We start from the raw sequence: 72,089 nt of genomic DNA on the forward strand, positions 1-72,089 counted from the left end.
AAATTCAACCATACTAAATTAAATATATAACAGCTTCTTAATTAACCTAGTTGAACTTAACAATTCAATTCAATTTTAAAAATAAAGAATAAAAAATTAAAACAGTAAAATATTTCAATTAATATTATATTTACTTAAAATAAATTACAACATGAATACTACATAAATATTATAAATAAATAAAGCACATTTTTTTTACTGAAAATAGTAGATATTCATTAATAGAAATGAAAAGAGATGTCCAAGTCATAGGACTACAAGATGAAATAACTAATTTGTTTTAACTTTACAAAGATTTTATAAAATGATTCAACATTACCTAAATATAGGATAGCTACAACTCAGCATATCTTTCAACCAAACAAATTATAGTAATTTCAAAATAAAAATTTTAAGTTTTAAATAAAGTTCTAACACTATTGTCACGATCTTTTAGAATTACTTATTATACTGTTTAATTTTATATTATTCATTAGTATCACGTCAAAGTCTTCAACAACCTTAACTTATAAATATTGGTTTAATTTAAAGTCTTATTTTAATGTTATTTTGCATATTTGGTGTTTAATTTTAAAAAAAATACTATTTATATACAAAATATTTTTAAATTTTGTATGCAAATATATTTATTATTAATTAATTATATATTTAAATTATTTTTTCATTAACAAATTAAAAAAAAAGTGTATTAATCCACTAGCAAAATAGTGTTATTTATACGACTTAATTTATTTACGGTTTAAATCTAATCGCCTCCGTATAAATATAGAATTGCCATAACTTAATATAATTACACCGAAATTATCTATCCATAAATTATATAGTGACTTCAAATATATCATAGTTTGATACAAGTGACTGTAAATATATATCATTTTTATCCTTGTCAATGAGTTATAATTCAAATGGTATAGTGTCTTCATACTCATTCAGAATTAGTGGGATGTTTTTTTTTGGTGTCTATAAGTAACAACCTTCCCTACAATGGTGATATTCCCAAATTCTAGTGTCTATATCTCATATATATGGTATGTTCTAGAACAGGTGTGATGGTTATGAAAAATAAATAAACATGTGTGACTTAAAAAATAAAGAGTGCAGTACTCCCCGTACTGTAAGGAGCGTTTAAAGATGTACTAGAATGATTAGATAAATTCAAAGTATACAACAAGAAAAAGTAAAAAAAGAAAATGGACGAAGAAAATAACTGTGCTATAAGAACGGAGAGAGTGGAAGGAGAGGAGATAGTGGAGCAGATATTCACGCCCACCACAACACAACTTGTCTCCAACACGCACTTTTCGTTACTCTCTCTCTCTCTCTCTCAACCCACTCACCTCAACGTACACATGCATGCATAACAATAACCATAACTATCATTTTGCTTCTACCTTCTTTTCATTTTTTCTGCATTCATACATGTTTCTATCGCCTTTGTCTTAAAAATTAAGCAGCAGCTACGAGGTTTTCTAGACATGTTTGACATCTTGTTCGGCTGGCCTAAAGCTTCCAAATGGTGGTGATTCTGCTTTGATTTATTCTCTCTACTACGAATCTTGGTTTTGTTTCAAACTTTCTTAATTTTTTTATTTGATATGCAGCAAGAGGACGATAACAAGTGCAAAGCGTAGAATAAGAGAACTCAAGAACAAGAGGCTTGTAATGGCAAAGCACTTACACCAAGACATGATTGAGTTGTTAAACAATATTAATGGCCATGAAGATATTGCTCTTAACAAGGTAATAATTAATTCATGTCTTCATACGTGTTATTAGTGCTTAATTACTTAGTTAATTATTATCGCTTGTAAATTTGTAAAATTCAGGCCGCGCAACTATATCAAGATAAAAGCCTCATTAGAGCATATGGATTGTTAGATCACTACTGTGACTTCATCCTTAAGAAACTCTCCTTTATAAGACGACACAAGTAAGTCTTTTAATTTCTATGTATTAATTATATAAAATAAAATAAAAATATAGACTGAAACTGAATTGTTCATTGTCACTTTCATAAATCAGGAAGTGCCCTGATGATGTTAATGAAGCAGTATCAAGTCTCATATTTGCTTCTGCAAGATGCGGCAACGATCTTCCGGAGCTTTATGTACTTAGGAAGCTTTTTGGACAGCGTTACGGTCACCAATTTGTAACTGCATCAGTTGAACTCTCTTCTGGGAATCTTGTAAACAAAGAGGTATTACTAATTTTTCCATATTTTATTTTCCCTCATTAATCTCTTCTACTTATAAGACATATTCAAGTTTATATGCAAAGTTCACTTGTCTTAACATATATATGTTTTTAAAATCACAGTTAAAAGAGATTCTCCGACCCCCAGTAATTTATGTGCCAGAACATGTCCGGTATAGGAAGGCTGATGAAATAGCAAGGGATAATTGCCAACAACAACCTGAGATCTTAGCTATAGAACAATCTCAGGTATTTAATTTCTTTGATGAAAATATTGTACATTTAATCTACAATGTCTTTAATTTAATAACATTCGGATGACTATGGGGAGTCATGATTCATGCACAAATAGTATACTGTTAAATTTTGCACCATTTGATTACTTGATGCATTCTCCATATTATAATCCTATATTGTTCTATGTTGCTTTACTGATATCAAATTATTTGTTCAGGTGGAGGAAGAGAATAAACAGTACCAAATAGTACCAAGTGACACTTTCACTGTGCCAGAATCAACTTCCTCAATTGATGCCTCTTCTGCGTTGGTGGTGTCTAGTTTTCAGCAAGAGGAAGAGTTTACTACTGAGAAAATCTCCATTGCAGTTTCTGATTACTCAGAAAACAAAGCGGAAATTATGGCTTTGGTGCCATCTACAGAGACATTAAATTTGCCACCACATCATGAAACAAAGGTAGATGATCCTCTTGATGATGAAACTGATGTGGATCAAGAACAAAAATCATCACACATAAGGAGCTCATCAAGAAAAAGCAGAATGCTATTTGAAAACCAATGCCTTATGGATATTGGACAGTATCACAGATCACCAGGCAGGAGTAGTAGTAGTTCTTCCTCTGATCATAAATATGGTTATACCCAAAAGAGAATTAAGCAATCTTCCAACTTAGATATGTGTCAATGCAGCTTAGACCAACCTTGTTACTGCTTTGTATACTATGATGAAGATAGCTTTGAAGCATTATCAAACAAGCAAATGGAGTTGGTTACAAATACAAATGATGGAGAAAGTACTAGGTATAATGGTGCATTTGGGGAACTTTTACTCACATATCCAGGTTTCCATCACCATGGAGGAAAACCAAAAACTGAATTGGTGGAAACATTGGAGACATCCCAACTGGTCAGCTCTGCTTTTCCCAGTTCAAGGACTAAAGCTCATGTCTCGCGAGCCGCGACTATGCCGCCGGAGAGGCACAACAACCGCGACGACAAGATCTTAAGAACATACTCACTCTCTCCTCGGCAGCCGAAGCATGTTCATCCAAAGTTGCCTGAGTACGAAGACATATATGCTAAGTTCACTGCTCTCAAGAGAGAACGCCTAGAAACCAAAGATAGAAAACAATAGCTTGGAATTAGAATAGAGTAGGAATAGAAGCAGGTATTTCTTTGAATGTTCTTTATTGTAGACCTCATTTTGTTATATGGTTGATGTTGTCATGATCATGAAGAATACAAATTTTCAATTAAGTACCAACTTACTGCAACTAAGATTTTCTTGAGGTAGTTAATTGATCCTATTTCTCATGCATGGGATGAAGATTCAAGATTTAGTACTACAACTTCCACTACTTTGTGATTTGTAACTGACCATCTTAATAGGAGTTTGAATCGCAGAATTGATAATTGTTCGAGTGAAATTGCACGTGTTTATACTGATTTTATTGGCCAATTCGTAATCATCAATGATAAATTGATAATGGACTACACTTTTTATCTTTTTTCTTGAAGAGTTTCTTTTTTAGCTTAATCGAAAAACCTCTCTTAATAAAAAGCCCAATTTCCTAAAGTGAAGCCCCGATATTAATTTACTTTTATCTTTTTTATTTGTGATACTAATTTTCTTAACTCATTTCCTCTTCCATGTTTGTAAACTTCATATAGTTCCTTATTATCAGAAGTTAGAATTAGAACAACATTTTTTTGCGTCCGAAAAAAAAAATAGAGCGCGAGCGAGAAAAGAAGAATAAAAAACAAAATTTCTCAAGTTCAACTAATCATGCCTCCATAATCTAACAAACTGATACTAACTAAAAATTATTAAAGTATAATTTTAATTGATGGGGTATATATGAGTAGATACCAGTTTTTCTTCTCTCACTCTCTAAACTATGATGGGGACTTGGTGTTTTAGATTTAGAAAAATCTTTTGGGAATTAAAATAATCCAGCATTAAATTGCCAAAAATTTTTTAAATTAACTTCATTTATACCACCTCTATACGTATGGAATTCCTATCACACTCGTTTATCATACAACTTATCACCTATTTATGGTCTCAAATATTAATCATAATAAATTAATAATATATTATTTAATGTTAGGATGTATATTGTATCACATATCAATCATACCAAATGGTATTTGATTTTCTTATTTACTACCACAATAAAAATCAATCATAACAATATACTTTAATTTATATTAATTTTAATTTTTTTTTTGTAAACAATGAACAAATTATATTGAGATATTTCTTTTTTATTGCATCAAGTAATTGAATACAAAGAGAATCAGTTGATCTTTTATTCAATTTCTTAATGCAACAAAAAAGAAATACCTCAATCTAATTTGTTCGTTTGGAAATTAAATTGAAGAAACTCACTCAACTTTAGGTTAAATAAAGAAAACTCTAAATTCTCTGACATAAAATTTAAATTAATAACTAAATAAACAAAATTAAAATACGTAAAATTAAATTAAAATTAATTCGTCATATCACGAACATTTGAATGAAACATAAGTACATTTGAATGAAACATATATTACTTCTAAAAATCTAAAAAGAATATTTAGTCTCTACGTGTAACCCTACTACTAAGATATTTAGTCCCTAACCATTTAGAAAAGGACCTGGCGCCCCTTGACCATTAGAAAATAACAACACGATCCTTATCCATTCTCTCGTGTGACCGAAAGGACCCTCTTGTCGGTTTTCAGGTAAAAAATAACCGAAAGTACCGGTAAGAGGGTCTTTTTGGTCACACGGAGAAAATGGTTAAGGACCGCGTTGTTAATTTCCAATGGTGAGGGGGCGCCAGGTCAATTTCGTAAATGGTTAGAGATCGAGGAGGAGTTTTACTCCTTTAATAATCAAGATTGGCATGGTTGAGGCAGGGCAGAGTTTAATTGAGATAATAGGGGTCATAATCTTTTCAAATTTTTTATAAAAAAATTAATAGTATTTTTTTAAAAAATAAAAAATAGTTCAGTTGACTCACATATTTTATTATGATTTAAAGCATTCAATTCTCATAATATTAAAAACATATTAGATTTGGACTGAATTGGGTGATTTTTGTTGACTTTTACAACACATCAAAATTAAAAGATAAAATCAAATTAAATAAAAAAGTTATCTAACCAAAAAAGATAAGAATAAAAAAAGATCATCTAATAATCAAATCAAATCAAAAAAGTTATCTAACAAAAAAAGTAGCTTCTCTATTTGCATTTCGCAACTCTCTATTCAACAAGTAATACTCCCTTTACCTTTGAGTTAAAATATAAAAAATTAGGTATTTTTATTTATTTAATTTAATATTATTTTATATTTTATTATTTATTTAATTTAATTTTTTATATGATAAAAAATATTAGAATATTCAATAAGTATTGATATTATTTTATTTGTATAAATTGATAAAAATAATTCAATAAATATTATAAATTGTTGAAAAGTTTAGTTCTAATTCAATTATTGAAAAGTTTAAGTCACTGAAAACTCGAAAAGTACCGTTATAAACTATTTTATATTTTTTATCTGTAGAATTATTTATTTATTATTTTATTAGTAACAAACTTAAAGAATAATTATATCTATAAATTTTATTTTAATATAAATATTATTATTAAATTTTTATGTTAAATTTTTGTCTTCCCAAAATTTTGTTTTAAACTCCGCCACTGGTTGAGGGTTTAGTGGCTTACACCGAAGATGACGTTGTAAAATTAGAAGAAATCATAAAATGTAACCATATAACTTAAGAATTTAATTTTGATGTATTATCGGTGTAAAATAATTTTACACATACATCCAATTACGTATATAACGTCATATCATAAAAAATAATTACTATTTTTATTGACGGTGTGAATGGTTATCTAAAAAAACGGATGTAATTGTTCGAGTGTGTGAAATTTTTTACATTGTCAATACATCAAAATTAAATTCATAACTTAAATATACTTATGTCCAGTTTGGATAAACAGATTAATTAAGCTTCTTTACAAAAAATAACTTAAATAATAAATACTTATATTAAAAGTAGTAGCTTATAAATAAGTTATTTTGTGTTTGATTTTTTAGTTCTAAAAGTGCTTATTTTAAAAGAAATATAATAAAAAAAATTTATTATGAAAAAAATTATTTTTTTAACTTTTTCATAAACACTTAAATAGATTTTTAAAAAGTTACAATTTAATTTTAAAAATTACACTAAACATTAATACTACTACTTTTCATAAGTTAAAAACTCAAAAAATTAACTTTTGAAGCTTTTTAAACGGATCCTTAATTAAACTATATAACTTAAATATAACTTAATTAAACCATATAACTTAAATATAACTTCCATATAACTTAATTGAACCATATAACTCAAATATAACTTTCATAAGTTTACACATACCATCAAAACTTATAACTAACATAACTAGTATAACATCTCAAATTAATATAACTAGTATAACATTTCTAAAAAAAAAATTCAAAATTTGTACAAACCATGTGTATAAGTTTTTCCCAATCTACATAAGCTAATATTGTGCTCTGCTGACGAGCAAGGTCATTTCAAGCAAGTCACAAATGTAATTACACGCAATGCAAGTCCGGTTGACAATACTTTACTAAACATTATGACCATACACAAGAACATAGTTTAACAGAAATAAATGCTCAATTTAAATCATGGAAAATCTATATCATCGAAACCCAATGCTAACACATTACTTGTGCTTCATTAGCATAGAAACAGACAGAATAATGCAAATCGTTAAAATAATTAGCACAATTTTTAACCCCACAAAAAGATATTACCAAAAAAGGAAGTTAAAAGACCCACTTTTTAAATATCCAGACAGTAACATCAATAAATGTTTTAATATATGAAATACAATTATTCTCCACGTACAAACATTTTACCTATACAAGTTGTACAAGTCTATATATTCTATTTTACATCAGACGTGCCTCTTTTAGTACGTCGATTTCATGCGCCTCCTAATTTAACAGATTTTTCAATCAATGTGCGCACGTTCTTTTTCAAGTTGTTACTGTACGTTCTTCTTCTTCTTCTCTTTCGTTATCGTCATTACCAACACCACCTCCTCTTCCTCATTTTTTTATTGAAATTTCTTTTTCTCCTTCCTTTTCCTCCTCCTTCTCCTTATCTCGTTGTTGAAAATAATGAATAATTCAAGTTCAGATTATCAATTGAACCAAAACAAAATTTATTATTGTTTTGATTCCAATCAAGTAGCTGAGGTATGGTTTGATTCTAGTTAATTTTTTCGTCAGTAATTTATGATTTTGTAAGTGAATAATGTTTCATCGTTGATGCATAGTTTGAATTGAATGTAATGTAAAAGTTTTGCATTGAAGAAAATATTTTTCTGTATTTGTAGTAAATTTGGATGTAACACGAAGATATTTGGGTGTATTCTTTAAAAATTTTCGGTATATGTGTGCTGATAAATTCTGCATAATTCAAAACTCTTCTTCTCCCTCCTCCTCATCTCCTCATCTTCTGTTGCTATTTCTTCTTCTTTTTCATCATCATCATCTTTCTTTTTTCGTCTTATTCATCTTTTTTTTCTTATTTTATCTTCTCAAGTTTCTTCTTGTTTTAATCTTTTAATAAGAATAAAAACCAAAAAATCAAACAAAGAAAAAGAAGAAACACATAATGGTACAAAATTATTTGGAAGATGATGAACTTACATTCATTCAACTAAAAGAAAGAAAGAAATAAGAAAAAAAAGAAGAAAAAATGCAGCATTAGAGGAAATATTTTTCTATATTTGCAGCAAATTTGGGTGTAACACGAAGATATTTGAGTGTATTGTTTACGAATTTTCGGTATATATGTGTTGAACTGTTGATAAGTTCTGTATAATTCAAAACTCTTCCTCTTCCTCCTCCTCATCTTCTGCTTCTTCTTCTTCTTCTTCTTTTTTCATCACCATCACCATCTTCTTCTATTTTTCTTATTCATCTTTTCTTTTTTATTTTACCTTCTCAAGTTTCTTCTTGTTTTACTCTCTCACCAACACCACCACCTCCTCCTCCTCCTCTTTTTCCTTCTTTTTTTCATTGGAATTTCTTCTCCTCCTTCCTTTTCCTCCTTATCCTCCATCATCAGTTATCTCGTTGTTGAAGATAATGAATAATTCAAGTTCAGATTGTCAATTGAACCAGCACAAAATTGATTATTTTGAATCCAATCAAGTGGCTGAGGTATGGTTCGATTCTAGTTAATAGTTTATGATTCTGTAGGTGAATAATGTTATTTTTGTTTGTGAAAATTGTTGTTCATCGTTTATGGTTTGAATTGAATGTAATGTAAAAATTCTGCATTAAAGAAAATATTTTTCTGTATTTGGGTGTAACGCGAAGATATTTGAGTGTATTATTTAAGAATTTTCAGTGTATGTGTGCTGATAAGTTTTGCATAATTCAAAACTCTTCTTCTTCCTCCTTCTCATCTTCTGTTGCTTTTTCTTCTTCTTTTTCATCATCATCTTCTTTTTTTTCTTATTCATCTTTTTTTTCTTGTTTTATCTTCTCAAGTTTCTTCTTATTTTACTCTTTTAACAAGAATAAAAACAAAAAAAATCGAACAAAGAAGAAGAAGAAACATATAATGGTACAAAATTACTTGGAAGAGGATAAACTTACATTCGTTCAACTAAAAGAAAGAAAGAAATAAGAACAAAAAATAAGAACAAAAAAATGCAGCATTAGAGGAAACATTTTTCTGTATTTGCAGCAAATTTGGATGTAACACGAAGATATTTGGGTGTATTGTTTAAGAATTTTCGGTATATGTGTTGATAAGTTCTGCATAATTCAAAACTCTTCCTCTTCCTCATCTTCTGCTGCTTCTTCTTCTTCACCTTCTTATTTCATATTCTCATAATTCTTCTTGGGAGGAAAAAATCAAATAAAGAAAAAAAATACATAATGTTGCAAAATCAATAGAAAGAGGAGGAAAAAAATGCAGCAATAACAACAGTAATAAAAAAATGACGATGAAGATGAAACACGCGAAGAAAAAGGAGGAGAAATCAAAGAAGAAGGAAGATGAGGAGAAGAAGGAAGAGGAGGAACGCGAAGCGAACTATGAAAACCGTTGAATAGCGCGTATTAACACGCTTGTATGAGTGAGCGTCCTTTTTTACAATAGCAGTTCACTTCCTCTCTTGCGCCTGGGCCTACGGCAGTTGAGATGAAGCTAAAGGAGCCGCCTTTGCCTCCCCCATATTTTTGTCGCCATCATCCCGGATCTGAATTTTTCAGATAAAGATTTAAATTGTTCGGATCTTTCTGAATATCTTGCATCATCTTCACAAAATCTAGTTGTTGAAGGTAAGCACGGGTTCCTGGGTCTAGCCCACATTTTCGGTCCAGAGAACACCTCTCCGAATAGATTAGCTATCAGAGGATGGGTCATCGCTGTCGAGGAGGAAGGTAGTGGCGGCGACAAATGAAAATAAGGAAGAGTTTATTGGGGAAGAAGAAGAAAACATGAGTGAATGATAACGAGGAAGAAGAAGAGATAACGAGAGTTTCAAAAAAAAAGGAATTAAAATTTTTAGAAAATTAAAATTGGGTTATTTTTAAATTATAAAAATTAAAAGTATGGGTAATTTTTGTAATTATGATAATTGATACCGCAGCATTTAACCTTAACCCCAGGTAATTTAATTTAGACGACGACAAATAGAAATAAGGAGTTTATTGGGGAAGAAGAAGAAAACATGAGTGAATTATGATGAGGAAGAGGAAGAGGAAGAGATGAGAGTTTCAAGAAGAAAAAAAATGAATTAGGATTTTTAGAAAATTAAAATTAGAATATTTTTAAGATTATAAAAATTAAAAATATGAATAATTTTTGTAATTATGATAACTGACATCTCAACATTTAACCTTAGCTCCAGATAACTCAATTGACTGATGGTTTCTTTTGTTAAAATTAACCTTTTTTAAGGATTTTTTTTATCGGTAAAATCTTTAAGGTACCATTTGTGAATTTTCGAGTATTAATTTAGTATTTACCTTTTTATTATTATTAGTTATGACTAAAAATTAATATTTTATTAATATATTTGTAAAGATATATATTTAAAATTTTAATTATAAATTTGTTTTTTTTTATTTTATATTTTATTTAATTACGAAGTTCAATTTGTGATTTATTGGTTGAATTTATGACTTAATAATCTAGTCGTCTGCCCGATACTATATTACTATTATTGATCCGCTTCTCTAACTATGATATTTAATATTTGGGATATTGCCATTATTTTTTCTCCGTATTTTCCTTGAGGACCGTTTTCTTTTGTTAACAAATTTCACAGCTGTTTAATCTATATATATAGTAGTAGCTATCATGAGATTGAGATGCCAAGCTAGGCTACAAGTGTGCAACGTAACTCTACTTGAGTTTTCATAGACAAGCTAAGTAGAAAGGATAGCAACAATGGTATTTCATTTCATTATTAGAAGTATTTCTCAAGAAACATACTTTTTATAGCTAATTATTTAGACCCAACATACATGATAGTGGCTTTGAAATTAAAGTAAAACATAGCCTCTATGATTTTGTGACATAGTCATGCATGCATGTTTTCACATATCACAACATAACTATAAGACATGTCAACGTAAGTCGCCATTTTGATTCCCCAACATTATCGGATCCATCATTCATATATGTGTTCCTAAATTTGTATACATCGTAGGGAACCCTAAACAAAGAGAAGTGGGTGAATTGTTGTCTGGTCTTTTTTGGTCAAAGAAAATGACACCCAGTATTATTATATTGTATAAACCCTTTCTTTCGGCTTTCCCCATGGATCGCACGATAATAATAAAGAATTTAAGAAATCATAATCTTTCATTTCATTTGTCTAGATACATAGATAAATTGTGATTGGATCCACAAACTATGAAATTGAAAGCGCATGTATGTCAACTAAAATGGCTAGTCCAACTTCAAAGGGAAGTTTCGTTATTGCTCCATTCAACTTTGATTTGATATTTTTTCATGAAAAAAAAAAATTGGTGTACAATAATTTTTTAATCAATATATAATTAATAATTCTATTGTTATTCTCTTTCCTTCACAAAGAGGAGAGACGGCATACTTGATTTTCTAGTCTTTTTTTTTTCTTATTTTGTGTATGTACATAATAAAAGCTATGTGACAAAGCTTGGTTCATGAATAGGACTGATTATAAGTTCAATCAGGTTAAGTGAGAATAATCGATTATTTAACGAATATAATTTAGCATAAAAAAATCAGTTGCAGCAGGTGAATAGATAAAAAATCGGTGAATTGCTAGTTTTTTCTAACAAAAAATTGATGTAAAATGTTAGTTAAAAAGATATTCTTTTATTATATTCCATTTAACTTAAATTAAATTTCAATTAAGATTTTTAAATCTTTTAATTTTTAATTTTATTAGTTTAATAACTGGTTGAATTTTTAAAATTTTCTTTACTTACAAAACGTCATCAATTGACCATTAAAATTTATAAGCAATTATTTGTGCATGTCTTATCTAATAAAAAGAAATAAGTTACATTTTTATCAAATAAAAATAATTTTAAAAAAATTACATATACAAAAAGTAGAAATTTATATACGATTGTCTTTATATAAAATTAATAATAAAAAATTGTAAGATAATAATTTATTTAAATATATTAAATTATCTTAAATTTTTATTTAATATTTTACATAAAAATAACTGCACGTAAGTTTTTATCGTTCGAAAAGAGAAAGTTTTAAGGTCAGCACTTTTATTAAAATTTAGCCAGTATTTAATTATTAAAAAATATGAAATTCTATACTATTAGATATAATTTTACACCATTAATAATATTAAGGGATAAGTACTATATATTTTGGTCCCTAAAGTTTAGGGTCAGAATCAAATTCGTCCCAATATTATTTTGGATTTAAAATCGTCCCCAGCATTTTATTTGGTATTAAAATCGTCCTTTTGACTTTTTACGGATAAAAATATCCTCCACTACTACCATCTTTATCACCACCACCACCTCCCTTACTCCTACCAAATACCAATAATCAGATTCAAGAACACCAATAATAACACATTATTCAAATTCAGAAACAATAACATCAAATTCAACAACAAAACCAACACACAACAACAATAAAATCAGAAAAATAACAAATCAAAAGCAGAAGCAGAAGCAGACGCAGACCTAGAAGCCGGAGTCGAAGCCGAAGCCGAAGCAGAAGCCGAATCGGCAAGGTACAGCAGCGAGAACGTGAAGTGTCGGCGAGGTCGATAGCAGCGACGGCAGTGGCGGAACGCGATGGCGAGCTCTCTCTCCCTGGCTCGTGTCTCCATTCTCCCTCACGAGCTCTCTCTCCCTCTGATTTTGATTTCCGACGGCGACAACGACTCTAAACTTTGCCGGTGACATCCCCTCTCCCCCTCTTCTTCTTTTCCCTCATCCTCCCCTTCTCCTTTCCTACTTTGTCCCTTCTTCTTCTTCCTTTTCCTTTTTTCTTTCTCTCCCCTCATTTTCTCTTTTTCTTTCTTTTTTTTCATTTTTATTTTATTTTATCATTTTTTATTAGAATAGACTAATTTAGTAATAAAATTAAAAATTTTATTAAAAATAATTTTAATATCAAATAAAATATTAAAAATAATTTTAAATTTAATAAAATATTAAGAATAAATTTGATTTTGATCTTAAATTTTAAGAATTAAAACAGTGTTTATTTTTAATATTAATAATAACTATAAATTACTAAATGTGCCGGGCTGCTGGCTCTCTAGTACTATTGGTTCGAAAATACAATAACTTCCAATATACTTTCGTTTATAGGATAGCAAGATTTATACTTGAATTGAATAAGTCCAAATCATCGCATTAGATCTAATCATCAAGCCGGGGTAACGAAAATAAATAAATAAATAAAATGACCAGGTGTTTGCAATGTTGCTCAATGTATGTGACTATATGTCATCAAATCAAATAGAAAAATAATATTTTTTTCCCAATGTCAAAGTGTTGGCATGGGCTTGCTTGGCGTACATTGGTGGACAAATAAAAACTGACATGTTTATGCGGTAAAACGTGAACCAAGAAAAATTATAATATATGGTAAAAGAAAATATCAGCATTATTAAAATAATTAGAATAATAATGGAAGAACAAAATGATGGAGATGTTTGTATGTGTGGACCAGCACCGGTGCCGATTCTCGCCGACCTGTTTAGAAAGACAGCGTTGTTTGGTGTTGACTTTGTGAGGACAATGCAAATCCCAGATCAGAGTGGTTTTCATATATGTTTCAAATCCCCTTTGGTATTAGCCATTACACCGAAAGTGAAAGCACCTTGCATTACGTGGATATTTTCCCTAACACAAAACTTGCACTGCTTACCTCACCCCCCTTTACACATGCGCCTCTTAAACAAAAATTATCTTTCCATTCTTAATTTCGATCCTTTAGTTTTTAGGCCGTTATAAAATCGAACCAATCATTAGATCGATAAAATACAAAATTTAATTAAATTTAATCAGTTTTAATCTAATAAAATAATATATTTATATATAAAATATAATTTTTAGTAAAAATTAAATTTTTATTTTATTATTTTAAATTAATTATTTACTAAAAAATTATATTGGTTCGATCGATTAATTAATTCTTTGATTTTTTTTTCTGGTTTTTTGACTAATTCATTGTCAACTAATTTTTTGCCTAAACAAAACGGATTTAACAACTTCCTATTCCGAGTCAATCTAATTGATTTGACCAATTTGATCTGATTCTCCTAACCATGGTTTTTAGAGTTGAATTTAAGGGTGATATTATTGAAATTTTGTAATTTTGCTTTTAATATTTAAATTATATAAAATTTACATATACTGTTTCCTAGATATATTTGAAAATATTAACAAACGTTGAGTGTAAAATAATGATGATGACAATTTAGATATTAAGAGTAATTTAAAAAAAATAAAAAGAGAATCAATTGGTAATATAACACATTTGCAATTGTAATTTAAAATCATAGTTCGTTGAAGCTAAATACTAATAGGATATATAGTTCGTAGATATTAAGACCACCAATTTTGCAATATTATATGGACTTTAAATTGTGTGATTGACCAACTCAATGTAACTCGTGCTTCAATTGAACTCTTCTATGTATCCAATTTTTAATTTAAACATAAAAGGCATGGATGGCTTATCATAATAAGAAGATAAATTTCTATATTAAAAAAGTAGGTTAGAGATTTGGATCTATATGTTGCCCATCATCTTAAAAGTCTGATACAGATTGAAGTTTAATTTTTAGTTTAATTAGTCATCATGATAAGTGATGATGATATGGATGAAGTTTGTTACATTGATCAAATACTTTGTTAATTAATCATGTAATTGCTTACAGGTTAGCAAAAATTATTAGAATGATAGATAGCTTACACAAAATACTTGCTTAATTTTTAATGTGGTGAGTCAACCAATTTTCTATTTGCATGTGCGATTTTATACTTATTATCAATTAATAATTATACAGAAATTAAATTCTCTCAAAAAAAAATTTTACACTTCAAGATATAAAGTATAATCTCTTATTATACATTTCATAACAAAAGAAAAAATATTAAAAAATTATAAATCATAATTTACATTTTCAGTTGAAAAAAAAATTTAAGAGAATCTATTTTTCAATTATACATAGACCGTCAATTATAAATCAAAAGTAGTTTATAATAAGAGCAAGGCAAGAATATATAGGAACAAAATTACAGAAAATTGAGTCTTTTTCTTGAAATAATTATTTTTAAGAAATAAAAAATATTTTTTTATGAAATTTTTAATATAATATTATTTTATTTTCTAAAAACCTAAGCCATTTTTTTTAACAAAGGAAATATTTTATTGATTTATTAAAATAAACGGTTCAAAATAGGACAAAACTAAAAGAAGATGGTTCCACCAATTATATTAATTAACATGAGCAAAAGTTAACTTTAAGAAAGAAATAAATAAATAGGAAATAACATTAGGAAAAAGTAGGAAATTAGAAACAAGGGTTCTTGCTGGAGAAGAAATTTTCTATGAGCTTCCTGGCCTCTTTAACAACTTCAACACATGGGATCGTTTTATGTTCAAAGATTTGCATGTTACGCGCCAACCAAATCTTCCATAAGGTGATTGTAGCAAGGCTCCGTCGCTGTTTTCCGTGGATTCCACCACCGCATCGAATTACTATCTCTCTCCACCATTTTCATAATACTGTGGTATTTTCAAGTAAGCTAAAATTATCAATTTTTTTCCATACTTGGTCAGCATGAGGGCAATGAATTAAACAATGAATAATTGATTCTGGTTCATTTATGCATCTAGGACACTGGAGATTCACATTCGAAAACCTGGACTACAGCTTGAGCTTAACTGGGAGTCCTCCATGAATAGCTTTCCACAAAAATACCTTCACTTTTGCTGGGGAATATAAGGACCAGATCGATTGCCACACATCTTTTTGCTTGAAGACTTCCGGGAGGAACTCTATTGGTGAGTGAAAAAATTGGAATGCAATTCGGTATCCTGAGTTCACTTTGTAAGAACCACTTCTGTCTTTTGCCCAAATCAGTTTATCTTGTTGCTCTGTTCTTTGAGTCTGGGTAATCTGCTGAGCTATATTGGGGGGAAAACTATCGTTGATGAGTTGTATATTCCAACTCCCGTCTGGAAGCAGCAATTGGTTCACCCAGTGTAGGTTGTGAATGGGATTGATTAATTGGGATCTCTGAATCTTTTCTTTGTTATCGCCCCAAGACTCTTCAAAGATAAGAATCATACTGCCACTCCCCACTCGTCATTTAACACCCTTTTCAATAATCTTTCTGCCTTCTAGCACTTCTCCAGGTCTAAGATAGGTTGTTACCTGGTAAGGCTTTTAAGAAATTGGAGAAAGAAAAATATCTACTTTTAAATATCTTGTAAACTAGAGAATTTGTCTTAGAGAGTAGCCGCCAGCCTTGTTTGCCTAGCATAGCTAGATTGAAAGCTTTGAGATCTTTAAATCCTAGTCCCTCATGACTTTTGTCTCGACATACAGTGTCCCAACTCAGCCATTACATCTTTCTTTCATCACCTCTTTGGCCCTACCAAAACAGCATCATCTTTCTTTGAATATTTTCTAGGAGAGATTCTGGCATCTTAAAGCAGCTTAATGTGTAAATAGGAATAGCAGTCCCACTGCCTTAATCAGCACTTCCCTCCCACTCACTTATAATAGCGATCTTTTTCACAAGCTCAGTTTCTTCGCAGTCTTATCTTCTATGTATTTAACTGTTTTCCGTTTTGATCGTGACATAATTGCAGGTAGACCCAGATATTTATCTTGGGCTCCAACGTGTGGAACCTGAAGGAATTGTGCAAGCTCTGCCCGGATCTGCTGAGGAGTATTTTGACTGAAAAAGACTGATAATTTATTCAGGTTAACAATCTAGCCGCTTACTCTGGTGTAGTCTTGTAGGATTTGCATTAATCTTTGGCATGTTTGAACATTTGCTTTACTAAAGGGGATGGAGTCGTCTGTGAAAAAATGATGACTGATTGTAGGGCACCTCCAGTTTAATTTAAGTCCAGAAAATTGTTGTCTCTGTTCTCCTCTGTGGAGCATATAAGATAAACCATCTGCACAGACTAGGAATAGATAGGGGAAAGAGGATCTCCTTGTCGGAGTCCTCTTGTTGGCTTAAACAAGCCGTGAGAGTGTCCTTCCACAGTAACAGAGTAAGAAACCGTCGTAACACATTCCTTCATTCAGTCTATCCATTTTTTGCAAAAGCCAAGCCTCTTCATAACCTCCCACACAAAACTCCATTCAACCCGGTCATAGGCTTTGTTCATGTCAAGTTTAAGAGCTAAGTCGTACTCGTCGTACTTCTTATTCTTCAAGTAATGCATGTATTCGTGGGCTATTAATATGTTATCACTAATTAACCGCCCTTTGATAAATGCACTTTAGTTCCCACTAATTACTTTATCCATCACTCCTTGCATCTGATGCACCAAAATTTTGGCTATTATCTTATAAAATACCGTGCTCAAACTGATTGGTCTGATCTGCCCCATAGTATTTGCCCCTAAAACCTTTGGAATCAAACAAATTTGGGTGTGATTGAGGGAGCGCAGCATCTTTTCCCCTGAGAAAAAATTTCTGACAGCCATGTTTACATCTTCTTTAATAATACTCCAGTAAAATTGATAAAACTTTGCCGTGAATCCATCCTCTCCTGGTGCTAAAAATGGGTTAATAGAAAAGACTGCACGCTTGATTTCCTTATCACAGATCGGCCTTGTGAGAATTCTGTTCTCCCTTCTATCCACTTTAATCTCTATACCTTCCAGAGTCTCCTCTGGATCAATCGGATTCGAAGTTGTTATATATTTATCCATTAAAGTTTGCAAACAAGGACATAACGTTGATAAAATAGTAGAGAATATATATTGTGTATCGAAACAAAAACAAGGCACAACAATATATTTTTCATATACGTTTGGTTTGTTTTGTTCAATTTTAAATATCTAAAAAAAATTCAAATAGTTAATTTAATTTCACTCACACTCTATTCACAGTACAAAAAACAAAACCATATAAATTTTTATTCCTTTTTCTTACCGTCACAGACTGTGAGGAGCGTTAGGAGCCAACAAATTTTGTGTTTGTAGTAATCAATTAGTTATTATTGATATTTTTAATGGTGTGAGATTTTATTTAATGGTTTAGGATTACTTATTTTTCTTTTGCTAGTTAAGTGCTTGCCAAATTTTAATAAAAGTGCTAATTTTTTTATCACGCACCTTATCCCTCCTTTTTTATCCTTCTTTTCCACGGTCGCTGCACACCGCACCCCCTCTCCCACGTCCGCCGCTTGCCGTGCCATCTTTTTTCATAATTTTAAAATAGAGGAGTGCTAGGGCCAGCAATTTTTGTGTTTTGTAACTATCAATTGGCCATCAATAGTGTTTTTAATGGTGTGAGATTAAATCCAATGGTGTGGAATCATTCAATTTTTTTTTTAATGGTTAAATGCTGGCCAACTTTTTAAAAACTTGCTGCCCCCGAGACTTTCCCTTTAAAATAAACTTAAAAGGTTTTAAATCTTAGAAATGAAAATCTAACATTAAATTTTAAACTTAAATCCTAAATCAGATACTCTTAATTAGTTTTATTTTGTTTCACTTTTAAATATTCTTTTTACTTAAGTTTTGGATATTTTTCTTGTTTTTAATTTGAGTTTTCTTTTTTATGTTCACTTCTTTTCAATTATTAACTTATTTTTAAATTTGTAATATAATAGAGTTTGTTTTTTGTATAGCTGTCAAGTTGGTTAGTTTGTTAGACATAATTATAGCACTATTAGTTAGTAATTTATTTTCCCTTTTGCTATATATATTGTAATTGGTACTCAATACTCTGCGGTGGTTCTTTTAATCAATTATTCTCTCTTTTCACTTCTTTCTAATTCTTCTTCCATTACTTTAAATTTCAATGACCTGAGAGTACATCACCAACCTTCTTATTTTCTTATAATTATTTTTGTAATTCATTTGAATTTTAAGCTTGGTATCATTTTACATGGTATCAGAGCGAGAAGATCCAACTATGGCAGATAATTTAGTTAATCCGAATGCAAGCCCTTCATCAAATTCCGCTGCAGATTTTGAGAATTTCACCGCTTTCATGCGTCAATTCTCTCAGTTCCAGGCACATCTTGGCAGATCTAGTTCCTCTTCTGCAATTTCTGATCCGATTAGCCCTTATTTTCTTCATCCAGGAGAAAGTCCTGGTTTGGCTCTAATTCCGCTTAAATTGACACCTCAAAATTATTATCAGTGGTCGCACGATATGTGGAGAGCACTCAGATCGAAGAACAAGGTAAAATTCCTCGATGGATCCATTCTAAAACCAGGTGAAGGTGATCCTAATTTTGAAGCATGGGATAGGTGTAACAATTTTCTCCTCTTCTGGATCAACCTCTCTCTCAGCCCTGAAATCGCTAAGAGCGTGATGTGGATTAGCTCAGCTCCAGACTTGTGGAATGATTTAAAACGTCGTTACTCACAGGGAGATGTCTTTCGAGTTGGTGCATTAAAAGAAGAATTTTATGCACTCAAACAAGGTGATCTTACTGTTACCTCTTACTTTGCTATGTTGAAAGCTATTTGGAAAGAATTAGAAAATTTACGTGCTATTCCTAGTTGTGTTGCTTGTGTTAATGGATGTTCATGTGGATTACGAATTGTTCGAGACTATGCTTCTGAGGAATATGTTGTCAAATTCTTAAAAGGATTGAATGAGCAATATTCAAATGTTAAATCACAAATCATGCTAATGAAGCCGTTACCTGAAATCAACACAGTACTATCTATGTTAACCCAACAAGAGCAAGAATTGAATTGTGACCCGTCAAATAGCAACATAGTGACTAACTCTTTAGAGGTGCAAACTTCAACTGGAGGCGGTTCATTTTCTGGAAGAGGCAGAGGCCGTGGAAGAAATTCAGGCAGAGGAGGAAATCAAAAATCTTATAGTCGAGGCTACACTTCAAAGTGTAGCTACTGTAATCGAATTGGTCATTTAGCAGAGACATGCTATAAGAAAAATGGCTTTCCTACTCACCAAAAGCAGCGAGTAGCCAATCAACTTAGCACTGACGAGATAGTTGAGAATTCTAGTGCTGAGATTGCTGATTCTAACCAGGATAAAAAGAGCGATGATACAGTACTTGTGTTGACTCCAGATCAGAAGGAAACCTTACTAGCACTCCTTCAACAACCACGCATGCCAACTTCAAATAGTGTAAACCACATTACTTCTTCCGCCACCCTTACTCAACCAAAAGGTAGGCATTGCTTGAGTGTATCATCAAATTTTACTAAAACTTCTTGGATACTTGACAGTGGAACTACTGATCATGCATCCTATATTCAAGAGTCTTTCAAAACTTTTCATTATATGAGACCAGTTTTGGTAAATCTACCTGATGGTTCTACCACTACAACAAACATTTGTGGCACTGTGCAACTCTCTAAATATTTGATTCTTACCAATGTTTTATTCATACCTCACTTTAAATATAATTTGATTTCAGTGTCTAAACTCACAAAGTCATTACATTGTGAATTAAAATTTACTAATTCTTTTTGTGAGATACAGGTACTCCCATCATTGAAGATGATTGGGCAAGCTAAAGTCGTTGGTGATCTTTATGTGATGGATGCTCAACCTTGGAAACTAACTACACCAGAAGTTAACACACATTCTGTAAATGTCACAGTGCAGCAAGATTTAGGAACTCTATGGCATGCTAGACTAGGTCATTTACCATCCAAAAGAATGTCAATCATGAAAAATACATTTCCATTTATTGAATGCATTTCATCATCTCATGTTTGTGATTCTTGCCACTTGGCTAGACAAAAGAAATTGTCTTTTCCCATTAGTAATACACAATCAGAATATATTTTTGATTTGTTACATATAGATATTTGGGGACCACTCTCACTTTTATCTACTGCTGGCCATAAATATTTTCTTACAATTGTGGAAGATAAAACGAGGTTTACTTGGATTTATTGCATGAAACTAAAATCCGAAACTAGAGTGTTAGTAGAAAATTTTGTTCAAATGGTGCAAACTCAATTTCATAAAGTTGTGAAACAAATTAGAACAGATAATGGGATGGAATTTAAAATGAACTCCTTCTATAACTCAAAAGGAATATTACATCAAACATCTTGTGTTGAAACTCCTCAACAAAATGGAATTGTTGAGAGGAAGCATCAACATATACTGAATATTGCAAGAGCACTTTTGTTTCATTCTAATGTGCCAAAATGTTTTTGGCACTATGCTATGCAACATTCAGTACATTTAATAAATAGACTACCAAGCACCTTCTTGAATCATCAAACGCCTTATGAGGCACTTTTCAAGAATAAACCAGATTTGACTCATCTCAAGGTGTTTGGTTGTCTTGTTTTTGCTACCACTTTGAGTACTAATAGAAGAAAATTAGATCCTAGAGCTAGAAAATGTGTTTTTCTTGGTTATCAATCAGGAACAAAAGGGTCCATTTTGTTTGATTTAAAATCAAAAGAAATTTTTATATCAAGAAACACTGAATTTTATGAACACTATTTCCCATTCAAACAAATACCAAGCACTGATTTTTCTATAGATCAGCCTTCAATTGAATCATCCAATTTTGACCCTTTTGCATTCTTTTATAATAACTCTGCACATACTTCTTCATATGAGCATACTCATGGCATAATTGCACCTCACACCATACACACTACACCTGATTTATCTGCCACTTCTACATCACCTATGGCATCTCTTCATGATATAACAGATTCTGCATCACCCGCCACCTTAGACTCAGCATTTGCATTGGCACCATTGGAACATTCATCCATTCATATTGAGTCACAATCTGCTGCACCAGTTTTGAGAAGGTCTGAACGAGAAAGAAAAACACCCTCTTATCTTAAAGATTTTCATTGTTTCCATATTTCATCACATAGAGATCCAATCAATGCGGCCCAATTACCTTCAACATGTAAGTATCCACTTTCTCACCATTTGTCATATTCATTGTTTACTCCCAAGCACCAGGCCTTCACTTTTGCTCTCATAAATAACTCGGACCCCAAACACTATTCTGAGGCTGTTATGCATGATTGTTGGAGGAAGGCTATTGAGGCAGAACTCACTGCTCTTGAGCAAAACAAAACCTGGATCATCACTTCTCTTCCTCCTGGAAAGAATGCAGTTGGTTGTAAGTGGATTTTTCGCACAAAATTCCACCCAGATGGCACTATCGAGAGGCATAAGGCACGTCTTGTTGCCCAAGGTTTCACTCAAATTCCTGGAGTCGATTACATTGACACATTTAGTCCCGTTGTGAAAATGAGCACTGTGCGTGTTCTTCTTACCGTTGCAGCAGCAAAGAATTGGCATCTTCATCAACTTGATGTGAATACAGCTTTTCTCCATGGAGACCTACATGAGGACGTTTATATGAAACTTCCAAAGGGGTTACAGTGTTCCAATCCAAACTTAGTCTGCAAGTTGACAAAATCTTTGTACGGTTTGAAACAAGCTAGTCGCCAATGGAACATCAAGTTGTCTGCTGCACTTGCTGATCTGGGGTTTACTCCATCTGAAAATGATCACTCGCTTTTTACCAAATCCACAGGTACAACTTTCACAGCTATTCTTGTTTATGTTGATGATCTTGTGTTAGCTGGAGATGATTTGAGTGAAATTCAAGCTGTCAAAATGTTTTTGGATGATAAGTTCAAAATTAAAGACCTTGGCCTTCTTAAGTTCTTTATTGGGATGGAGGTAGCACGAAGCAATGCTGGTATTGCACTGTATCAAAGAAAGTATGCATTGGATTTGATCACAGACTGCGGTTTGTTTGGTGCAAAACCAGCATCTACTCCTATGGAGTACACTACTTCTCTGTCTAAGGCTTCAGGCTCCCCTCTTCCTGATGCAACCATCTATCGTAGATTGGTGGGCAGACTTCTGTACCTTACTAACACAAGACCAGATCTCAGCTACTCTGTTGGATGCCTATCTCAGTTCATGGATTCACCAACTGATGCCCACTTGAAGGCTGCCTATAGGATCATCCGGTATCTAAAACAATCACCAGCAACTGGCTTATTTTTCTCTGTCAACAATTCTTTCACACTATCTGGTTACACTGATTCTGATTGGGGGACTTGTAAAGACACCCGAAAATCCATCAGTGGTTATTGTTTCTTCCTTGACCAAACTCTTATTTCTTGGAAGAGTAAGAAGCAGGCTACAGTTTCAAGGTCGTCCTCAGAAGCAGAATATCGCGCCCTTGCTAATGGCACTTGTGAACTGGTTTGGTTACTCAAACTACTAAAAGAATTCAACATTCTTCCTCCTCTTCCAGTTGATATCTTCTGTGATAATAAATCTGCTATCTATATTGCTTCAAATCCTGTCTTTCATGAAAGAACCAAGCATGTTGAGGTTGATTGTCATGTGGCTCGAAACAAGTTCAAAGAAGGGGTTTCTAATCTTAGGCACGTTGTCCGGCTGTCTATTCACTAAATTCCTTCCTCCAGGACCATTCTCTCATTTGCTTTCCAAGCTGGGATTACTTGATTTGCACAAACCACGTAATACCAGCTTGCGGGGGATGTAACATAATAGAGTTTGTTTTTTGTATACCTGTCAAGTTGATTAGTTTGTTAGACATAATTATAGCACTATTAGTTAGTAATTTATTTTCCCTTTTGCTATATATATTGTAATTGGTACTCAGAGTGTGGTTCTTTTAATCAATTATTCTCTCTTTTCACTTCTTTCTAATTCTTCTTCCATTACTTTAAATTTCAATGACCTGAGAATACATCACCAACCTTCTTATTTTCTTATAATTATTTTTGTAATTCACTTGAATTTTAAGCTTTGTATCATTTTACAAAATTAGTCGGCTGAATTAATATTGGTTTTCTAGAAATTTTTTTAACATGATACTATCATACTCAAAACGAATCGAAAGTTAGTATAATTAGAAATTTAAAATTATGTTAAATATCACCTAATTTTAAATAAGATCAATATAACTGATCTAACTAAATTTATAGTCGATAAATTTGCTAAAAATTTAAAGAATAATACACACAACTATATGGTGCATGAAGACAGAGTTCATTATTCATTATTGTATGTGTGTGTGCGCGTAGTATCCGATGAAATTGAAAGAGCGAGTGATGATAAGGATGAGAATAATAAAGGTATTTTCATTTAATTTCCGACACAAGTCTTCAATAATTATGAAAGCAAAACTTGTGAATGTGTTCCCGATTCTACGATCACACACACGCGGATATGGTGGTAATGAATAATATAGTAATAATAAAGACATGTAATTGAACAGTGTGAAGAAGAGAAGCTTTTCTTTTTGGTCGAGGAGGGATGCTAGCTTGTGGCTGAAATTTTGAGACATATATGGAGCAGCAAAGGAACATGTATCTGAAAAAGCTTTTACATGCCATCATCAATTCACTCTCTAAAATACTATATTTGTATCAATTTAGTCCCTTTAGAGAAACATATAATTAATAATGTGTCACATTAATTATTAGTTTTTGAAAGATACACATTATATTCCTTTAATATTTTATTTTTTTAAAGTCAGTAATGCTAATTAAAAAATAAAAAAAATAGTCAGAACTTTTTTAATTTAGTATTTATTAATTGTTAACAATTAATTAGAACAATTAATAAATATTAAATAAGACAAATTCTAATTGTTTTATTTTGTTAATATTTTTTGTTATCAAACATTTTCATTTAAAAATATTACGTACACATTATTACACACTAAATATTAGTCATCAAATTAATTACTATATATTTATATATAAATATCTGTATAATTTAATTTATTTTTAATGTATTTTAATCTATATATTCTATATTAGTGACTAATTTTAATATACATAACACGATTGCTTATTTTCTATGCACTCAATAATTTTATTTTAGAGATTAAAATCTAAAATGACATTATATGTATCTTTAAGGGATTTATTAAACTGATATATTAAAAGTCAATTAATTAAGTAAATTTTTAAAATGGTATATGAGATTGGAGTGTACATTAAAATCGTTTCTAAAATCGTTTCTGAGATTAAAACTGCATCAATTATGTCTTTAAAATTGACAAAAATGCATCATATTACACTCTAACACGTTTTCAATTAGCGGTTTGCATTGCTAATATAGCTCGATAACGTAGATCTTTAGTGACACGTATTATATCATAATTTGACCACATGTAATGATACGGGAACAGATCGGTCAGTTACACATAATATGATGATGTGGATGATCTTATCATGTGTCACAATATTATTTGCTCATGTGTCAATTTATGTCGCAAAATTATTCGTGTATGTGTCATCTACTGTATCATTATTGTTAATACACTAAATTGGTCTCTAATTTTGTACAATTTTAAAGATAAATTTAATACTTTAGTAATCTAAATTGATAATAATTATATTTTCCTTCAATACTGCTATTTCAACAACCTTGAAAATAAAGTTATCGACTAGAAAATTATTACCGGATTATTTATGGATATAGTTTGTAATTTTAGTTTAAAAGTTTAATATAATATTTTAACAAAGTTCGTGACTTATAAAAGGCAGGGGAAAATAAATAAGTTAACAAGAAAGGGTAAAAAAAAAAGGAGAAAAGAATGAAACCCATATATAAATGTGATAAAATTGTGAAAGAATAAAAAAAGAAAAGATGAAAAAATTTTATTGATTGTTGATTGATTGAATTATATTCTAAACTATGAGGATAAAACTAAATATATATAGAGCATTGTCCTATGAAAGATAAAAGCAAATAAAGATAAGATAAGATAAGAACAACTAAAGATAAGATAAAGAAAAGATAAGAAAAGATAATAAAAACTAAAATTGTAATTGAATTTATGTATTTTGTTAAGCTGAATTTGTGGGTCACGAGACTTCTTTATTGTTGTCAAGGATTAAGGTGGAAGAGTAGTTTAATACGCCCCTGCAAGCTAGTAGATGGAAAATGTCAATAATCCACAGTTTGGATAAGTTCCGATGAAATTGTTGACCGTCTGACGTGGTGACGCGAAGGAAGATGCGTGCGGCAGAGCTTGAGCTGCCGGCGGCAAAAATATAAAAGGAGATGATGTGCTTGAGCAGCGATCTTCAAAAAAAAAAAAGAAAAAAATAAGCGCGTAGAACGCAATAAGATTGATCTTTAGAGGGGTAGAACGCAATAAGATTGATCTTTAGAGGACGCGTATGGTGCAATAAGAGTGGTCTTCAAAGGTGTAACCAAGACTGATGTTGGATTTTTACTTGGATTGATGTAATAGAGATTGGTTGGATTCTGAGCTAAATTAAAAGATTGATTATTCATCGTGGGAGGAGGTTGAAAAAGTAGGGTGATTTTTCACCAGAAAGATGATAGCTTATGTATCCTCTTCAAGGAGGATACCAAGGCTCTGACAACACATAAGATACTAACAAGCTTCCCTCTCAATGGCAGGAGAAACTAAAATCATGAGAAAAGAAGAAGATGAAATTTCCCATGATGCACTGTCAGACAGGCTCAGCTACCTCCCAAACGAGCTATTGACTATGGTCATCTCTTCCCTCTCCATCACTGAAGCCACGAGGACAAGCACCCTGGCGAAATCATGGCAGGGATTGTGGAGGCACGCTAAATGCCTCGAATTCGATGAAACAACCATGCCAAGACCTTCCATATTGTCTGAGAGACAACTTGGTACTGGTAGCCTATATGGCACCGTCATAGGTATGGTCTTTAATGGCTATGTTGGTGATTTAACAAGTGTTAGCTTCAAACACTTCCCTAAGAGCATTGACGTTGGCGAATTGGAATTTCGGATTGACTTTGTTCTGAATAAATTCAAAAAGATAAAATTTTGGAGCTTAGAATGTGAGCGTTTGGTTGCAAAACCTAAACCCCCGTTTTTTCCTAAGGGGTCTAGAACAATCAAATTTAATTTCCGCCCTATGATTTTTTCAAACTTGAATTCGTTAGAGTTGACCAATTACACGATAGCTACGTCAACGCTAGAAGCTTTTAAGGGTGTGGCGGGAAACTGAAAATTCTAAAGTTGAAGAACATGCGTATGAGCGATGACGTCATCAATGGGGTTTTGCACAAATGTTTGGGTTTGGAGAGTTTGAGTATTGTTGAGTCAAAGAGCCGGGTTTAAGACTCTTGAGATTAACAATCCATGGCTTAAGTTCTTGGAGCTTGGGTGGTTGATCGTGAATGAGGTTGATGTCAGTGTTGAGGTACTTGAAACCTTGGTTGTTGATTCTTTAATGTGTCCACCAAAGGGTTTGAAAATCTATACAGTTAACCTGAGTATTTTACACGTTTCTTGCAACTCAATTGCTCAGAGAATGCGTATCTGTTCACATGACCAACCTCTTTTGAAAACACAAGATATTTTTGAATATTGCAGTGATCTTTTGGGATATAACTCATTCAACATTTTTCAAAATATACTGATTGCGTCAATTGACTTGGATTTGAATAACATAAGAGAATTTATGACACTTTCCTACATACTAAGATTATCCCTCTGCCTTGAAACTCTTGAAATAACAATACCGCCGGTAGAGGAAGACGAATGCTCCGCGGGTGCAAATAATTCTTGTGATAATGTATGTTTGCCATTTGCAACGTCAATGTTTTGGGAGATGAATAAGCTGTACAATTGTATTTATCACACATTAAAGTTTGCAACGATAAAAAGCTTCATAGGAAAAGAACAAGAGGTCAAATTTATCGAGCACGTCATAAAAAATGCCACAATAATAAAAAAGATTACTATAATCAGTGATTCAATAACAATAGTGAAAGAGGCTAGATTACCAAGAATTTCAATTTACCTCTCCATAGTATTCAAGTCAGAATCGAATGCTGTTGCTCAGCTCACTTCCCAAGTCCAGAATAAGATGTCATTTTTATAGTAATTATGATTAGTAGTGTTTCAATCTTCTTAATTTTTGTTATTTAACTGTAAATCATCAAATATTTTTTTTAATTATTATACAACTTTTAATTGTGAAATTGCATTATAGATCACTTTCAAAAAAAAAAAGAAAAAAGTAAGGGCGTAGAGCGCAATAAGATTGATCTTTAGAGGGCGCGTATGGCGCAATAAAAGTGGTCTTTAAAGGGGGCGTGGAGCGCAATAAGATTGCAGACGGAACTGCTAAAACAGATGTAGATTAAACTTGTTGAAATAGAATGCAGACATGACTGCTGAAACAGAAGGCAGACGAAACTCTCGGAAGAAGGTGCAGATGAAATTGCTGGAAGAAGGCGCAGACAGGCCATAGTGACTATTCCATGAATGATAGTTGTTTCCTATTAGAACAGGTGTAACCAAGACTGATGTTGGATTTTTACTTGGATGGATGTAATAGAGATTAGTTGGATTCTGAGCTAAATTAAAATATTGATTATTCATCGTGGGAGGAGGTTGAAAAAGAAGTAGGGTGATTTTTTACCAGAAAGATGATAGCTTATGTATCCTCTTCAAGGAGGATACTAAGACTCTGACAACACATAAGATACTAACAAGCTTCCCTCTCGATGGCAAGAGAAACTAAAATCATGAGAAAAGAAGAAAATGAAACTGCCCATGATGCACCGTCAGACAGGCTCAGCTACCTCCCAAACGAGCCGTTGACTATGGTCAGCTCTTCCCTCGTTGTTGCCGAAGCCGTGAGGACAAGCACCCTGGCGAAATCATGGCAGGGATTGTGGAGGCACGCCGAACGCCTCGAATTCGATGAAACAACCATGCCAGGACCTTTCATATTGCCTGAGAGACAACATGGTACTGGTAGCCTATGTGGCACCGTCATAGGTGTGGTCTTTAATGGCTATGTTGGTGATTTAACAAGTATTAGCTTCAAACAGTTCCCTAGGAGCATTGACGTTGGCGAATTGGAATTTTGGGTTGACTTTGTTCTAAATAAATTCAAAAAGATAAATTCTTTGAGTTTAGAATGTGAGTGTTTGGTTGTAGAACCTAAACCCCCATTTTTTCCTAAGGGGTCTAGAACAGTCAAACTTAATTTCCGCCCTATGATTTTTTCAAATCTGAATTCGTTAGAGTTGACCAATTACACGATGACTATGTCAACGCCAGAAGCTTTTAATGGGTGTGGCGGGAAATTGAAAATCCTAAAGTTGAAGAACATGCGTATGAGTGATGACGTCATCAATGGGGTTTTGCGCAAATGTTTGGGTTTGGAGAGTTTGAGTATTGTTGAGTCAAAGGGGTTTAAGACACTTGAGATCAACAATCCATGGCTTAAGTTCTTGGAGCTTGGGTGGTTGATTGTGAATGAGGTTGATGTCAGTATTGAGGGACTTGAAACCTTGGTTGTTGATTCTTTAATGTGTCCACCAAAGGGTTTGAAAATCTATACAGTTAACCTGAGGATTTTACACGTTTCTTGCAACTCAATTGCTCAGAGAATACGTATCCGTTCACATGACCAACCTCTTCTGAAAATGCAAGATATTTTTGAATATTGCAGTAATCTTTTGGGATATAACTCATTTAACATTTTTCAAAATATACTGATTACGTCAATTGACTTGGATTTGAATAACATAAGAGAATCTATGGCATTTTCCTACATACTAAGATTATTCCCCTGCCTTGAAACTCTTGAAATAACAATACCGCCGGTAGAGGAAGAAGAATGCTCCGCGGGTGCAAATAATTCTTATGATAATGTCTGTTTGCCATTTCCAACGTCAATGTTTTCGGAGAGGAACAACCTGTACAATTGTATTTATCACACATTAAAGTTTGCAACCATAAAAGGATTCACAGGAAAAGAACAAGAGGTCAAATTTATCGAGCACATCATAAAAAAGGCCACAATAATAAAAAAGATTACCATAATCAGTGATTCAGCAACAATAGTGAAAGAGGCGAAAGCTCTATTTAGATTACCAAGAAATTCAATTTACCTCTCCATAGTATTCAAGTCAGAATCAAATGATGTTGCTCAGCTCACTTCCCAAGTCCAGAATAAGATGTCATTTTTATAGTAATTATGATTAGTAGTGTTTCAATCTTCTTAATTTTTGTTATTTAACTGTAAATCATCAAATATTTTTTTAATTGTAATACAACTTTTAATTGTGAAATTGCATTATAGATCACTTTCAAAAAAAAGAAAAAAGAAAAAAAATAAGCGCGTAGAGCGCAATAAGATTGATCTTTAAAGGGCGCGTATGGCGCAATAAGAGTGGTCTTTAAAGAACGCGTGGAGCGCAATAAAAGAGGGCGCGTGAGCGCAATAAGAGTACAGATGAAATTGCTAAAACAGATATAGATTGAACTTGTTGAAATAGAATGCAGACATGACTGCTGAAACAGAATGCAGATGAAACTCTCGGAAGAAGGTGCAGATGAAACTGTTGGAAGAAGGCGCAAACAGTCCATAGTGACTATTCCATGAATGATAGTTGTTTCCTGTTAGAACGGGTGTAACCAAGACTGATGTTGGATCTTTACTTGGATGGATGTAATAGAGATTGGTTGGATTCTGAGCTAAATTAAAAGATTAATTATTCATCGTGGGAAGAGGTTGAAAAAGAAGTAAGGTGATTTTTCACCAGAAAGATGATAGGTTATGTATCCTCTTTAAGGAGGATACTAAGGCTCTGATACCATGACAAAATTGTGAAAGAATAAGAAAAGAAAAGATAAAGAAATTTTATTGATTGTTGATTGATTGAATTGTATTGTAAACTATGAGGGTAAAAACTATATATATATATATATATAAGCAAATAAAGATATAAGAACAACTAAAGATAAGATAAAAAAAATATAAGATAAAATAATAAAAACAAAAATGATAATCAAATTTATGTATTTTGTTTGGGTTGAATTTGTGGACCACAAAACTTTTTAATTGTTATCATGGACTAAAGTGAGAGAGTAGTTTAATAAACTGTTCTAAAATAAGTTGTTGCACAACTTAAACAATAGCTTTGTTATATGTTTTACGGACTTGATGAAACTGAGAAAAGAAAATTTTAAAGATCAAATTAGTCGTACTCGTAACTCATAGTTTAGTGTCTTTTTTTTATGTTAGGTATATGGATCTAATTTAAGCTCTCCAGCCAATGAATGGTATTTTAAAATCATCTTGATATCGATGGAGGGTTTAAGAAAATGATAATATATAATATAATATAATATTGCACTGAGCAACCACAAATTGAAGTTTCCTTGATAGGGCTTCGTTCACTATAAAAATATCTTCCAACCATAACTTTGCTATATAAATATAAAAGTATAAAACACCTATCAGTCAATTAATTTAATATAGCATTTGGTAAGGAGATTGTTTTGATTAAGGTTACTCTATGATCACGCCAACGTTTAGAAAAATGTCGGTTTCTGCTGCTCTAGTCATCTCTTTTCTGTCTTCTTATCCTAAGAACATTTCAGCTTAATTTATGCGGGTAAACGATATAATATTTCTATTTTTTAATTATTGATCATAACATGCTTTAAAGAAGGAAGATGGTTGAAACCTAGTTCTTAAGGAGAAATACTTAATTATAAACTCAATATTATAATGGATATTTTAAATAAATAAAACAAATTATTTTCACATATATGATTTTTGAAAGTTAATTATATTTTTGCATTTTGTTGTTATTATAAACAAGTTTACACTTCAAATTAAATAGACAAATAATACAAATCTATTATTTATCTCAATAGCAATGTAAACGAAAAAGTTTTTTATTGTAAAAAAATAGGTAATAAAATGTAAAATATAACTAATTTTTAAAAAATATAAAAATAGTTTAGAGTTTAATTATTATTAAAAAAATTCTAATATATAAAACAACACAAAAAGAAAAATATATAAAAAAATATATTTCAAATAAAAATTTATTATGATAAATTTTTGAAATAAATAACTTTATAAGATAAATAATTTTAATAATAAAAAAGTAACATATTACTTTCAAATGGATTATATTATTTTTTTAATTATATTTTTTTTATCTTTTTCAAGATTATGTACAATTCTTATGAATATTATAAAGTTTATAATAAAATATTAATATAACAAAATAAACATTTAAAATAATTTTAAAAAAGATAAAATATATATATAATTAAAAAGAAATAATATTATTAATTTGAGAATTATATTATTATTTTTCTAATAAAGAAAGTGGAGGAGAGAGATGAGAGAGGGGGAGAGAAAATATCTTAGGATGACCAAGTCACCAATGGGTGGTCGCCACAGTAATGAGAGACAGTTAAATAACTGTATTAATAATATCTTGTTGTGAGTTGTGACCTCATAATAGTTATAGGAGTAGCACACCTGGTACGTTATGCAACAAAACAAAACAACACAACAGTTGGAAAGCCTAAGAACGAAGAACCAAGGAAAAAGAAAGAGACGCACACAATTTCAGTTTGAGTGATCAAAACGTAACCACAGCTTATTCACCCGTGTGGGACCCTTTCTTGTCAACCACTCATCATCACCCTTCATTCCTTAATCCATTGAAGTAGTGTTTGGTAGAGAGACAGAGATAGAAAGATTGAAATAAATCTTAGTGTTTTATTTGGTGTAAAATGAGAGACAGAAATTGAAAAAAAAAATTTATTTGCACAAAGCATAAAATTAAAATTAATTAATTGAAATGAGAATATTTTAGGCATAAAATGTTATTAAAATTTCAGTTTCCATTTCTAAAAATTTTAGTCGTCCGTGTTCTCACTTTTTGAAGGTACTGAAATATTGAAATTTTGGATACAGAGACAGAAATTTTAGTACCAGTCTCTGAACCAACAAATATGATACTGAGTTTTAATCTCTCAGTTTCTGTCTCAGTACCTCAAAACAAACACTACCTTAGAAATTCAAATTAGAAAATAAATATTGAAAGATAAAAAATAGATTAAATTTTTTATATTGTGTTTATTATAAAATATATTAAATTGAATTATATTTTAATATAATATTTAGTTTTTTTTTTGGTGACATATAATATTTAGTTTAAGATAAATAAAAAATTAAAAAATAAAATAAAAATATGTTTGAGAAGAAATATTATTAAAATTTTAAATTTTTTTCTAAAAAATATGTGTTTTCACTCTTTAAAATTAATTAAAAAAATTAAAATTTTATATCTCAAAATTAAAATTTTAGTTTAAATTTCTAACCATAAAATACAACATTAAATCTCAATCTTCTAATCTCAATTCTAATTCCTAAACTAATTCTCTTTTCATGCATTAATTCTCAAAAGTTTTTCCGAATTTCTATCCCATTTCCTTCCTTTCTTTTTACATACTTTTCCCTTTTTTTTTTTCTCATATTGCATTACAAATAAGGTTAAATTATTTTATAAGTTGGAATATTTTTTTAAATTTTGATTAAGTTATACAAAAGCTTCCGTAATTGATTCTTTATTCTGTAAGTATCTTTTTAATCAAATTTTGTATATTGTATAATTAGTTGTTAATCAATAAACCTTTATATTTGATATAAAATTGATTTTTTAATATGTGTATATTACAAAAACTTTATTTGAAAGTATTTTTATACAATTATAAAGACATAATTAAAAGCATTTATACTATAAAAAATTGATCGTAAACTTATAAGAACTTAACTATAAATTTTAAGTATTGAATTTCAATTAAACATTGAGTAAAATACTACATGCATCCAAACTTATTAAAAGGAAAGTGAAAACGATAAATATTTGTTTTGGAATTTTTTATTAAACATGTGTTTCATTTAATATAAAATTAATAAATAAAATAATACTCAATGAATATAAAAAATTAATTACTAAATAAATTACTATATATTTATACATGTTTTACATATTTCTTTTAGTAAAATAACAAGTTATTAGAATAGTTAAACTTTTTTATAACAAAATAATCAAATCTAAGAATAATTAAATTATTTTTTTTTTAAATTAAAAATGAGACTCAAACTCTAGACTTCTAGATAAATATAGAGATATTATATCATTTGAGCTATAACTCGTTGGCGAATAATTAAATTATTTTACAACATCTTAATCAAACATTTTTTTATATATTGATTGATTAATGAACGATTTTTTTATTTATATAAATGTTATCTATAAGTTTAAAAGACAAAATAATATTAAAAAAAAACCAGAGAAAACAAATCAATAGTATAAATAACGTAATACACAATACCTTTTCATGATTCTAGTAACATCTAAAATCAATCAACTCAACCTTCTAAATTCATATATAAATTTAATTTTGATGTATTTTCAGTATAAAATAATTTTATACGTATATTTAATTATATAATATTAACAAAAAAAACTATATTTTACATTTATTACATAAATAATTATTTAAAAAATAAATACAATTATATGATTGTATAAAATATTTTATATTATCAGTTCATCAAAATTAAACTTTGTACATATGTTTTTTTTTTTTCTAGAACATAAACTAAACTTCCATACTGAAGTGTAAGTCCTCAACCAACCAATGAATTTTATTGATTTTTTCTGGTCTTATATAAACCCCACTCACTCTCCCACTCTTTTCCTTCCATACTCTTCCCCTGCTTTCCTTCCACCTTCACTTCCCCAAATTCTTTCATTGCAGAAAAGAAGAAAACACACAAACACATAACTCATAACTTTGCTTCTCTTTTGATTCACGCTTTTCTCTCTCTCTCTTCTCTCCCGTGGTTCTGCGCTTTCTTGCGGTATACACAAAATAAGAAAGAACAGAGTATTGAGAAATGGGTCAATTCAAAGTGAAGACGTTTTTTGGCATCCGATTCTGTTTTTGATTTTGATCGGATCAAGCTTGCAAATCAGAACCCAGATTTCAAAATTCAATATTTTCTTTTCCATTGTTTTTTCCTTATATTCTTTGACCATATCTGATTCTGATTTCCAAAATCCACTTCCTTTTTGTGTTTCGCTTTCATTTTGATTCATATATTTATAATTCGATTTTTCACACTGCACCCTTCTCAATATATCTCTGTTCTATTTGTTGTAAAACAAAACACTGAACAAGAAAGTTCTTGGTGGAGCTTCTGAGAGAGGAGGAGGGAGCTTGAAAGATTATTGAAGATTTCAATTGTTGGTGTGATCATGGCTGCTTCTGCTGCAAGGAACAGTGGTAAATCCACAAAGGATGCTGTTGTTGAAGATTCTCATCATCAAAGGGTAATTGCTGAAAGTGGAAGCCAACAAGATTTGGAGATGATGATGATGGATAAGGGAAAAGGCGTTGAGAGGCGGCAATGGAAGCCAGTTTTTGATGAAGCTTCCATGTCAACCAGGCCTCATAAAAAGATTAATCAATCACCACCATCACCATCATCGTCATTTTTAAAACAACAACCACCTCATTTTTCTTCCTCTTCTTCTTCTTCTTCTTCTTCTTCTTCAAGAATAGTGTTCCCTTTTGCATTTGAAGGCTCTCAAACTCAGAATCAAGCAATGCAATTCCCACACCAATTTGGAACCACAAACATGCCTCTCTTCCATCCACCACCACCACAAATTCAGCCATCACAACTACCATTACATCAAAACATGATATCTTTTGGGTCTCAACACCAACAACACCTTCAAAATCTTCAGTATTGGAGTGACACACTGAATCTAAGTCCAAGAGGGAGAGCCATGGCCATGATGAACAACAGAATAGGGCCTGATGGAAGGCCATTGTTTTCGCCTTCACCTCCGGTGCCTTTGAATGCTACAAAGCTCTATAGAGGTGTGAGGCAGCGCCATTGGGGGAAATGGGTAGCAGAGATTCGCCTCCCTCGCAATAGGACTCGCCTATGGCTTGGGACATTCGACACGGCTGAGGACGCCGCCATGGCCTATGACCGCGAGGCCTTCAAGCTTAGAGGGGAGAATGCTAGGCTAAATTTCCCTGAGCTCTTTCTCAACAAGGAGAAAGATCAATCAACAAAAATGGCACAAGATTCTTCTTCTTCTTCTGCTTCGGCATCAAAGGTACCAGAGGCAGAGCAGCCAGAGCCAGAGCCGGAGCCAGAAGAAGACATCACTATGCAGCAGGATTTGAACACTGAGAGCGTGCCGCCGCCGCCAGCGCCACCATTGCCTCCGGCTTCAATGATTGATGACAATGCTGATAATGATTCAGGAGCTCCGCAGTCTCAGGAGTTGGTTTGGGGGGAAATGGCTGCTTGGTTTAATGCAATTCCTGCAGCTTGGGGTCCTGGTAGTCCTGTGTGGGATGATTTGGACTCAAACAACAATCTTCTGTTTCAATCACAAATTCCATTTATGAATCACAATCAGCAAGAATTCAATGACGATGATGATCCTGAAGCTCATAGAACAATAGAAGGAGATAATAACAGAAAACCAGGTTCTTCTTCCTCTTCTTCTTGCCCTGTTAGACCCTTCTTCTGGAAGGATCAAGATTGAAACTTCACTCCAAAGTTTGGTTCTTTTCAGTGATCAAAATTGTGGGTCTTATTCATCTCTTGAAGATTCTTCTTATCAGATAATAATTCAAACTTCTACACCTTTCACATATTAGTGACAAATTTGATCACCAAAACCCACCAAACTTCTATTCTAATTTCTCACTGGTTGCAGATATTTCATAAAACAACCTGTGAATCTTGGATCCTTGAAGCATAGTTTTTCACTACTTCAAAATTTTCTGCTGTAATAAAGGCTGCATATTTTTATAGGCCTTTCAGCATATGCATGGTTCATACTTTATGACTTATGAGCCTTATAGTTATATTAAATATACCCTTGTCCCTAGTGGTAATTTTCATTTTTCTATTTTTTAATCTTAGTTCATTTACATCATTTGTTGCCTTTTATTATGTAGTAGTTGTAGTTTAGCATGACCAAGGTTGAAGGAGACGTTTTTGTGATTTCCTTCTCCAATGGTCCAACCCATTATGAGCTATTTATTTTTCAGCTCCAAGGGTGTGATTGTATAATATTACTACTTAATTTTATAGTTTATGTACATTTTCATGCTGCTTCTAGTTTGAACTGGTATAATGTAATGTATCCTTTCTAGTTCTAGTCATTAACAAATCAAGAACCATGTAGAATTTTAATCCATGTTATTGGAAGTTTTTATTCTTTGTTTATGGAATGGTCGTCCATAAATGAAGTAACATTTAACACTTCGGATCCCCCCCCTCCCTTAAACATCCAAAATGAAGTAATAAAAAGCTGAGATTCTCATTGAACACAATATTTGTGAAGTGTATTCCACTAATCATAACAACACAAACATGTGAGTTGTGACTATTTTTTAACTAAAAGGATCTTGTATATTTTTTATAGGCTCCCGAATTTTAGAGTAATGCTGTACATTCAAGTGTTTTTATAAATTAAGTCTAATTAAATTAAACAATAAGACCTAAAATAATGTTAATTATAACTGATTTTTATTATATTATACTAATTTTGTTAGACTTAATTAACAAAAAGATTTTGACGTGTAGTATTATTTTAAATTTTATTATCAAAATTTAATGTTTTTTTGTGACTAAAATTTAATGATTTGATATAATAAATTATGATTGCCTTTTCTGCACTAATTTTTTTTAATTTGCAAAATTCTAACTCAAGACTAAAATTGAAAATGAGTCAAACTAATTCGTGAGCTAACTCGAATTCGACTAGTTAACAGCTTAATCAGCTAAATTCATGAACTTGTAAGCTAAGTTTGAACCTAGATTTGAGCTCATATATTAAATGAGCTAAATTTAAATTTCGGTAAACTTGACTCATTGACTCGTAAGCTTACTCGATTATATAGTACTTATTATAATTACTTATATTAAATAATATATTATGAATTTTATACTTTTAATTTATAGTAATAATATATAATTTTACATATGCATAATTTTAGGGTAAAGTGTGATTTTGGTTCCTAATGTATAAGTTGAAAATTTTTCCGTTTCGAACCTTTTTTTGCATACAAAAATTGTCCATAAACTTTAACGTATTAAAATCATCTTTACCTTAGGGACCAAAATTATACGGAGGTGGTGACGACAGCGAAGCAGAGGTGAATCGTGGACAGCTTCTTCTTCTTCTTCTTCCCTTCCTCCTTTTTCTTCTTTCCTTCTCCCTTTGCAGGAGCAGAAACACTTTCTTTCTCTTATTTTTTTTTTTTATTTTATAATTTTTTTGTTATGGGTGATTTGGTCCAAAATTTTAATATTTAAGTAAAAAGGACGATTTTAAAACTTGGTTTTAAACCTTAGGGACAATTTTGTATGCAAAAAAAGGTTGGGGACGAAAAAAAATTTCGGCCTATACCTTAGGGACCAAAATCGTACTTAACCCCATAATTTTATATATAATTATTATAGACGATATAAATTATAATTAATAGATAAACAACATGTATAATAGATAATTTTTTTATATATAAGTTATAATTATGCCAATGAACTCTAACTCAAATGGCATAATATCTCCATTTTCATTTAGAGATCTCGAATTTGAGTTTCATTTCTATCTTTAAAAAAAAAGTTATAATTTGTTTATATAAAATTATAAAGGGTTAATACTCAAATTCATCCCTAAAAGATCATGCGATCTTCATTTTCGTTCTTGAATGATTTTTTTAATCAAATTAGTCCCTAAAAAATAAAATGTAAGTCAAATTAGTCATTTTGTCAGAAAGTGTCATGTGGCATGATGACGTGACACGCCACATGACAGGTCAACGACAAGTGGCACGCCACATGGCAGGTCAGCGACACGTGGCAGGTCAGTGCCACGTGGTATGCCACGTGTCACTTGACATGTAAAAAAGTTTTTAATAGTCAAAATAGTCCTTGAAAGTCTAGACATAAGTTATTTTCATCCCTCAAATTTTAAAAATTAGTCAAACTAGTCCTTATATATTTTTTTTATTTTTTCTTCATAATATTAAATTTGAAATATTTTTTGATACTACTAATTTTAATAGAAATGTAATTGACAAACAAAACATTAGTAATCGTATATTTTCTTCTTAAAAATTTTTTCAATAAAATTATCTCTCTCCTTTAATTCTTCTCAAAATCTCTCTTATTCTTTTCTATTCTAAAACATTTTTCTTACATTATTACATTTTGCTGGAATATATATATATATACTCAAAATTAAAATGTATGTATTTATTAACCTAAACAAAGTTATATGCTCAAAATCAAAATTTATGTATGTTAAACTAAATAAAGTTGTACCACTATTTTTTTTTTCTACTACATCTTTTTAAAACATATAGGATGTAATGGTATAACTTACATATAGGATGTAATACTATAATGAAAAAAAAAAGATGTAATAGAAAAAAATAGTGATATAACTTTGTTTAGTTTAACATAAATAAATTTTGATTTTGAGTATATAACTTTGTTTAAGTTAATAAATACATACATTTTAATTTTGAGTATATATATATTCCAGCAAAATGTAATAATGTAAGAAAAAGATTTTAGAATATAAAAGAATAAGAGAGATTTTGAGAAGAATTAAAGAAGAGAGATAATTTTATTGAAAAAAAATTTAAGAAAAAAATATACTATTACTAATGTTTTGTTTGTCAATTATATTTCTATTAAAATTAGTAGTATCAAAAAATATTTCAAATTTAATATTATGAAAAAAATAAAAAAATTATATAAGGACTAGTTTGACTAATTTTTAAAATTTGAGGGATGAAAATAATTTACATCTGGACTTTCAAGAACTATTTTGACTATTAAAAACTTTTTTACATGTCAAGTGCCACGTGTCACTGACCTGCCACGTGGCATGACACGTGTCGCTGGCCTGTCACGTGACACTTTCTGACAAAAGACTAATTTGACTTACATTTTATCTTTCAGGGACTAATTTGATTAAAAAAATCATTCGAGGACGAAAATAAAGATCGCGTGATCTTTCATGGACAAATTTGAGTATTAACCCAAATTATAAATTATATTCATATTATTTAAACTAAGTGGTGAGTGTTTTATGAGCCAAATTAAATTTTTGCCCAACTTAATTTGATTCATTTCCAACCATACTCAAGATCATTAAAAAATAATATCAATTGTTCAAATGATCCAATATTACCAAAAGGAAAATTTAAGTTGTCAAACTAAATGCGGTTATAGATAAAGATAATGATGAACTAATATGACATATTGACATGCATGCATTAATAGTGTGATGTAATGTAACCTTATACACTTGCACCAAGCATATCTATATATCTAATTTAAGATTTAAAACCTTCGGTGAAGAATGAAGATAATCTTTGACTTCAAGAAACTTACATACCAAGAAGGTAAGAATACAGTATTATTTTAGGATCCCTGAGAATTTCTTGTAAGCAATGGCACTTTGCTTGACCACATAATCATTTATCAAATTAGCAACATGACTTCACTTTATTTAAGAGGACAGTTGAGTTGGATGAAATAAATAAATAAATGACTCCATTGCTTTCCCATTTTATTGACATTTGACCATATCTACTAAGTTGATTTTTTTTTTTAATTAATGATTTGATTTAGAATTTGATTTCATTATATTCATCTAATTTTGTATACTGCACGACTGACTTCAAGAGGTGATGTGAATGAGATCCATTAGCGCGGATAAAATATGAGAGAAACTTATAACCAAAAAAATGGTAGGAAGAAACTCTATAGTTTGTGAACCAAACATAATTAAGATTTCAAATTAACTAGATTAAGATTTACTTTCTTGCAACTAATTTGTGCCTAGGGTAGTTACTTCACTTGTTCATTTAATTAAATTTTAAAAATTTAAATTTTGATTTGTACAGTAATATATTGATCAACAATAAATTTTTAAATATAACTCAAATTCATAACAGACAGGAATGAATCTAAAAATATTATTAGGAGTCAATAATATATATAATATTAAAAAAATATGAAAAAAGTATATAATATAAGATGTATTATAAAAATATATCAATAGAAAATATATTTTAAAGTATAAAAGATATGTCTGTACTTTTTACTAAGGAAGTGATCGATTCTTTGTATCATAAAATTTATCGATAATAAAATCTGTATCAAAATTTTCAGTAATTTTCTTTTCAATGTAATTAAAAGACAATTAGCAAGAAATTAATTTTCTACGTTGTTTCTGAGTTATTCTTCACAATATTCATAGTTGAAAAATATCTCTCAATTGTAATATTTAAAAAAAAAGAATTAATATAAAACGAATTAAGAAAGACGATCATAAAAAAAATCCACTTTATGTAATTTAAAAAATTTTATTTAACTAAAAAATAATAGTAATAATATCTTTTTTAGAATTTTTTAATATTATTACTTATTTTTAGATATTAAAACTTTTTAATATTTAAATTGAATTAGACTTTTATTTATAATAAACTAAATATTAAATATATTTTTTTAAAAATTAAACCATACTTAATACCTTATTATTATTATTATTATTATTATTATTTTAAGTTGGAGGATCTGAGACCTCCACTCATTTCTCTCTAGGGGTGAGCATGGGTCGGTTTGGTTCGGGTTCAAGGTAAAATTAGAACCAAACCAATTAAAATGTAATTGGCTTGGTTTGGTTTGGATTTGTGTTTTTTTGTGTATGTATTTGGACCAAACTAAACCGATTAAGAATGGATTGGTTCAGTTCGGATAATTGGGTACCCGATGACTTTGAAATTCATAAAAAAATCCAAATTTTTATCTTAAAAATTCAGCAAGTACAATAAACATGTAACATCAATAGAAATAATCCAAACATGTTAAACACAAAATACATTAAAAACTAAACACATTAAAATCCAAACATATTAAACACTAAACTCATTAAAATCCAAACATATTAAATACCAAACATATTAGAAGCTAAATACAAAAGTGTAATAGAAATATATATTTTTTATTTAATTAATATATGATCGGATTCACGGGTTGGTTCGGGTTCCGCACCCCCAGAACCGATATCCGAACTAATCACTAGAAATAGCCATCGGTTTAGTTCGGGTTGAACTTGATTACCCGTTGGTTCCAGATCCAATTTAATTAGTTTGGTTCGGGTTCGGACGGGTAATCGGGTACCTGCTACCCGTGCTCACCCCTATTTCTCCCTCTATGTCAGATTTTAATGACAAATTAATCTTTATCTTACTAGATTTGAAAAATAAAAAAGAATTATTTCCTTACATTAATGGCATGTCAAACATACCCTTCTACAAAATAAAGTATGAGATTTCAAGTAAAATTAACCTAGCAGCACTATATTCAGTTATTTGCGAAGCTCAAATATAAAGAAAAGTATCTATTGCTAGATAAAGAGTGAAGACATGTTTTCATGTTTAAAGTAAAACTTGAATTCTAAACCTCTTGGTTAACAAAATGATAATAAATTAGTACTGTTATATAATTGATGATCAGCAATGTTGAGCTCTACCATTCTTATCTTACATCAATTGTAAATTTTTTTTTTCTAAAATTAGAAATGACATTTTAATTCAAAACTTTTAAATAAGAATAGAAATATTATACCATTTAAATTATAGTTCGTTGACAATTATAAATTATTTTTTAAAACCTCTATCTCCAAATATAATATACGGATGAAGAATATAGTTCTAGTTTGATAGTGTCCATTAGGAATCCCACCAAATAGGGAATACCGAATTGTCTCAATTTTTTAAGTCTTAAACGATGATTTGATTGAGTAATAAGGACAAAAGTAAGTAACAACTTTTCACATTAATTATTGTAATTAATATACATATCTTAGAACAAAGATTGACTGGTTGATGGAAGGATGTGGGCCCATTCACCGGCCCATGAGATCATCTACATTTCTTAATCGTGACGGTAGGACATCTTTGAGTTTTCTACCTTTCTTAACCAATCTATTATTTTATGTGTTGACCCATATATGGAAGATATGATTAATTTATTCAAAATGATAAATTATAGAGACTATTAAAGCTAATAGCATAAGATTTTTATTAAAGAACTAGTATGGAAGCTGTGTGATTCAAAGCCACACCTTATATTGTACGACTCAATGGTATGTATAAGTCAATAGAATTCGTTGACACAGTTTTCCTGGAAAAAAAAAAACTAATATTAACTTAGATTTTGTTGGGATAAACATGAAATGAATGCCCATTTATCAATTGGGCGGTTAATAATCTTTCCCATGCAAAGATTTATTTTCAAGGAAGAAATTTGAAGACCAACCTTTAATGAAGGTTGATTTTGTACTACTATAAATAAGGCATCATAGCCTTTACGTATAACACACAACAAGAAATAAAAATACTCTCTCTTTTCTTTCTTACACAGAAGCAAGAAATCTATTCCCTCTTTATGCTACAATCAAATACTATTCTCCTTATATTTCTACTACAATTCTTTCTCCTATTTTATTTTATAAGTATTTTAAATTCTATTTTCTATTACTCTTTACATATAATATTAATAGCAATATTAACCATCTTTATTATATTGAAATTGCAACAATAAACAGATGCGATTCTCTCTCTCTTTATTTTTAATACTTCTTTCTATCTTTGTATATATATACACATTACAACATATAATATTATTATACATATATAAATTATTATTGGGCTAATTATTTTAATACTAGAGTCTTCTATTTGTACATCTCTATTATATATATCTTTTATTTCACAACACGTTATCAGCACGAGACTCTGATCAAATCTTTAGGAAGACTCAGGTAACAAATTTTCATTATGTCGAAACTCTCTCATCTTGAATTCAATGCTCTCGATATATCTGGAAACAATTATTTATCATGGATACTAGATGCTGAAATCCATCTTGATTCAATGGATCTTGGAGATACCATTAAGGCTGAAAATAATGCATCCCAGAAGGATAAAGCTAAAGCCATGATTTTTCTCCGTCGTCATCTTGACGAAGGATTGAAAAATGAGTATCTTACATTAAAAGATCCTGCAGATCTTTGGAAAGACCTTGAAGAAAGGTATAATCATCAGAAAACGGTGATACTTCCTCAGGCCCGATATGAATGGACGCATTTGCGTTTACAAGATTTTAAATCTATAAATGAATATAATTCTGCAATGTTTCGAATCACCTCACGAATGAAATTGTGTGGGGAAAAAATAACTGATCATGATATGTTGGAGAAAACTTTCTCAACCTTTCATGCCTCGAATGTGCTCCTGCAGCAGCAGTATCGAGAGAAAGGGTTTAAGAAATATTCTGAGTTAATTTCTTGCCTTCTTGTTGCCGAACGCAACAATGAGTTGTTATTGAAAAATCATGAAGCGCGCCCAGCTGGCGCCGCCCCATTTCCTGAAGTAAATGCGGCAAATCATTACCCCAGAAGAGGTAAATGGCAAGCTTTTAATAACAAGAAAAATTATGGAAGGAAAAAGAATTATGTTCAAAAGAGAGGATCTCACCAGAAGTGGGACAAAGAAAAGAATATCGGGCAGAATAAATCAACCGAGGAGAAGTGTTTCCGCTGTGGTGGAAAAGGCCATTGGTCTCGTACCTGTCGTACCCCAAGGCACCTAGTCGATCTTTACCAGGCATCTTTGAAAAAGAACGACAAAGGAAAGGAAACAAATTTTGTTTCAAATGATGCTGAGAACTCCACCACTCATTATGATGTATCTGATTTCTTTGAGGATCCTGAAGGAAATATTGGTCATTTGATCAATGATGGAATAGTTTAATCTATGGGATTGTGAAGTATATAAATAATGTAAAGAACTTATTGTTAAGTTTTATTTTCTATGTATTTAAGTTTCAAATGTGATGTACATAAATAATGAAATATTAATATTTATGAATTTTGAAATTATTAATTGTGTCAAATTTTAAAATAAAATTTCAGTATATGACATTATTTTATGTACAGTGTTTCTTAGAAAAATAATTCTGATCAAGTATTCAATTTAACTGTGCATACTACTCATTTAATTATTATTTGTTTTTTGAAGAATGGCAAGGATATGTAATGAAGATGTATGCCTTGCGGATAGTGCAAGTTCACACACTATTCTCAAAAGTGATATATATTTTACCCATCTTGTGCCAAAAGAGGAATATGTTAACACTATTATTGGCTCAGGCAATGTGATAGAAGGCTCCGGAAGAGCTATAATTTTGTTTCCTGGAGGAACCAAATTTATAATAAATAATGCACTATTATCTACCAAGTCTCTGAGAAACCTGTTGAGTTTCAAAGATATTCGCCGAAATGGATATCATGTTGAGACGATGAATGAGGGAAATCATGAGTATTTATGTATAACAACTCATGATTCAAATAAGAAAGTTATATTAGAAAAATTACCCTCTCTTTCATCTGGGTTGTATTATACCAAGATTAGTGCAATTGAATCACATGCCACTGTAAACCAGAAGTTTACTAACTCAAATGAGTTCATAACTTGGCACGACCGATTGGGTCATCCGGGAACAACCATGATGAGAAGAATTATTGAAAACTCTCATGGACATTCACTAAAGAACCAGAAGATTCTTAAATCTAGTGAATTTTGTTGTGCTGCATGTTCTCAAGGGAAATTAATTTTAAGGCCATCACCAGTAAAGATTGGATTTGAGTCCCCTGAATTCCTAGAAAGGATTCAAGGTGATATATGTGGACCTATTCATCCACCATGTGGATCCTTTAGATATTTTATGGTCCTGATAGACGCATCTTCGAGATGGTCACATGTGTGCTTATTATCTTCTCGCAACCTGGCGTTTGCGAGATTACTGGCTCAAATTATTCGATTAAAAGCACAATTTCCAGAAAATCCAATTAAAGCAATTCGTCTTGATAATGCTGGTGAATTTACTTCCCAAGCTTTTGATGCTTATTGTATGGCTAATGGAATAAGTGTTGAACATCCAGTAGCTTATGTTCACACACAAAATGGGTTAGCAGAATCACTTATTAAGCGCCTCCAATTAATTGCTAGACCCTTGCTTATGAGAACAAATCTCCCAACCTCGGTTTGGGGGCATGCTATTTTACATGCCGCAGCACTTATTCGTTTGAGGCCAACGAGTTATCATCAATTCTCTCCTATACAATTAGCTTTTGGCCAGCAGCCAAATGTTTCCCATTTAAGAATATTTGGGTGTGCGATATATGTTCCCATTGCACCACCTAATCGCACCAAAATGGGACCTCAAAGAAAATTGGGGATATATGTTGGATATGATTCTCCCTCTATAGTGAGGTATCTTGAGATACAAACTGGTGATGTGTTTAAAGCCCGGTTTGCGGATTGTCATTTTGATGAATCAAAATTTCCAACATTAGGGGGAGAGAATAAGCTTCCTGAAAAGGAACTTAATTGGAATGCATCATCATTGATGCATTTAGATCCTCGATCAGGGCAATGTGAACTGGAAGTTCAAAAGATTATACATTTGCAAAGAATAGCAAATGAATTGCCTGATGCATTTTCCGATACAAAGAGGATAACCAAGTCGTATATACCAGCGGAAAATGCCCCAATTCGAATTGATGTCCCAGTAGGACAAGTAGCCACTGAAGCAAATTCACGCCAGAAGCGTGGCAGGGCGGAAAATGCCCCAATTCGAATTGATGTCCCAGTTGGACAAACTGCCACTGAAGCAAATACACGCCAGAAGCGTGGCAGGCCTGTCGGTTCCAAAGACAAAAATCCTCGAAAGAGAAAAGAGGTAAATATGATTCCTGTTGAAAAAGACATAGTAGAGACACCCGCAGTTGTCCAAAATTCTGATATAACGCCAGAAGACGTTCAGATACCTGAAAATTGTGAAAATGACGAGATCTCGATAAATTATGTCTTTACAGGAGAGAAATGGGACCGAAATAAGACAATTGTCAATGAAATATTTGCATATAATGTGGCATTAGATATCATGCATGAAAGTAAGGATCTTGAGCCAAGATCAGTTGAAGAATGTCGACAAAGAAATGATTGGCCAAAATGGGAAGCAGCCATGAAGGCTGAATTAGACTCACTTGCAAAACGTGAAGTCTTTGGACCTGTAGTCCGTACACCTGAAGATGTAAAACCTGTTGGATATAAGTGGGTATTTGTGAGAAAACGAAATGAGAAAAATGAAGTTGTGCGCTATAAAGCCCGACTTGTGGCACAAGGTTTTTCACAAAGGCCCGGTATAGATTATGAAGAAACGTATTCCCCTGTAGTGGATGCGATAACATTGCGTTATTTGGTCAGTTTATCTGCATATCATAAACTGCATATGCATTTAATGGATGTGGTAACAGCCTATTTATACGGCTCATTAGATCGTGATATCTATATGAAAGTCCCTGAAGGACTAAAGATATCTAAACCATCCAATGAATATTCGCAAGGGTTATACTCAGTCAAATTGCAAAGATCTTTATATGGTCTAAAGCAATCTGGACGAATGTGGTATAATCGTCTTACTGAGTATCTGGCCAAAAACGGATTCAAGAATGATGATATCTGCCCGTGTGTTTTCATAAAGAAATCTGCATCCGGATTCATTATAATTGCTGTGTACGTTGATGATTTAAATATCATTGGGACTCCTGAAGAGATTCCAACAATTATAAAAATTCTAAAAGAAGAGTTTGAGATGAAAGATCTTGGAAGAACTAAATTTTGTCTCGGCCTGCAGATCGAGCATATAAAAAGTGGGATCTTTATTCATCAAACAACATACACAGAAAAGATCTTGAAAAGATTTTATATGGATAAGTCACATCCATTAAGTACCCCAATGATTGTAAGATCTTTAGATGTGAAAAAGGATCAATTCCGTCCTAAAGAAGAAAATGAAGATATCCTTGGTCCTGAAGTACCATATCTTAGTGCCATTGGAGCACTAATGTATCTTGCTAATAATACGCGACCCGATATATCATTCGCGGTGAATTTACTAGCAAGGTATAGTTCCTCTCCAACCAGAAGACATTGGAGTGGAATCAAGCAAATTTTTCGATATCTTCATGGGACGGTTGATATGGGATTATTTTATCCCTATGGATCCAAGTCACAACTAGTTGGCTATGCAGATGCCGGATACCTGTCTGATCCACATAAAGGGAGGTCTCAAACAGGATACCTGTTCACATATGGTGGTACAGCTATCTCATGGAGGTCCACGAAACAAACGATTGCAGCAACCTCCTCTAATCATGCTGAAATACTGGCGATTCATGAAGCTAGTCGCGAGTGTTTTTGGCTGAGGAGTTTGATTCAATATATTATGTCATCATGTGGACTGATTGATCATAAGATAGCTCCAACTGTCCTGTTTGAAGATAATACAGCATGCATTGCTCAACTTAAGGGTGGATACATCAAAGGTGATAGAACAAAGCATATTTCTCCCAAATTCTTTTTCACTCATGACCTTCAAAATCAAGGGACAATTGATGTCCAACAGATCCGTTCAAGTGACAATCTGGCAGATTTATTCACAAAGTCACTCCCGAAATCCTCCTTTGAAAGATTGGTACATGAGATTGGAATGCGCCGATTTCGAGACATTAGATGATGTCGGCAAGAGGGGGAGACTGTACTCTTTTTCCCTTGGTCAGGTTTTTTCCCATTGGGTTTTTCTTGACAAGGTTTTTAATGAGGCAGTCCCCATCACTAAAGGATATTGTACTCTTTTTCCTTCACTAAGGTTTTTTCCCATTGGGTTTTCTTTAGTAAGGTTTTAACGAGGCATAATCCTTAATGGGCATTCAAGGGGGAGTGTTGGGATAAACATGAAATGAATGCCCATTTATCAATTGGGCGGTTAATAATCTTTCCCATGCAAAGATTTATTTTCAAGGAAGAAATTTGAAGACCAACCTTTAATGAAGGTTGATTTTGTACTACTATAAATAAGGCATCATAGCCTTTACGTATAACACACAACAAGAAATAAAAATACTCTCTCTTTTCTTTCTTACACAGAAGCAAGAAATCTATTCCCTCTTTATGCTACAATCAAATACTATTCTCCTTATATTTCTACTACAATTCTTTCTCCTATTTTATTTTATAAGTATTTTAAATTCTATTTTCTATTACTCTTTACATATAATATTAATAGCAATATTAACCATCTTTATTATATTGAAATTGCAACAATAAACAGATGCGATTCTCTCTCTCTTTATTTTTAATACTTCTTTCTATCTTTGTATATATATACACATTACAACATATAATATTATTATACATATATAAATTATTATTGGGCTAATTATTTTAATACTAGAGTCTTCTATTTGTACATCTCTATTATATATATCTTTTATTTCACAACACGTTATCAGCACGAGACTCTGATCAAATCTTTAGGAAGACTCAGGTAACAAATTTTCATTATGTCGAAACTCTCTCATCTTGAATTCAATGCTCTCGATATATCTGGAAACAATTATTTATCATGGATACTAGATGCTGAAATCCATCTTGATTCAATGGATCTTGGAGATACCATTAAGGCTGAAAATAATGCATCCCAGAAGGATAAAGCTAAAGCCATGATTTTTCTCCGTCGTCATCTTGACGAAGGATTGAAAAATGAGTATCTTACATTAAAAGATCCTGCAGATCTTTGGAAAGACCTTGAAGAAAGGTATAATCATCAGAAAACGGTGATACTTCCTCAGGCCCGATATGAATGGACGCATTTGCGTTTACAAGATTTTAAATCTATAAATGAATATAATTCTGCAATGTTTCGAATCACCTCACGAATGAAATTGTGTGGGGAAAAAATAACTGATCATGATATGTTGGAGAAAACTTTCTCAACCTTTCATGCCTCGAATGTGCTCCTGCAGCAGCAGTATCGAGAGAAAGGGTTTAAGAAATATTCTGAGTTAATTTCTTGCCTTCTTGTTGCCGAACGCAACAATGAGTTGTTATTGAAAAATCATGAAGCGCGCCCAGCTGGCGCCGCCCCATTTCCTGAAGTAAATGCGGCAAATCATTACCCCAGAAGAGGTAAATGGCAAGCTTTTAATAACAAGAAAAATTATGGAAGGAAAAAGAATTATGTTCAAAAGAGAGGATCTCACCAGAAGTGGGACAAAGAAAAGAATATCGGGCAGAATAAATCAACCGAGGAGAAGTGTTTCCGCTGTGGTGGAAAAGGCCATTGGTCTCGTACCTGTCGTACCCCAAGGCACCTAGTCGATCTTTACCAGGCATCTTTGAAAAAGAACGACAAAGGAAAGGAAACAAATTTTGTTTCAAATGATGCTGAGAACTCCACCACTCATTATGATGTATCTGATTTCTTTGAGGATCCTGAAGGAAATATTGGTCATTTGATCAATGATGGAATAGTTTAATCTATGGGATTGTGAAGTATATAAATAATGTAAAGAACTTATTGTTAAGTTTTATTTTCTATGTATTTAAGTTTCAAATGTGATGTACATAAATAATGAAATATTAATATTTATGAATTTTGAAATTATTAATTGTGTCAAATTTTAAAATAAAATTTCAGTATATGACATTATTTTATGTACAGTGTTTCTTAGAAAAATAATTCTGATCAAGTATTCAATTTAACTGTGCATACTACTCATTTAATTATTATTTGTTTTTTGAAGAATGGCAAGGATATGTAATGAAGATGTATGCCTTGCGGATAGTGCAAGTTCACACACTATTCTCAAAAGTGATATATATTTTACCCATCTTGTGCCAAAAGAGGAATATGTTAACACTATTATTGGCTCAGGCAATGTGATAGAAGGCTCCGGAAGAGCTATAATTTTGTTTCCTGGAGGAACCAAATTTATAATAAATAATGCACTATTATCTACCAAGTCTCTGAGAAACCTGTTGAGTTTCAAAGATATTCGCCGAAATGGATATCATGTTGAGACGATGAATGAGGGAAATCATGAGTATTTATGTATAACAACTCATGATTCAAATAAGAAAGTTATATTAGAAAAATTACCCTCTCTTTCATCTGGGTTGTATTATACCAAGATTAGTGCAATTGAATCACATGCCACTGTAAACCAGAAGTTTACTAACTCAAATGAGTTCATAACTTGGCACGACCGATTGGGTCATCCGGGAACAACCATGATGAGAAGAATTATTGAAAACTCTCATGGACATTCACTAAAGAACCAGAAGATTCTTAAATCTAGTGAATTTTGTTGTGCTGCATGTTCTCAAGGGAAATTAATTTTAAGGCCATCACCAGTAAAGATTGGATTTGAGTCCCCTGAATTCCTAGAAAGGATTCAAGGTGATATATGTGGACCTATTCATCCACCATGTGGATCCTTTAGATATTTTATGGTCCTGATAGACGCATCTTCGAGATGGTCACATGTGTGCTTATTATCTTCTCGCAACCTGGCGTTTGCGAGATTACTGGCTCAAATTATTCGATTAAAAGCACAATTTCCAGAAAATCCAATTAAAGCAATTCGTCTTGATAATGCTGGTGAATTTACTTCCCAAGCTTTTGATGCTTATTGTATGGCTAATGGAATAAGTGTTGAACATCCAGTAGCTTATGTTCACACACAAAATGGGTTAGCAGAATCACTTATTAAGCGCCTCCAATTAATTGCTAGACCCTTGCTTATGAGAACAAATCTCCCAACCTCGGTTTGGGGGCATGCTATTTTACATGCCGCAGCACTTATTCGTTTGAGGCCAACGAGTTATCATCAATTCTCTCCTATACAATTAGCTTTTGGCCAGCAGCCAAATGTTTCCCATTTAAGAATATTTGGGTGTGCGATATATGTTCCCATTGCACCACCTAATCGCACCAAAATGGGACCTCAAAGAAAATTGGGGATATATGTTGGATATGATTCTCCCTCTATAGTGAGGTATCTTGAGATACAAACTGGTGATGTGTTTAAAGCCCGGTTTGCGGATTGTCATTTTGATGAATCAAAATTTCCAACATTAGGGGGAGAGAATAAGCTTCCTGAAAAGGAACTTAATTGGAATGCATCATCATTGATGCATTTAGATCCTCGATCAGGGCAATGTGAACTGGAAGTTCAAAAGATTATACATTTGCAAAGAATAGCAAATGAATTGCCTGATGCATTTTCCGATACAAAGAGGATAACCAAGTCGTATATACCAGCGGAAAATGCCCCAATTCGAATTGATGTCCCAGTAGGACAAGTAGCCACTGAAGCAAATTCACGCCAGAAGCGTGGCAGGGCGGAAAATGCCCCAATTCGAATTGATGTCCCAGTTGGACAAACTGCCACTGAAGCAAATACACGCCAGAAGCGTGGCAGGCCTGTCGGTTCCAAAGACAAAAATCCTCGAAAGAGAAAAGAGGTAAATATGATTCCTGTTGAAAAAGACATAGTAGAGACACCCGCAGTTGTCCAAAATTCTGATATAACGCCAGAAGACGTTCAGATACCTGAAAATTGTGAAAATGACGAGATCTCGATAAATTATGTCTTTACAGGAGAGAAATGGGACCGAAATAAGACAATTGTCAATGAAATATTTGCATATAATGTGGCATTAGATATCATGCATGAAAGTAAGGATCTTGAGCCAAGATCAGTTGAAGAATGTCGACAAAGAAATGATTGGCCAAAATGGGAAGCAGCCATGAAGGCTGAATTAGACTCACTTGCAAAACGTGAAGTCTTTGGACCTGTAGTCCGTACACCTGAAGATGTAAAACCTGTTGGATATAAGTGGGTATTTGTGAGAAAACGAAATGAGAAAAATGAAGTTGTGCGCTATAAAGCCCGACTTGTGGCACAAGGTTTTTCACAAAGGCCCGGTATAGATTATGAAGAAACGTATTCCCCTGTAGTGGATGCGATAACATTGCGTTATTTGGTCAGTTTATCTGCATATCATAAACTGCATATGCATTTAATGGATGTGGTAACAGCCTATTTATACGGCTCATTAGATCGTGATATCTATATGAAAGTCCCTGAAGGACTAAAGATATCTAAACCATCCAATGAATATTCGCAAGGGTTATACTCAGTCAAATTGCAAAGATCTTTATATGGTCTAAAGCAATCTGGACGAATGTGGTATAATCGTCTTACTGAGTATCTGGCCAAAAACGGATTCAAGAATGATGATATCTGCCCGTGTGTTTTCATAAAGAAATCTGCATCCGGATTCATTATAATTGCTGTGTACGTTGATGATTTAAATATCATTGGGACTCCTGAAGAGATTCCAACAATTATAAAAATTCTAAAAGAAGAGTTTGAGATGAAAGATCTTGGAAGAACTAAATTTTGTCTCGGCCTGCAGATCGAGCATATAAAAAGTGGGATCTTTATTCATCAAACAACATACACAGAAAAGATCTTGAAAAGATTTTATATGGATAAGTCACATCCATTAAGTACCCCAATGATTGTAAGATCTTTAGATGTGAAAAAGGATCAATTCCGTCCTAAAGAAGAAAATGAAGATATCCTTGGTCCTGAAGTACCATATCTTAGTGCCATTGGAGCACTAATGTATCTTGCTAATAATACGCGACCCGATATATCATTCGCGGTGAATTTACTAGCAAGGTATAGTTCCTCTCCAACCAGAAGACATTGGAGTGGAATCAAGCAAATTTTTCGATATCTTCATGGGACGGTTGATATGGGATTATTTTATCCCTATGGATCCAAGTCACAACTAGTTGGCTATGCAGATGCCGGATACCTGTCTGATCCACATAAAGGGAGGTCTCAAACAGGATACCTGTTCACATATGGTGGTACAGCTATCTCATGGAGGTCCACGAAACAAACGATTGCAGCAACCTCCTCTAATCATGCTGAAATACTGGCGATTCATGAAGCTAGTCGCGAGTGTTTTTGGCTGAGGAGTTTGATTCAATATATTATGTCATCATGTGGACTGATTGATCATAAGATAGCTCCAACTGTCCTGTTTGAAGATAATACAGCATGCATTGCTCAACTTAAGGGTGGATACATCAAAGGTGATAGAACAAAGCATATTTCTCCCAAATTCTTTTTCACTCATGACCTTCAAAATCAAGGGACAATTGATGTCCAACAGATCCGTTCAAGTGACAATCTGGCAGATTTATTCACAAAGTCACTCCCGAAATCCTCCTTTGAAAGATTGGTACATGAGATTGGAATGCGCCGATTTCGAGACATTAGATGATGTCGGCAAGAGGGGGAGACTGTACTCTTTTTCCCTTGGTCAGGTTTTTTCCCATTGGGTTTTTCTTGACAAGGTTTTTAATGAGGCAGTCCCCATCACTAAAGGATATTGTACTCTTTTTCCTTCACTAAGGTTTTTTCCCATTGGGTTTTCTTTAGTAAGGTTTTAACGAGGCATAATCCTTAATGGGCATTCAAGGGGGAGTGTTGGGATAAACATGAAATGAATGCCCATTTATCAATTGGGCGGTTAATAATCTTTCCCATGCAAAGATTTATTTTCAAGGAAGAAATTTGAAGACCAACCTTTAATGAAGGTTGATTTTGTACTACTATAAATAAGGCATCATAGCCTTTACGTATAACACACAACAAGAAATAAAAATACTCTCTCTTTTCTTTCTTACACAGAAGCAAGAAATCTATTCCCTCTTTATGCTACAATCAAATACTATTCTCCTTATATTTCTACTACAATTCTTTCTCCTATTTTATTTTATAAGTATTTTAAATTCTATTTTCTATTACTCTTTACATATAATATTAATAGCAATATTAACCATCTTTATTATATTGAAATTGCAACAATAAACAGATGCGATTCTCTCTCTCTTTATTTTTAATACTTCTTTCTATCTTTGTATATATATACACATTACAACATATAATATTATTATACATATATAAATTATTATTGGGCTAATTATTTTAATACTAGAGTCTTCTATTTGTACATCTCTATTATATATATCTTTTATTTCACAACAGATTTCTAATATTTTTCATATTAATTTTGTCTAAACAATAGAACACGCCAAAGCAAAATTTATGAATATATTCCGTTTTGAATAGATTTTTGTGTTTTTTTGGTAAAAAGTTAAAAGGTAATAAAAATGAAAGTATAGACAATAAATATATTAAAAAAAATTATTTTTATAATTAAAACGATGAATATTCACGTACAGTGGTTTTCATTAACTAACTAATTTTATCATTACACATGAATCACAATTTCATATTCTTTATCGTAGATATATGTCTGTTTTATCCGATCTAACTAACTAATTAACTATATATATATATATATATATATATATATATATATATATATATATATATATATATATATATATATATATATATATATATGAGATAAAAGCACTCAAGATCAAAACAACTTTACAAATTACATAACCAAGTTGGATTTAAGATGCAAGAAGAAACAACGAACAACCACATGAATAAAAGAGCAAAGAATAATTATATTTTTCAGTTCAATCATATTACGGATATATTAAAAATCAGGTTCTAAATCAGCACATATATAACTACTATCAATTTTTTCAACTTATATATAGTATTGCGTGCTAAAGCCACTTTTATCACCCACTCCACTCTTATCATCCTCAAATGTATCATTAATATTGTCTCCATTCATTTCCTATTTTCTTTCAGATTTCCTTATTTATTACCGTAAATCGAAAACAAATGTAATAGATTTTGAGTAATTGTGTTTAATATTAAAAAATTTGCATTGAAAAGGATTTGAACCTACAATATAGTATATCAAATTACATATCGTATAAATGAAAAACACAAATTATATAGGCAACTACTCAAATGAAGATGCTAAAAACATCTTTTTATGAAGATTCTTGTGTTAAAAGTGTACTTTGTTTGTTTAGCCACACTTTAAAAAAAATAACACTTTTGCAACACATCAAAATCAAACCATACATTTTATCATCTAATGGTAAAAAAGAAGTATCTTCATATGAAGACAATAGTAAAATCTTCATGGTAGTATCCACCAATTATATATGTACCCCTAATAGCAGAAATATAGAGGCTCAAAAATTTGGAAACGGCAGTAATGTCTGAAATGCACAAGAATGGGTATAGTATAGGAAATACAAATGGACTATGAAAATTTGCTAGCTGCGGTGTTTTTTTTTTTATTTTTTTTTTAAATTTGCTGGAGGCGTTACTTTTTTCTTTTTCATTTTGTTGGAATCAAAATTGTGTCAAAAAAAAAAAAGACTACATATGAAAATCATAAGTAGCGAAAAAAAAAATTGTTAAAAACATTATAATTTGGCGAAAAAATGTAACTTTTTTGTGGATTAAAATTAACTAACTTAGGTTGGCCGCCGAATGACTAGCTTACTCGTTCACTTAAGTAAGTGTCGAAATGAAGAGTACCGTGGATAAAAAAAAATTAAAAAATTAGACGTTATGTAACTCTATAATACTAATTGATCAATAGAATGTAATATTGTTGTTAATTTGTGCTATATTATTTACATTTCAATCATCATTTTATATTATATTAATGTAATATAAGAAAATTTATTGAACCGTTACGCTATCGAGTCATTGAGTTATTGGTTCAATCAGTAAATCACAAGTTGATCCGGTCATAATTAAATAATTATATAAAATTTTATTTTATTATTTGTCCATAATAAATGCCTTTTTTCTTTAGTTTCATGTTGTATTCAATTAATTGTTATTTCTAAATTTTATAACTCATCAATTAATTTATAGTTATTATCCTCTTCAAATATTTATAAATTCATATTTATTATACTCTTTAAGTATTTATAGAAAAAAATAAAAATAACAATCTAAAAATAAAAAATATATTATAGTTTGTTACGTTGGGTAACCGGAGATTATTGGGCTGGACTCGCTGGGTTAGCCCAATCGTCTGAGAAAGGAAGCCTTTGAGCGGGTTCGCGTCTTGGGGGCCTTCGTCCGACTTGTGAGTATGAACGAATGGGGGGTGGTACCTGCAAAGACACTCCGATGCCTAAGTCAGCAAGGGTGTGAGCAGGTCTAGAGAGTATTGGGACTTAGAGATACCTGAGGGGTGTCAGTGTACTTATAGTGGTGAACCAATAACCATCGTTGAAGTAGTTCCACCTTTTAAGGTGGATAACCGTCCCTTTATCTTAGGGGAGTTGGGATATGGCTCTTGGAAGTGGGTTGAGAGATTTTAGGGGCAGTTACCCATTTGAATGAGTGTTTATCTGCCAGCTAACTCTCGTCCCCGACTTCTTTTAGAGCAAGACGTGGCTGGAACCGACTTCTTTAGGGGAAGGTCGGCGTGGGGTGAGGCTCAATCATTTGGATTGGGTCTATCGTTTGGATTGGGTCTTTCGTTTGGACCTGGGCCTTAGCGTTGGGGCAGGGTATGAACAGTGCCCCTACTCGAGCCCAATTTCTTTTAAGAATTGTGGTCGAGTATTTAACTCAGGGCTGTAGCCGACCTGATGAGGAAACGATATGATGTTTCAGAACCGACGTGTTTTAAAAATTCTAAACAGTCGCGTCTAATCAAATGTCGCGTCCGTTAGGGATTTGTGTATTCATACGCGGGGTCAGTTACATTGGAAATGGTGCCTATCTTTAAATGACGGCTTCCGCTTTTACCATTATTCCCCCAACGTCTTTATAAATACTTTTCCCTCTTTTTCCTTGTTTCGTTTCTGAAAACTTTTACACTTCTTCTCCCCTGTTCGTAAGAAACTTGTGCTCGAAGGGATTTTTCTTTCTCTACCCCTATCCTTCCCCAAGCAAAGGTTAGTTTTTCTTTACTTTCTTTTTACGAAATGCTTTTATTTGCATGTCTTTATTTTAGAGAGGAGAGTAGGCTTCTGTTTGATCCCCTTAGAGACCCTATTTTTTATTCTTTTTCTTTTTTCCTTTGTAGGTTTCACTAATCCTTTTTAGGAAAAAATGTCTTCCATAGAAATTCTGGCTCAGTGGGTGGATGTCACGGTTCTGGGGGAAGAACCTTTTGTTGATACCGATTTTATCATCAACCTTCGCACTCATCATAGGTTCTGCACCTCTGATGAGGATGAGCCCAAGTATGAACTTCTTGCCCCGGGTCCGGAAGATCGGGTTTGTTTCGGGAGGGCGTCTGAGGCGGCTCCTCATTTCTTCTATATGTATGATAGTATGATCAGTCGCCTGGGCATTTTTCTCCCTTTTTCTGATTTCGAAATTGCTGTTTTACGTCACTGCCGTGTTGCTCCTACCCAGCTTCACCCCAATTCCTGGGGTTTCCTAAAAATTTACCAGTTTATCAGCCATGTCTTAGACTTTCCGACTTCTTTGAGGATTTTCTTTTTCCTTTTCCACATGACGAAGCCCTTTAGTGGGCAAAACAACAAGCAGCAATGGGTGTCTTTCCGAGCTATACAAGGTCGGAGAGTCTTCACCCTTTTTGATGAATCCTTCCATGACTTTAAAAATTATTTTTTCAAAGTTCAAGCTGTAGAGGGTCACCACCCCTTTTTCCTGGATGAGAGTTCTTCTCCTCGCTTTCCTCTGTACTGGTTAGAGGCCTCCCCATGTGAGAAATATAGTTTGGATGACCTGGAAGAAGTGGAGGCAGCCATTGTGGGGTTCCTCCGAGAAGTGTGGGGGAGGGCCCCTATCTGGATACCAAAAAATTTCTCCAGGGGGCTCCGTCCTTTGTCCAGACACAATTAGGTAGCTTTTGGTTTGTTTATATTTTCTGACTTCGTTTCTTCCGACTTGTTTTGCTGACTTTGGCTACCTATTGTTTTGTACAGAGATGGCGAAGAAGAATTCCAGGGAGTCTTACCAGCGAGTTCAGGAGGCCAAGGAGAGATCCCGCGCCAGAGTTGGTGGCGCCAGGGTAACTAACTCTCCTCTTCCTTCTCCTCCCCCTTTCTCACAATTTGGGGACCCCTTCCCGACCTATTGTTATTCCTTCCTCGGCTTCTTCTCAGCCGTCTCCTCCTCCCCGATCTTCCCCTGAGCCAAAAAAGAAGAAGCACAAGACTCTTGAGTCTAGCTCTTCTTTTGAAGGTGAGGCTAAAGTGGATGCGCCTCAGTTTGTTCGAAAGTACATCTATCCTCATACCCGTATAGGTATGGATGATGTTTCTATTCGGAACCACCTTACTATTCTGGCTCAGGAGAGTATCAGGGCGCTGGGGGTGTGCACGGAGTTCCTTGATATTTTTGAGAAGACTCCTCTTAGCTCTCTGGGTTCATCCTCGAGGGTTGAAGAGCTGGAGGGGAGGCTTCTCATGTATCAGGAGCATGAGAAGGCGCTGAGGGAGGAGGTCGCCAAATTGAAGGAGGAAAGGGATGGCCTTCAGGAGAGTGAGCGGAAGTTGTAGGCTCGGTGCAACATGGAGGAGGGCCTGAGGCTGAAGGCGCAGGAGAGTTATTCGAGTCTGTTTGAGGATCTCGTGGTGGTGAAGAGGGATTTGGTGAGAGCTCGGGAGGCTTATACCGAGTTGGAGGACTCCATTGCTGATGAGGCCGAGGAAGCCTGGAGGATCTTTAAGGAACAAGTCGGAGTTCTTGCTCCCGACTTAGATCTCTCTCCCTTGGATCCTGACAAGGTCGTTATTGATCGGGCTATAGTCTCTCCTCCCTCTCCCCAATATGTTACCGAATCGGATTTGAAGACTCGGGGGCAGAGGATAATGGAGTCTCCTCCCCGACCTAAGGATGCTTCGAGTTCCTCGAAGGCTCCGGGAACCTCCACTCCTTCTCCTATGGACACTTCCCTCCCTGGTCCTGATGGCGCTCTTCCTAACTCCAGTGGTGCTCCGACTACTCCTCTCGGCTCTGGTGGCAATGAACTTTGAAAAATTGATTGTGGCTATATAGGGGCCCGGCCTGTGGGTCCCCTCATTTTTAAACTATTTATTTTTATATTTGTGGTGATGGTCTGCTGACACATTTCTTGGCCTTTTAAGGCCGTAAACAAAATATTTTAGAAATACCCTTTTTTGGATAAGGGTTTAAGTTAACAAAAAATACCCCCTTTTTTGGATAAGGGTTTAAGTTACCTTTCTTTGTCTGTTTGTGTGCATGCTTTTCTGATTTTAGGTTTTTGGAAAACCCCTTTGATCTGAAAACCCTTTTTCTTGGCCGACTGTCCTTTCTTTTAAGTTTCTTTTTTCTTTAAGAACTTGGGACAGTCTTTTGCTTTGGCACTTTTAATAGGTTTTTCAATCTCTTTTTGGTATTCCTTATAATCAATTTTTATTTATTTATTGAGTTCCTATGACTTAGGTTATTTTTGCGATGCGTTTTCTTTGCTGCTCGGTTTCTGTTCATACCCTGGGTCGAGCTACCCGACCCGGGATGATTGGCGATAAAGCGACCGACCTCTTCAGGTCAGACTACCCGACCTCTTCTAAAGAGCTCGGCCAAATCGACAGAAAAGCCCAATAAAGGGCCCAAATAGAGGAACACGACCCAAATCCAAAGGCAATCCTAGCCTATAGAGATAAAGGCGGTTCCCTTGAAGATAATCTGACTTCATTCAAAACAGGATAAGATAAGATAAGATAACTAACTTATCTTATCAGAAAGGTCAGCCCACACTACTATAAATACACTGGAGCACCCAGGTATAACTCATACTCTGATTCTACATAAAACCTGCTTAATACCGGTGCTAACTTAAGCATCGGAGTCTCTTGCAGGTACCCCCATCCTTCGGTGACCAAGGATCAGCAGTGTTGTAAATCCAACAAGTCGGATACAATAGCTCCGGCCTCCATCAGCCAGCCGGAAACGTTATCTCTGACCAGTACAGAAGATCTCGTCCGAGATCGACCTCCAGTTTCAGGTAACCCTTGGAACATTGGCGCCGTTGCCGGGGAACCTGGAAGTCATCCCACCACCATGGCGGACGGCCATGACAATGACCACGATTCAGATCTAGAAAACAGAATGCCACACAAAAACGCGGACACCACACTGAAAGACACCCCGGAATCCAACGGAGACAAAAATTCATCAAATCCGGGAGCAATAGAGGCATTTCAAGATCGTTTGAAACAACTTGAGAAAGAAACCCAACAACAACGAGAAATCGGAAAGGATCTACAAAGAGAGGTACGACGACGTCGAGAATTGGAAGAAAAACTACAGCAATTAGAAGCCGATCTCAAATCGAAAACTCCTCGGACTACTCCTGAGGAAAATTCACGCAAAGAACAAGATCCATTCACCAGGGAAATCATGAAAACCAAAATTCCAAAAGACTTCAAACTCCCGGATATGATTTTGTACGACGGCACCACAGATCCCAACCATCATCTCAGCAATTTCAGAAGCAGAATGTACCTTACCGACGCCTCAGATGCCGTTCGCTGCAAAGCTTTTCCAACAACCCTCACGAAGACAGCGATCAGATGGTTCGACAACTTACCTCCAAAGTCCATCTCAGACTTTGATGACCTGGCCAAAAAGTTCCTGGCCAGATTCTCCATCCAGAAGGATAAGGCCAAGCATGCACCCAGTTTACTAGGGATCAAGCAAGGAGATCGGGAGAGTCTCCGCAACTACATGGAAAGATTTAACAAAACATGCATCGACATACAAAGTTTACCAACAGAGGCCGCCATCATGGGACTCATCAATGGCCTACGAGAGGGACCTTTTAGCCAATCTATATCAAAGAAGTACCCCACCTCCTTAGACGAAGTACAAGAGCGAGCAGAAAAATACATCAACATGGAAGAGAATGCTCGGCTGGGAGAAACCTCAAAATCCAAGGCCTCCTACCGAGACAAAGACAAGGAATCCAAAAGGAAAGAAGATCGACAAGGGGAGAAAATCAAAAAATACCATAATTACACTCCTCTCAGAGTATCCCTGGTCGATGTATACAAAGAGGTCTGCCATACGGAGAAAATTCCCCCAGCACGGCCACTCAAAGGCAAAAGAGAAGGAGGAAACCGGAAGGAATATTGTGAATACCACCGAGTTCGAGGGCACTCCACCAATGAGTGCTTCGACTTAAAGAATATCATAGAAAAATTTGTGAGAGAAGGAAGATTAGATCGCTTTCTGGCTACCCGAGATGATGACCAAAGAAAGAGACGAAGGGAAGAAGATGACGGACGAGCTGAGCGATCACCTCGGACACCAGAAAGACACGTCCACATGATACACGGGGGATTCGCAGGAGGCGGGATCTCCAAATCATCCCGAAAAATATATCTCAAAGAAGTATATCATGTCGAGGGAAAGGAGGAAGCACCCGACATCCCTGCGATAACATTCACTAAAGATGACGCATCCGGCATCATCTCGGGACACGACGACCCCATGGTCATCACTATCATACTGGCAAACGCCAATCTACACCGCACATTAGTAGACCAAGGGAATTCTGCCGATATCTTATTCAAAACAGCCTTCGACAAACTCGGCTTAGACGAAAAGGAGCTTAGAGCATACCCGAACAGTCTGTTCGGACTAGGGGATACCCCGGTACAACCACTGGGATACATATCGCTACACACAACCTTCGGAAAAGGGAACCAATCCAGGACCCTCAAGATAGACTACATCGTGGTCGACGTAAGTTCAGCCTACAATGCCCTAATAGGTCGGACAACACTCAATCAACTTGGCGCAATAGTCTCAACTCCACATCTATGCATGAAATTCCCAACTACAGAGGGGATAGCCACGGTAAAAGTCTAAACCTCGGAGGAAGAGGAGAAGAGTTTCATACAATTGAGCTTGGCAGAGTTCAGCGACGAGAAGAACTCTGTCCGCAGCCGGAAGGCGAGATAGAGAAGGTTCAGATTGGAGACACCTCGGACAAAACAACTAATATCGGAACGATCCTAAGAGGAGACTCAAAAGAATTACTGATACAATTCTTACGCGATAATGTCGATCTCTTCGCATGGAAAGCTGCAGATATGCCAGGTATAGACCCCAAGCTAATGTGCCACAAGTTGGCGGTCTATCCGGGATCTCAGCCGGTGCAGCAGAAATGAAGAAAACTTGGGCCAGAGCGATCCCAAGCAGTGGAAGAGCAAGTACAGGTACTGCTGGAGGCAGGATTCATAAGAGAAGTCAAGTATCCATTATGGCTAGCCAATGTCGTCTTGGTGAAAAAATCAAATGGGAAGTGGCGAATGTGTACCGATTACACCGATCTCAACAAAGCCTGCCCAAAAGATCCTTACCCACTCCCAAGTATCGACGCTCTGGTAGATTCTTCTTTCTTAATAGTAAAATTTAATGAATGAACTTTAATTTAATATCGAGGCATGTAGCGTTTATTTCTCGTTAAATAATAGGACAAGATTTCATATGTGCGATATTTAAGCATTTCATTGGAAGCAACAACTACAACTGCACTGTGTCATAATGCATGAATCTAACTTTAATCACTCAGAATCATCATAATATAAATCATCAATAATATATATATATGGGGTTATATGAGAATAACATTAAACATGCTAATCCACCATGTATAGATACCTCTCGTTTATGGACGCATACTCGGGATACAACCAAATCCCCATGTATCCACCAGATCAAGAAAATACCTCGTTTTTAACGCCAAAAGCAAATTACTGCTACATCGTAATGCCCTTCGGTCTCAAGAACGCAGGAGCTACTTATCAAAGGCTGATGAATAAAGTTTTCTCAGACCACATTGGAAAGATTATGGAAGTCTATGTGGACGACATGTTGTTAAAGACACAAAGCGAAGATACATTATTATCCGACCTGGCTCAAGTGTTCCACACCATAAGGAAGCACGACATGCGACTTAATCCGGCAAAATGCACCTTTGCGGTAGAAGCATGCAAATTCTAGGTTTCATGCACACACAAAGAGGAATTGAAGCAAACCCAGATAAATGCCAAGCCATACTCAACATGAAGAGCCCGACCTGTGTCAAAGAAGTGCAGCAACTCAACGGGAGATTGGCCGCCCTATCCAGATTCTTAGCAGGGGCAGCGATAAGATCTCTCCCCTTCTATGCTACTTTAAGGAAGGGAAAACAGTTCGAATGGACGACATAATGCGAATAAGCCTTCCAAGACTTCAAGGAGTTCTTAGGACGACCGCCTATCTTATCTCGACCATGAGAAGGAGAACCACTCGTACTATATCTCGCAGTAGGAAGCCGGGCAATAGCCTCAGCACTAGTCAGAGAAGACAAAAATGGGCAACAACCCGTCTACTTCATTAGCAAAGCACTACAAGGATCCGAGCTGAACTACCAGAAAATAGAAAAGTTTGCCTATACTCTCATTCTAACATCTCGACGACTTCGCCCGTACTTCCAGGCTCACACCATTAAGGTTCGAACCAACCAGCCCATAAAAGGAATATTGCAGAAAACAGATTTAGCTGGCAGAATTTTACAATGGGCAGTCGAGTTATCAGAATTCGACCTCCAATATGAAGCTCGGACGGCCATTAAATCACAGTACCTAACCGATTTTATCGCAGAATTCACAGATGCCTTGGAGACCCCCACAGAATGGAATCTCTACGTGGACGGTTCTTCAAATAAGACTGGAAGCGGCGCAGACATGATAATAGAAAGCAACCAAGGAACCCAAGTTGAGCTCTCCCTCAAGTTCGGGTTCCCGGCCTCAAACAACCAGGAGGAATACGAAGCGTTATTAGCTGGTTTGAAGCTGGCTACAGAGGTTGGAGCTAAAAAACTCAACATTTACAGCGATTCACAAGTAGTCACCTCGCAGATAACAGGGAGCTATCAAGCCAAAGACCCCACCATGAAAAAGTATTTGGATAAAACCAAGGAACAGCTCGGACAACTCAGGGAATATAAAATCTACCACATACCCCACGAACAAAATGCCCGAGCTGACGCACTCTCAAAACTAGCCAGCACCAAACCAGGGGGCAACAATAGAAGCCTCATCTAGGAAATGCTACAGAACCCGTCAATATCGGAAAGCAGAAAAAATCCTAGCCATCATAAGTCAGGACCAAGGATGGATGACCCCCATAATTAACTACCTCAAAGAAGAGACGCTCCCCACGGAGGAAAAAGAGGCGAAAAGATTAAAAAGGGAGGCACAGTACTACACTATTATAAACAACACCTTGTACAAAAGAGGGATCTCAATACTACTACTTAAATGCGTGCCAACCAACAACACAAAGGAAGTGTTAGAAGAAGTACACGGCGGCATGTGCGGCAATCATCTCGGAGCACGAGCTCTTGCCAAAAAAATACTTCGAGCGGGATTTTATTGGCCAACCCTAAAGAAGGAAGCTATAGAATTTGTAAAGACATGTCCACCATGTGAAAAACATGCCAACTTCCACATCGCCCCGCCAGAAGAGCTCATCAGTGTAACCTCGCCCTGACCATTTGCAAAATGGGGACTTGATTTTCTCGGACCCTTTCCCCAGGGATCAGGACAAGTAAAATTCCTCAAAGTCGGAGTAGACTATTTTACAAAATGGATTGAGACAGAGCCCCTAGCCAGCGCCACCGCTCAAAGAAGTCGGAAATTCCTATACAGGAATATTGTCACGAGGTTCGGGGTTCCATACTCCATAACCACAGACAATGGCACTCAATTCACAGACACAGACTTCAGGAGACTAGTAGCCGACTTGAATATAAAGCACCAGTTCACCTCCGTCGAACACCCTCAAGCCAATGGACAGGCCGAAGCTGCCAACAAAGTCATATTGGCAGGGCTAAAATGGAGACTACAAGATGCAAAGGGAGCTTGGGCCGAAGAACTTCCGCAAGTCCTATGGGCATATCGAACAACGCCCCACTCCACGACAAATGAATCACCCTTTCGACTAGCATACGAGGTGCAGGCAATGGTCCCAGTAGAGATCGAGGAAGGGTCACCCAGAGTAGTCCACTACAATGAAAAGGCCAACTCTCAACTTCAGAAGGAAGAACTCGACCTACTACCTGAAATTCAGGAAAGAGCTCGGATCAGGGAAGAAGCACTAAAACGTCGAATGGCTTCCAGATATAATCAAAAGGTAGTGCCAAGAAGTTTCACAAAGAACGATCTCATCCTAATCCGAAATGATATTGGAACAACTCGACCAGGAGAAGGAAAGTTGGCAGCAAAGTGGAAAGGACCCTACCGAGTTGTAAAAGTACTCGGAAAGGGCTACTACAGACTGTCCGAACTCGATGGACGAGAGCTTCCCAGATCATGGCACGCCTGCAACCTAAGAAGGTACTACAGCTAGAAAAGTAAAAGATCTCACCATTGGATGCACTCTTTTTCCTGAAAAGGTTTCTTAATGAGGCACCAAGTTGAGACTCAAACACTATTCGACATAAAGGGATGAAAAATTCCCACATGTACATATTTGCACTTTCCTTTGAATAAATATATATTTTAGATATTCTACGAGATTTCAAGACGCATTAATCTGAAGCATTCATCGTCCAATTATAAAGCAACAGATCGGCAGAAAGTGAAAAAAAATTTCACTGCACGATCACGATAAAGATAACCGTCTGATAAAGGTGAAAACGCGATTCACCCAAAGGACGATCTAGAGATGACAACCACTTTTTACAAATCGGCAAAGATGAACACAGAATAATGTAAGAAGTTATCGAAAGTGATCTAAAAAAGAACCTGACGAGGTCTTACGGATTGCTAAAATAATAACTTAAAGACTGGCCGACATTAAGAAGTCGGACCAAGTCAACCCAAGTTATAAGTAAACCCTGAAAAGAGGTCTGGCCAACCCTATTAAAGAGGATTACTTTAACTTAGAAGGGCCCGACATAACAAAGTCAGCCCAAAACTAAAAAGTTATACAAGTAGTCCCTGAAAGAGACCTGACACAGGTCCAAAAAAGAGGACTACAAAAATAACTTAAAGGAGACCGACATAACGAAGTCGGACTCCTACTACTAAAAAGTTATACAAGTAGTCCCTGAAAGAGACCTGACACAGGTCCAAAAAAGAGGACTACGAAAATAACTTAAAGGAGACCGACATAACGAAGTCGGACTCCTACTACTAAAAAGTTATTTGCAAAAATAACTTAAAGGAGACCGATATAACGAAGTCGGACTCCTACTACTAAAAAGTTATTTGCAAAAATAACTTAAAGGAGACCGATATAACGAAGTCGGACTCCTACTACTAAAAAGTTATTTGCAAAAATAACTTAAAGGAGACCGATATAACAAAGTCGGACTCCTACTACTAAAAAGTTATCTGCAAAAATAACTCAAAAGAGACCGATATAACGAAGTCGGACTCCTACTACTAAAAAGTTATAAAAGCAATCCCTAAAAGAGATCTGACAAAGATCCAAGAAAGAGGATTACAAAAATAACTTAGAAAAGAACGACGTAAAGAAGTCGCCCTACTACAAAGCAAGTTACAAAGGTAACCCCTGAGAAAACCGGAACAGGACTACCACAACCACAAAGGATTCAAGCTACAAAAGTACAAAGCAAATCCAAAAAGGTCGAGTTGCAAGGTTCCAACATTCTCAGAAAATAGAAGAGATACCAAATCAAGCACAAAAAGCATGATATAGTCTACAAAAAGTTATAAAAGCCTTGGAGGCCACCAAAACCTACCTTAAAAAGCTAAGCGAGCTACCTTTTGTTTTTCAAAAATAAAAGTTACTAGGCAAGCAACAAGAAAGTGTCAGCAGTTAACAAAACATAAAGAGTTTAAAAAGCCCACAAGCCGGGCCAACTATATAAATATCCAGAATGAATGAAGCTAAGGGTCAAAAGACTTTTTAGCAGGAGACGGAGGGCGAGTCTGGAGAGGAACAGCATCCACAGTACCGTCATCTCGGTTTAAGATCTGGCAGTCAGGATCAGAGGCGGGAGGGTCGACCTCGGTAGGAACAGCAGAAGTCGACACCTTAGCAGAGGACACAGGGGGAAGTTCGACATTATCATCATCCTCGTCATCTGGGACAATCTTGCCATCTTTGACAACATTATCCAGGCTGAAGAGGGTCAGGTCGGCCTCGGGAGCAATAACCCGAACGTGCTCCTTCAGGTTCTCATAAGCAGCAGTCACGCTGCCAACAAGATGACCTTGAAGTTCAGAATAATCTTCCCGTACACTCTCCAGCTCCCCCCTCAGGCGCATCACCTCCCAATAGGACGTAACGTAACTATCCTTATGCATCATTGCCGTGTCCTCGGCCAACCGCACAGAAGCTGCCAGAGAAAGGGAACTCGCCTTCTCGTTCTCTAGATCTTTTTCCAGCTTGGCCACCTTCACCTCGAGCTCCTCCTTCAGCCCCTTCATCCGGTCGAACTCTTGCTTTGCCTCCTTCATAAATGCTTTGGTGGCATGGAGAGATAGGTTCTGAGCAGTTCGGTGCAGAGCAGCCCCCATATACACCATCTTTATGCTGTTTCGGGTCATAAATTCCAAATGATGAAGGATGGACACATCGTCCATAGAAAGGGAGCCATAGGGGCCGATTTGCTGATTTACAAATTCAATAGCATTAAAGTCGGGAGCATCGAGGTCGAAGGGCTCAACTGTCTTTTGTTTCTTATTGGGAGGAGCGACAGAAGTAGCAGCAGAAGTTGGAAGAGGGTCAGCCAGACGAACTCGGGGAGTAGGGATCACCTTCCTCATCTCGGGAGAACTCGGCATGGACGGCTTCACACGCACTTGGGAAGATCCCTCCCCGACTGCCTTAGCCGAGATGTTTTTGGCAGCAGTCGCCTTCTGTGCCCTCTTAAAAGCCTTCATGGATTCATTATTCTTCATCGCCTCTGCAAATAAGACACAATAGTAAGAAATTAAGCTACAAGTCGGAAAGGCATTCACAAGCAATATAAACAGATAACAAAGGAAACGCAAAATACCCAGCTCAGTTTGAAGAAGAAGGGATTGGTTAAAAATTTCTTTGTATCAAGATAGGGGAATTGACCCCAGTGTTCTTCCAAGACAGTCACAAAAGCTCGCTCAGCCTCATCCAACATTTCCCACGTATATCTGGACACTCTCACATCTTTTTGCCATTCCAAGGGAAAGGCGGGCTCATCATTCTCGTCCAGGAAAAAGGGCCGAGCTCCTTCAACAGCTCGGACCTTGAAAAAATAGTTCTTAAAATCGCGAAACGATTCATCAAACATGGAAAAGACCTTCTTTCCCTGGAAAGATTGGAAGGAGACCCACGCTGCCTTCTTTTTTACCACTCCAGGCTTTGTCAAGACAAATAGGTAGAAAAAGAGAGATTGCGAGGCAGGGATACCAAAATCATTACACAACAATTGAAAAATTTTAATGAAACCCCAGGAATTAGGGTGAAGTTGAGAGGGTGCAACATTACAGGACCATAACAGGTCGGTCTCAAACTCAGTAAAAGGAAGGGTGATACCCAGCTGACCAAAGAAGAAGTCATAAGCATAGAAAAAAGGGCGATCATTAACAACCCGAGTAGAGAAACAAACTCTCTCCTCAGAAGAAAGAGAGACAAGTTCATAATTCTTCTCATCACCAGGATTACTACAGACCCTATGAAACTGCCTAAGCTGCGCGCAAAACTCAGAATCAACCAAAGAGACACACATAAGAACCATCGAGTCCACCCAATCGTCCATGCCCTCGGGAACCTGGGAAGACATCTCTACAACGTTATTGCGAGAAGACATGAGGCCAACTAAATCCTACAATAAGAAAAGAAGAGTGGGTTACTAACAAAACATCTCGGATAAGGGGCAAAACAACTCGACAGATGAACAAACAGGAAAGGAAAACCCCAAGACTCAAACCAAAGCCCTGGGGCATTCTTTGGAGGCAGTAACAAAGCAAGGTTTCAAGAAAATTCTACTGCTTACGTCCCGGCACTCATCAAAGGAGAAAATAAGGTTTCAAAACGAAAACAAAGTAAAAAATACAAAGTCACTACCTTTCTACAGTCTATCAGCCAAAGCATTGTCAAAATCAAAAAGGCCCAGCAGAAAATCACCAAAGATGCAAACTTTCTCAGAATCAAGCAAAACCACCATCGAAGGCACAAGCAGAAACAACAACAAACATGCAAAAGCCCCAATTTTTAGATTCAGGCAACAAGAAAAGAAAAAAGATTCACACCAAAAACGAAGAAATTCCAGAACACATCAGGTACAGTAAAAGCAGAAAAGATTCAAACTTTCTCTGAGCAAAATTCAAAAAATAGACATATAAAGAAACAGAGGAAGAAAATCGAACCTGGAAAATAAAAAGGAAGCTGAAGAGAAGAATCACCAAAGCCACCCCTCGAAGCGGAAAACTGCGAAGATAGAAGGAGAAATCTGGAAATCACCCCTCTTCCTCAGAAAGCAGTAGCAGAACAGGCGTTGCGGGAAGGAACAACGAAAGAAACAGAAAATGAGGGAGTAAAGGAAGAAGTTACGAAGAAGAGTGAATAAGAGAAACCGTTTTTTGATTGAGAGGTTCAAAATAAAAGCCAAGAGAAAACGAGACAATTAATACCAATTAATGAAGGTATTAAACCCTCTCACATTCCCAAAAAACAAAGCGCTGATATAAAAGCGTGCGCTTTTAGAGGAAAACGTTCTACATTCAAAAAGAGTCTACAAAAGGAAGAAATCGACAAAATGCTTGAACTCGGTTTCACTAAAGATCGAAGTCAAAAGGACTCGACCTCAAAAAAGAAGACCGAGCTCAAGCAGGGGCACTGTTCATACCCTGGGTCGAGCTACCCGACCCGGGATGATTGGCGATAAAGCGACCGACCTCTTCAGGTCAGACTACCCGACCTCTTCTAAAGAGCTCGGCCAAATCGACAGGAAAGCCTAATAAAGGGCCCAAATAGAGGAACACGACCCAAATCCAAAGGCAATCCCAGCCTATAGAGATAAAGGCGGTTCCCTTGAAGATAAGCTGACTTCATCCAAAACAGGATAAGATAAGATAAGATAACTAACTTATCTTATCAGAAAGGTCAGCCCACACTACTATAAATACACTAGAGCACCCAGGTATAACTCATACTCTGATTCTACATAAAACCTGCTTAATACCCGTGCTAACTTAAGCATCGGAGTCTCTTGCAGGTACCCCCCACCCTTCGGTGACCAAGGATCAGCAGTGCTGTAAATCCAACAAGTCGGATACAACAACTCCTTCTTCCATCAGCCAGCCGGACACGTTATCTCCGACCAGTACAGAAGATCTCGTCCGAGATCGACCTCCAGTTTCAGGTAACCTTTGGAACAGTTTCCATTTCGACTTAGAAGTCGGATTGTTTCCGAGTTTCTCACGATGGACTTTTATAACCTCTTTACGCCGACTTGTACCTCATCGTTTTATCCTGACGACCATCTAGGTCAATCATGGGATTTTCACGTTTTGTCGAGCTTACGTCGGCGTGTTTTGTAGAAAGAAAAACGAAAAGGAATCTATAAGAGATAAAAGATCTTTATTTATTTGTGAAGGTACTTTTACTGCTACTAAGGGCTTTTCACTATATATGACCCCTTAGTCTCTACTATGATGCCTCATTAAAAACCTCCCTTCAGAAAAAACCCTCTTTTGGGAAAAAATCATGAAGTTGGGAAAAGAGTACATCAGGGAGTAGAGTTTGCTTTTAACTGTAGTACCTTTTCATGTTACAAGCATGCCAAGACCTAGGTAACTCGGCTCCGCTTAAGTCGGTCACTTTGTAGTAACCCTTTCCTAGGACTTCACTAATTTTGTATGGTCCCTTCCAATTGGCAGCGAGTTTTCCTTCCCCAGATTTGTTGACTCCAATGTCGTTTCTGATCAAGACCAAGTCGTCTGGGGTGAAACTCCTTCGAATGACTTTTCTGTTGTACCTGGTGGTCATCCTTTGTTTCAACGCTGCTTCTCTTATCTGGGCTTGCTCTCGAACTTCGGGGAGCAATTCAAGCTTCTCTTTGTGCCCCTGTATATTTCCGACCTCATCATGGAGGA

The 72,089-nt window shown here is 34.2% G+C and overlaps 3 protein-coding genes across 3 annotated transcripts; all 3 read left to right on the plus strand.

Moving 5' to 3' along the window:
• The first annotated feature begins 19,092 nt into the window (after positions 1-19,092).
• LOC140177485 (uncharacterized) lies at positions 19,093-23,616 on the plus strand. The gene is made up of 3 exons (XM_072210598.1): positions 19,093-20,568; positions 20,674-20,833; positions 21,698-23,616. The coding sequence occupies exons 1-3, from the start codon at positions 19,093-19,095 to the stop codon at positions 23,614-23,616; spliced, it is 3,555 nt and encodes a 1,184-aa protein (XP_072066699.1).
• Positions 23,617-28,725: 5,109 nt separating this feature from the next.
• On the plus strand, positions 28,726-30,183 carry LOC112732968 (F-box protein At3g60790-like). The gene has a single exon (XM_025781807.1). It carries the CDS (start codon positions 28,726-28,728, stop codon positions 30,181-30,183), a length of 1,458 nt encoding a protein of 485 aa, XP_025637592.1.
• A 4,420-nt stretch (positions 30,184-34,603) lies between these two features.
• LOC112737639 (uncharacterized) lies at positions 34,604-37,263 on the plus strand. Its single transcript, XM_025787624.2, has one exon. It carries the CDS (start codon positions 35,290-35,292, stop codon positions 36,601-36,603), a length of 1,314 nt encoding a protein of 437 aa, XP_025643409.1. The 5' UTR covers positions 34,604-35,289; the 3' UTR covers positions 36,604-37,263.
• Positions 37,264-72,089: the final 34,826 nt, after the last annotated feature.

The sequence above is a fragment of the Arachis hypogaea genome, chromosome 13, assembly GCF_003086295.3.
Source record: "Arachis hypogaea cultivar Tifrunner chromosome 13, arahy.Tifrunner.gnm2.J5K5, whole genome shotgun sequence".
NCBI classification, from domain to species: Eukaryota; Viridiplantae; Streptophyta; class Magnoliopsida; order Fabales; family Fabaceae; genus Arachis; species Arachis hypogaea.

What these genes read in the sequence shown, in the direction of transcription:
- LOC140177485 (XM_072210598.1), top strand. Translation starts at nt 19,093, where the DNA reads ATGGTATCAGAGCGAGAAGATCCAACTATGGCAGATAATTTAGTTAAT. An exon ending in AATATTTGATTCTTACCAAT is followed by an intron (nt 20,569 to 20,673) that starts GTTTTATTCATA and finishes TGTGAGATACAG; the next exon opens with GTACTCCCATCATTGAAGAT. An exon ending in TCTATGGCATGCTAGACTAG is followed by an intron (nt 20,834 to 21,697) that starts GTCATTTACCAT and finishes ATTTTTCTATAG; the next exon opens with ATCAGCCTTCAATTGAATCA.
- LOC112737639 (XM_025787624.2), top strand. Translation starts at nt 35,290, where the DNA reads ATGGCTGCTTCTGCTGCAAGGAACAGTGGTAAATCCACAAAGGATGCT.
- LOC112732968 (XM_025781807.1), top strand. Translation starts at nt 28,726, where the DNA reads ATGAGAAAAGAAGAAAATGAAACTGCCCATGATGCACCGTCAGACAGG.